Below are 72,089 nucleotides of genomic sequence, written 5' to 3' on the forward strand. Positions count from 1 at the left end.
GCCTGTAATCCCAGCACTTTGGGAGGCCGAGATGGGCGGATCACGAGGTCAGGAGATCGAGACCATCCTGGCTAACACGGTGAAACCCCGTCTCTACTAAGAAATACAAAAAATAGCCGGGCGAGGTGGCAGCGCCTGTAGTCCCAGCTACTCGGGAGGCTGAGGCCGGAGAATGGCGTGAACCCGGGAGGCGGAGCTTGCAGTGAGCTGAGATCCGGCCACTGCACTCCAGCCTGGGCGACAGCGTGAGACTCCGTCTCAAAAAAAAAAAAAAAAAAAAAAAAAAAAAGGAAGAATGCAAATGAACACGTTTGACTACCGCAGGATGCACATGCAAATGAACACGTTTGACTACCGCAGGATCCACATGCAAATGAACACGTTTGACTACTGCAAGACGCACTCTTGCTGAGCACTTAAGCGAGGACAGAAACCGGCTCTGGAAGGTCCCAGCAGATGCCATTGGCAGGTGGGAGGCTCAGGACTGGTGACCTCGGAGATGACCCGTGAGCAGGGACTTCACACAGGGGATGTTTCTATGGTGGGGACTCCAGACAAGCAGGCAGCAGGAGCGAAGGCGCTGGGGCTGGCGTGGAGGACAGCAGGGAGTTTGGGCACCAGGGCAGAGGGTGTGTGAGGGTGAGAGGAGGACGAAATGGGTGGGGGAGAGGCCTGAGTGTCCTGGTGAGGGGCACATCTGCACCATGGTCCAAGGAAAGAGGGGTCACTGCAGGTGCTTCAGCCATGAAGGGACAATGCAGGGATCTGCGTAGAAAGCTGAGAAGGCAAAAGGCGGCTTGTGAGGTGAGGATCAGCCAGCACAGCAACCTGTCACTGACCCTGGGGTAGACCATGAGAGGAAGTAGGGTCCCCAGCTCACAGGCCACAGCGGGGACTGAAGCCATGGGGGAGATGCAGCCACTGCAGAGGGAGGCGCCCTGGGTCCTCCTGCCCCAACTCTCCACCACAGCCCCCAACCGCTAATCCAGGCAGACACCAGCCTAGTCAGAGCCTGGGAAATGCAGCCCAGGGGGGTGAGCCCAGAGACTCATGGGAAGGGGGATGAAGGGGCCTGAGGACAAGCAGGCCCAGGGCAGCCCCCATGTCCCTCCAGACCAACCCTGAGTCCCGGAGACTTCCAGAAGCCCCTCATGGTGCTGCTCTGAAAACCCTACTCTTCAGGAATGAGACAGTCGGCCCTTAGAGAAGCATCATTCCTCATCAGAGCAACAGGAAATATAGTTAAATAATCAAAACTCAATCTCTTTTAGTCTAGACATAAATAATGAGATTTCATAGAATTCTAATTTCAAGTGTAATATATTGCACAATTACTATCCCTCTAGTGCAATTTTATTCCTCTGAAATGGATTCGTGGATAGATTTGGCCTGGGTATAAATCTGCGTTTACAGCTGGATCATGGGCACAGGCTGATGTCCCCTGTCTCTGTGCCCAGTCCCCTGCTGCTGCACAAATTTCACGTATCACATTGTGCCAACCTGGGTCTCAGCAGGTAGCCTGAGACGCCCTGTGGAGGGCGAAAGTGCCCCCCGCAAACACACTGCCCATGGTCCTGCACTGGGCTCTAGCAGCCCCAGCTGAAAAGCCATTAGCATTTGATCCACATCGATCTGCGGCCCTCAGCAAGGGGGCCGAGGGACCCTCCCGGACAGAGGCTGGAACGCCTGCATTTCATCTGGCCTGGAGCCGGGACACTCATTAAGGACCCATTCTCCAGAACCCCAAGGTCACGGGCTTGTGGATATTCAATTTCACTTTCAAGGTCTAGTGGTGAGCGAGGGACCAAAGTCAGGCAGGCTCGGCTCCTTCCTGCAGATCCAGGGAAACAAGAAAGGAGATGTTCTGGGGTGAAGTCGCCCCAGCCCTGCCTGTCTTTGTGGTTCTGTGCGCCTGTGTAGATGGTTGTTTCTGGGTTTGTGTGTGTGCGTGTGTGTCTCAGTTTCACCTGCAGGTGTGTGTGTCTGGGTCTTTTCACAGGTTTTGCGTGTTTGTCTGGTCAGAGATGTGTTTTCTCTGGATATACGCTGGCCTCCTGTCTCGCCCCTCTGTAGTCCAGCAGCAGGATGGATAAAGGATGAACCCGATCATCTCACTCCCTGGTCACATCCCTCCCATGGCTTCTGTACCACCTGGTTCTTTGCTGTAACCACAGAAGCCCACCCTCCAGCTGCATTAAGCAGGAGGAGCTCGTTACAGATCACACTTCTCCAACTCCCATTACACACAAATCCCCAGGGGTCTTGATAAAATGCAGGCCCTGACCAGCAGGTCTGGGCTGGGGTATGAGATGGTGCATTTCCAATGAGACCCAGGGGAAGCGGATTCCTTGGGGCCAGTGTGGACATCAGGAAGGTCTCAACGCTTCATGCGGGCAAAGACTCCATGGCTACAAATGCCCAGCCCACACCAGGGGCTGCTCCAAGGAAGGCCACTCAACCTGACCCCACAGCTCACCCTGCTGGCCCCGGGAGGGGACATCAACCTTCTTCTTTCCCACTCCCACTGAGTCCACCAGCCCCACCAGCCCCAGTGCCCACACAGGGATCCACCCAGCTGCCATCTTCCTCCAGTTCTTTTCCTAGGCAAAGGCTCATGGGAGGTTTCTGATTGGTTGAGCCTGAATCACATGACCGGGCTCAGGTCACATGAGGGACCTGGCTGCAAGCAATCCTGGGAAATGGAGTCTGGTTTCCCCTTGGAACTGTGAGAGACACCATGAGGGATGTGTGCCCATAGGAAGGGCGCTCACAGGGACCATCAGAGGCCACAAAACACCCATGGCAGCTTCACCCAAATCCTGAACTCAGAGAAGATGGGCCTGAACTCGGCCCATCCCCATGGGCTTGGTCTAGAATATTCTCCCCCCACATCTCTATCCAGGCCTCAGCCCGAATGTCACCTCCTCAGAGAGCTTTCCTGAGCATTCCAGTCATTTCAGAACATGATACCCAAATCCAAGGCTGCAGCACTGAGAAAACTGCCCAGAAGGTTCCCCAATGCCCCACTCGCTTTCAACACAAAACTAAAATGACTTTCCTGGGCCAGCCCAGCGAGGCACCATGATGCCAGTGGATCTGGCCCACGGATGCTCCCAGGCATCTCCCAAACAGAGGCAGGGTCCTCCCAGAAGAAGTGATCTGGAGATGAAGCTGAGTCTGTGCTGCTAACTGTGTTCACGTGCGCGGCTCCTTGAGAAGTCTGGTTTCTTTGCCAGTGCCCTTCTCCACTGGCGTGGTCAGTGTTCTTAGCCCCAGCATTTAACAAGAATCCACTGTCCATGCATGACACTTTTAAAGGGTCTTCCCCTCAACCAACACAAATGCTGTTGGCAATGCAGGTGCCCAGGGTGGGGAGGAAGCCTCGGGATTGGGGTCTGTGGGGTCTGTCTGCCTGCCTGATTGCCTGAAGCAGGGTGAAGGAAATACTCTTCCGTATTTGAACGGCAAATCATTTCCCCATGCTCAAAGAAGTAAGTCCAGTAATTCAGAGAAGGAAGGAAGACAGAGGCCAGTGGTGCTGGGCACGCTGGGGCTCTCAGCTGCTGCCTGTTGTGGGAGGGGCTGTGGTGATCGCAGTGAGCCCATCCCCACAGCCACTCTCAGGAACAGCAGAACAACCATCTGACATCTCCTGCACGAACTGGAGACCTCTAGCCAGTGTGTCTCCAGGAAGGGCACTGGCTCTGGCAGGATGTATCCAGGGGCCTGGAGCCCCTCTGTGTGCACAGAATGGATCACACTTGAAGAGCATGGACAGTGGGTGGAAGAGATGCCTGCTGGGACTGAGCCACAGGGACATCTGGGGTGGTGCTGGATACTAAGGGACTGCTGGAGGGTCCCCTCATCTGTCCATGCACTCACTCCCTCACTAGGTTTGGGTAAAGTGAGCCATGGCTCGGGAATGTGGAGGATGGAATGGATGGGGTTGGGGAGAGAAAGAGAAGGGAGTGGACAGAGAAGGAAGTCGCAGCATCACCCAGGTGAGTGGAAAGTAAGTCTGGAGGCAGCGGGGAGCCATGAAGATGGAAGCCAGAGATGGGGAGGGGGAAGATGAGGGCAGAGCTGTTGGTGATATGGGAGTGGGGCACTGGGCAGGGAAGGGCATGGTCCCTTTAAATGATATGGAAGTGGGGAAGTGCTGGGTAGAGAAGGGCATGGTCCCTGGCCCCATGGAACTAGGTGAGGACAGGCATTTCCTGCCCAAATGTTGCATTTCCCAAGACCACCCTGGCCTGCCATGCCCCCATCCTGTGCCTACAAAAACCCAAGACCCTAGCAAGGCAGACACACAAGTGGCTGGACGTTGAGAGGAGTACATCAGTGGAGAAACACACGGGTGGCTGGACATCGAGAGGAACGCACTGACAAGCACCGGCAAATGCGGAGTTTGGCTGGGGCAGTTGGAGGACAGCCCAGACCCCAAGCGGCCCAACTCCAGGGGAAAACCATCTCCCTTCTGGCTCCCCCATCTGCTGAGAGCTACTTCCACTCAATAAAACCTTGCACTCATTCTCCAAGACCACATGTGATTTGATTCTTCTGGTACACCCAGGCAAGAACCCTGGGACACAGAAAGCCCCCTGTCCTTGCGATAAGGCCAGGGGTCTAACTGCGCTGACTGACACAAGCCACCTACAGACAGCAAAACTAAAGAGCACCCTGGAACACATACCCACTGCAGCTTCAGCTGTAAACATTCTCCCCTAGACACTGCCGCGGGGTTGGAGCCCAGAGCCTGCCCGTCTGTCTGCTCCCCTAGAGGTTCGAGCAGCAGGGCGCTGAAGAAGCGAGCCACTCCCCCATCGCACACCTGCGAGGGGGACAAGGGAACCTCTCCCGTCTTACTGGGATGATGGAGGAGTCAGAGGTCACCCAGTGTTGAGCTTAACGGAACTAAAGGTCAAAGCATAAAGGACAGACGAATCTCAGTTCTAAAAGTAAGACTCTCTTTTTCCTGCCTATGAGCTTCATATCAGAATAGACGTCTCTTTAGTTGGTTAACTGAATAAAGCTGGGGAAAGTGGCAAATCCTGAAAAAAATAAGATCTATACTTCTTTAAAATATTTTCACACAATGCATGGAAATGTACAATTGTTTGTCAATGTTTTCAGTATGGGTTTCGTAACCGAGGTCTACTCACTTTCTCTTCCATCAATCAACCACAGCCACAGTATGGTACTCAGGAATCAGAGTTTTAGGGGTTTTTGTTCATGTTTTTAAACAAAGCAACTAAACCGATAATTCCACTACAAAATCCTCCAATAATTATACCTAGTTCTCTACGGTTGCTTTAGCTACACTTAAAGACAAAAGAATTTTTTTTAGTGTGTCTATTAAGTAAACCTACTGCTTTCAATTTAGTTTTCATAGAAATAACCCTATTTTGCCCTCTTATCTCATTGACTTATGATGCTTTCTTGAAGCACCTAAATTCAGTAACACACACAACTGGCATAAGCAAGTTAGGAATTAGACACGCTGACTCCTGGCCGACCAGTACCTTCCCTGGTAGGAACAGACGTGGCTGGGAATGGAGAGGGACTGACCCCATACACGGTCACATGCCCTGGGCTGTGGTCAGCATGTGCAGAGGGAACGGAAAGTCAATGTGGGGGGGTTGCTATGTGAATATTGACCAAGGAACCCTTCACTAAGTTATTATTATATGGTACACAGTGGGATCCTGCCACGCTCATGTGATTACTAAGTCCAAATGTATATACCCAAAAACAGAGAGAGAGACAGAGAATGAATGTAATTTGAACTGTTCAGCTAATTCAAGTCAAGAAGCCCAATCTCCCAAATGGAGAGGAGCTGTCTCTCATCTGTGTCTCCAGGGGTGAACATCTCACCATCCAGAAACTGATCTTGATGTTTAAAATTAAGTTTTTCATTCAAAATAGCCCTATAAAAAGGAAGCTACTTCATCTGATACTGCACAGAAAACAAAAGCAAAACACTGCAATCTGCTCTAATGCCAGGCAAATGGTGCTGGTCAAAGGCCCTGAGTGTAAACCTAATCCGAGTGGTGTAAACCTGATCCCTGGCTCAACTGCATTGTCTGTATTTTTAAAACCCCCGCATATTGTGTGTCACCATCCCACTGTGCCACATTCTGGGTGTTAAGGACCCAACTCGGAGCGGGACAGACTTGTGTGGGAATCCTGGCTCTCTCCTTTGCTGGATGTGTGGCCTCTGTCAACTGTACACCCTCTCTGCGCCTCGGTTTCCTCAAGTAAAATGTGGATGATAATAGTACGTACCTCACTAGGCAAAGACTAGATGAGATAATCCATCTAAGGCCTTTAGCACAAGGCCTGCCACACAGTAGGTGCACAATAAATGCTGTGGTTATTAACTTCAAGTTCACAAGATGGACTCTGCAGTACAGGATGCAGAAATGATTATTTAATTTGTCATGCCTTGTTCCAAGGCTTTTGTGAATAAAGCACTGCATTTGAAGGCTTTTATCAAATACTTTCTCATCTTTCTCATTACTAGGACCCTGGATGCAAATATTTCTTCCTGTTGAATGTACATTTTTCTTCCTTTCCTGGCTGCATTAACCTGTCTTTCTTATCACTTCAGTCCTAATGCTTCAACCTAGACTTTAGAAGAATAACAGCAACAGGAAGTATCATTGCATTTTTTCCTTCAGATTAAAATTGATTTTTTGATTTTATACAATCTTGCCTTTCACACATGCTTATGGGTCATTAACATTTACTCAGAACATCTGTTTCATTTCTATACCCCATTTCCTCTGCCTACCAACTGGAAGAAAAATCTCCTGAGTTTTCCATCAACCCCCTTTAGGTGATTTTTTATTTATCCCTGAGTGAGAGCTGAAATTGCTCAGCCTTCCCCAGTGTTCCCTCAAGCTCTTACGTCAGCCAACAGCAGCTTTCTCTCCCTCCTCTTTGCCTTCTCTTTCTCACACTTGCTCACACAAAGCAAACTTAACCCCAAATGCAAGGGGACATCTCTCTAGGATCTCTGTCTTAGCCCAGGTTGCTATAAGAAAGTATCACAGACTGGGTGGATGAGCAACAGCAATGTATTCCTCGCAGTTCTGGAGGCCAGAAGTCTGAGATCAGGGTGCCAGCAGGGTGAGGCTCTACCAGGTTGCAGGGAGCAGACTTCTCACCCTTCCCTTGCATGGTGGAAACTTGCCGGGGCCTCTTTTATAAGGGCACTAACCCTGCTCATGAGGATTCCACCTGCACGACCTCATCACTCCCCAAAAGGCCCCACCTCCTAATACAATCCCCGTGGTGGTGGTTAGGATTTTAACTTACGAACCTAAAGAGACACAAACATTCAGTCCACTGCAGAACCTAGTTTATAACACTGGGGCAAGGTCAAAATAAAATAAAATACCCCCCTCCTGGTATTCAGATGGTGCTGACTTCATCCTGCCACAATCCCACTGTCTTTGCTCCCCGAGTCTCTGACATGTGAGTTGGTTTACAGGACTTGATCTTCCCACTGATGCTCACACCCAGCATCCAGGGGAGGGCCTGGCCCACAATCCACACTCAGGAAAGATCAGGTGAAAGAATGAATGTCAGAGAAGTGGAGGACGGGCCCAGGTTCCCAGAACCATTCCGTCATGTCCTTGTCACAGACACAGACTTGTACACAGGCTCCAAATCTTCGTAAGCACTCAATGTGGGCTCTTTCCAGGAAGTCGTCACCTGCCACAGGTCACAGACAATGTTCTAGGATCCACACCAGAGCTGGTACAGCTGGTGATCACCAGGGAAGCTGAGAGAAATTGCCCAACTACTCTATAAATAATGGTGTGTGATTCAGACCCGCCAGTGAAAAAAACAAGACCCCTCCCTGAGAACCTTTCAAAAGTGTAAGATCACAGCAAGCAAAGCGCAGCTTCTTAAAATCCATCTTTCGATGTATCATTTCACAGTCAGGACACAAAAAGCACAAACACGACATTCTCGATAGAAAATAAAAACATTTCAGCAGATCACACACTTTCCAACCTGTTCCTTTGCCCCAGCACTTCTAGGAAGCCGTTCTGCTGATCCTCTGCCAAGTCTGCTAAGCAAATGGCAGAATCAGTACTCTGCTAAGTGGGTAATTAGCTCTCAGGATTCCACTTCACAGTGGTGGTTATTCGGGGCTGACTCACCCTGTTCTCCCTTTCAGGATACTGGTGAACACTGCCAACGTTCTCTCCTGGGCAGATGGATGCATCCTTTTCACCACATCTGTTTCTGTTCTCCATCCTAAGGCCAACTCTCCCCACCCAATACCTTGCACATACACCCCTGGCCTCAGGTGGAGCAGCCTTCCAGTCTCTGCAAGCTGAAGGGCAGCTTTCCTTTACTTCCAGAACCATAACCACCTGTATTACATTCCCACTGCTGCCATAACAAATCACCACAAACTTAGTGGCTTAGACAACACAAATATATTTTCTTGCAGTTCTGTAGGTCAGAAGTCTGATGTGGACCTCACTGGACTAACATCAAGGTATCCAAAGGCTGTTTTCCTTTCTGGAGCCCCTAGGGGAAGATCATTTGCTGGTGTACTCAGGTTGCTGGCAGAATTCCCTTGTGGTTATCGAACTGAGATCCCTGTTTCCTCGCTGGCTGGCTGGCTCAGGGCCTTCCCAACTTCAAGGGGCCATGTGCATGCCTTGGCACCCTCCTCTACCTACTGGGCCAGCAATAGGGTAAGGCTCTCAAACAATCTCCCTTGCTTCTGGCTCATCTCTCTGGCCAAGCTGGGAAAGTTATCCTATTTTAGGGACTCACATGATGACACAGGGCTCACCTGGACACTAGGCTCACCTGACAACCCAGGATGCTCTCCCGATCTCAGGGTCCAAACCCCTCATCACATCTGCAAAGCCCTTTATCCTATGTGAGGTGATATATTCATAGGTTACAGAGATTAGGGTCTGGGCATATTTGGGGCCATTGTTCTGCCAAACACACCATGATGGACTTGAATCAAGGGTTGCTCAGAGCAGCAGCTGGGTGAGCTCGCCTAAGGATAGCGCAAAGCCAGGGTGAGAAGGGGGCTGTAGACTGAGCCCCAGGATCTTCACCTTCCCACTCCTGCCTACGACTGTGCTAATTTCACCACTGACACATTCCATTAGGGAAGGAATTGCAGTATTTTAATTGTCTATTAACCAGAATACCTTTGACAATTCCCAGGCATGGTCAAAAGTAAAGTTGAAGAAATCCATTTACTAGTTAGAAGCACACACTCTGCTAACTCACAAAGCACTGAAATAAATTTAACTAAATTCTGCAATGGATTCACCATCAGAGCAAACCAAGCATGAAAATTTAATTCTTAAGAGGAACCTTTTAATAAAGTCATGTGTGACTGAAAATGAGGTGGCTAATGAAATTATTTTGAGGACAGTGTCTGAACATTTTACACACAAATCCTGCTCATTGGAAGTTATTTGAATATTCCATTGCCAACAGATGATAGAAAGAGAGATTTTCTAATGCTGTAAGGCAGGAATGAAAAGACCCACAGAAGACATCCGCAGTTTGGGGCGACTGAACTGATGGAATATTCGCAGCCCGTCGTCCTGGGGCTGCCAAGGAAGAATTTAGATAATGTGACTCTCGAGATTTTACTGGTATTTTCCCAATTCTGGAATGTTTTCCTTTTATAAAATCCATGAGTCTACAGCAGTGCTGCCTTCATGTTCAGGCCAAAAACTATAGATTTCATCCATTACCTCCCTCATCATCTCACACCCCATGTCTAATCTCCTGTAGGTCCTACAAGGTCTGCCTCTAATATATATCATCTTAGTTTTTGCCCTCCAGGAACAAGCAGGCCTGGGACAAAGATTCAGGACTAGCAATGTATTTGCTAGGTGACCCCAGGAAACACTGGTAAGAGAAGGGAGAATGGGGCAGGATGAGGGGGCAGTTAGTAAATAATTTGTTTTCAAGTGTTACCTCTGGGGCAACCAGAGCTTTATCCCAGTGGGAAATCTGAGAATCCAGGCAGGACATATGCCTCAGAGTTATCCTCCCCCCAAGGATGAGGGAGTTGGGGTACTGATATACCAATTCCCATCAGTCATCAGTGGGAGGCTGTTCCCGGAGGGTGTCAAATGCCCGCACTCTCTATTTGTCATGCAAGTGAGGGCGTGGTTGGAGGAAGGTTTGGAGAGTAATGGGCTATGTTCACAACCTTGACTGTGATGACGGTTTCATGGGTGTGTGCATGTGTCAAACCTTATCAAGCTTTATCAAACTTAATGTGCAGATTATTACATATCAATTACCCTTAATAAATGTGGTTTTGAAAAAACCCCAAGGGTTTCTCATGGGAATCAGAATAGAAACCTAAACCCCTTACTTCAGGCTGCTGCTCCTCATAGGACCTGGCCCCACGTACATTGCTTTCCATATCTCTAATGAAAATTTCTCTTCTCTCCACACTCCAGCCCAGGTCCCACCTTAGCTCATTTGTTCTTGCCATTTGCTCTTCCTGTAATACTTTTCCCCAACACCTCAGCTTGACTGAACTCCCAGAAAGCTCCCCTTGACCATTCTTTCTAAATTAGCATGCATGTACACACACACACACATAAAAACACAAACACCTACACACACCTCCACACTTATGGATACACACATACCCCTATAAATTCACATATACACACACACACCTACTTACAAGTCCACCCACACAAACTGCATTTATGTTTGTATATAAACACACATCTACACACTTACACATACATGCACAGACACACTCCCTACTGCTACCCTGCAACACTGTCCTCAGAACACACATCACCACCTGGAATCATTGTGTCCATGATTCTGTTACTTGCTTATTGTCAGCCTCTGCCCCCATAACATTAACTCCATAAGGACAGGAACCGTGTCTGACCTGTTCAGTGTCTCATCCCCACTTTCCAGAACATTCCCTGGCATGTGGTAGGTGCTCAATGAAGAGCTATTGGATGATAAATGAGGCATCAACAAGGTCCAGGAGGGTACCAGTGACCCCACACCCTGGGGATGAATGGGATGAACCACATCCATTCAATACCATTCTCATGGTTCCCAGTGTCTTCCTTTTCCAATTCTGTGTACCCACCAATCACAGTATCCTAAGGATATATGCTAGTAGAGAGCTGTCCTGTCTTCCCCATTAAACACAAGACCATGGCCAATTCTGGAACTTAGATTCTTCATCTATAAATAGGGATAACATCATACCTGTCCTATAGGCCAGTATGAGGATTCACTGAGACCAGGCAAGGCATATGAGTGTCTGGTGCTCCAACACACGGGAAGCTCTCACCAATATGGGTCATTTCCACACATCAGTCTGAAGTCTGTTCGTCAGCGTTTGTGGGGTAGATTTTCATGTGATCACTCTAGGCAGGGAGTGTGCACCATCCCAGTGATTAATGGAAACCACTCGTGTTAACTTATAAATGTAGACACTGACCAGTGGCAGATGTCAAATGGTTCTGTGTAAAGTCTGCATGTGATTCTGAATATTGGTTTTATTTGATCTCTTCTAAATTTATTTCTACACTGTATAGCTTTAAACATGTATGTCTTCTTTAAAATTCGTACAGTGCCAACCAGTGTTATAAGATTTGTTTTTCTAAACTTTTAAATTAATGAAATAGTTGTGTACCTGCCCCTCGGTCTTACTGACCTAAGCACAGGTCTAACAGATTTAGAGAGCACACACTCTGAGCCTAAGATCCCCTGTTTATAAATCGTGAACTCTCCATTCAGAGGTGATAACTCATTAGAGATGCTCTAACCCATGTTCATGAGCTTTGAAAAACCATCTGAGAGCCCAGAGGAGAGATTAACGGACAACAACGCTAGAACGAAACCCCAATTCTATGGCATAAACAGGAGAAACTGAAACAAAATATAAATAAAATATTTAAAAAGTAGTTGGAAATAAGAATAAACAGAATGATAAGGAGAATAAATCAGAATTAATGAAACAGATGTACCAGTTGCAAATAATAAATGAACCCTAATCCTTGCAAAAGAGGTTGTTACAGGGAATAAAGGTGAGTGGCAGCTCTGGGCCCTGGAATGCAAGATAACAGGACAACAGCTGGACCTGGGCAACGGACAAGTCAAATGTGACTATAAAGAAACTCTGTCTGACTGCTGTCCAAGACTGCTCTTCTGTTACAGGAGCTGCCTTTGGCTAATCCACGCAAAGCAAAGGTTTCAGGCAGTAACAAGCAATCCCCAAATCTCCAGGGCTTAAAAGGCCACGGTCAGTTTCTTCCCTGTGCCCTGTCCATGGCAGATTCACAGGGATTCTCTGCTCACTGTAACCACTGCAGGGCCCCTGGGGCTGCTGCCCTCTGCGTGCCAGAGGGAGTGGGTTCTGGAAAGACTCACCACTCAAATCAAACGCTCTGGGATGGAAGCCTCAATTCACCCACGATGCCTCAATTCAACAATCCCATTCTTCCAGGTGGGGGTGACTGACTGACTCCCATACACGGGGAAAAGCAGTCTCTCCAATGGGGCCACACTCTGCGTTGTGGGGACAGAGAGGGGAGCAGCAGGGTTGACTGGGGGTCTGGAACAGCTTCCAGGGAGCTCAGGTGAAAAGAGCCTTGAAGTTGAACAGTATCTCAAGGAAGGCCCAACCTCGGATGTTTCTGGAGGCACATGGAGGTCTGGGTACTGTGCAGGGCTCAGCCTTGGCCATTTCAGATTCCAGCTCCTTGACTGCTGACGTGGATTCCCTCTCTCCCCCTGCACTAAGGGTGGACCGCAGGGCCGTGGGGTCTGGGCCCTTTCTCCACCACTGGACAGACCTGTCAGCATGGGCGAGTGGTCCACCCATCTGGACACAGCTGCGGGGCTGCTGTCACCCCATCTTAGGCCTTGTCTCTAGGAGACGTTCCCACCAGAGAGTGTCTCTCGTCATTTTCCTCGGGTGATTCAGGAGCTCCGGGTGTCACCAGGTTGCATTTCTCATTCCCAGATCGAGCGGATATCCCAGGCCTGGAGCTTCCTGCCGGCGTTCACGTGCATATCTGCAGCTGATACCTTGGGACGTCTGGGCGTGATGTCAGCTTCCAAGTTCACGAATCAGACAAATAGATTAAAAATTCAAAATCCACTTGGAACTCCCAGACCTCCGAAGCTCGGCGTGTTCTGCACTCAGTGGCCACGGAGCCCGGGTCCTGGCGCAGATGCACTGGGGCTGAACACCTACTGACAGCGCCGTCCAGAGAGGTGCGGCCCGCGGCGGGGCTGGGGGAGCCGGGGACCCGCGGGCCCGGAGGAGGCGCAGGACGAGGGGCGCCGAGCCCCACCAGGACCGTCCCGGCGGCCTGAACGCGGTGCCCGGTGCCCGGGCAGGCGTGAGGAGCTGAGCTCCCGACAGCAGCCCCTCTCTTCGTTCCCAGTCCCCATGTGGGGCCTCGGGGCACAGACTCCAGATACGCGGAGGGTCTCGCTCCCTCCTTCCACGACCGCCGGAGTTTCACTTAGGAGCCCGCCCACCCCTGGCAGGGACCCTGGCACCCCCACGGATGCTCTTGGTCTACGGAGAGGCCTGTGGCCCCGGCTGTGGTGGAAGCCACTGTATTCTGGCTCTGTGATTGGTGCGGGGCTGGTCACATGGCCTGAGCAAGTCCAATCAGAGTGAGCATCAGGGTTTGTTCCCTGGCCAATGAGAAAGGCTCTTACACTTTCCACGGGTTGTGCTCCGGACCTGTGATTGGTGCAAGGGTAGCCACATGGCCCAGCCAGTCCAATCAGAGTGCAGGCCAGGAGGAACGGCAGAGCCTCTCGTATGAGAGGAACTGGAAGGGACTGTAGCTGCCATCTTGTCCTATTGAGGGGCGCAGGCCCTAGATTGGGTCATTAGCGGGGCTGGAGCAGCTGAAGGCCCAGATTTTGAGATGGAAAACATCATCACTGGAGCCCTGGATCCAGCCGAGCCTGCAGCCAGGCCTGTGCTGCAGTGTTGCCAAGGCCAGGTCCGCTGCTCGCTTTTATTTCCTTGAGCTCATTCGAGGGTTTCTGCGGCTTCCAGCCCGAAGAGTTCTGATCCACACAAAGCCAGATCAGGATCCAGAACCCGGATTTCACCCCTTCCCCCTCTGTCGTTCTGAGCCTGGGCTCGTGGCCTCAGTTTCCCTGGCTGTGAAAGGAGCCGGGAAAGGGCGGGCGTCAGGAGCACGAGGGGCCTCAGGGCAGCACGGATGGCCCTGGGCCAACCCTGCCTCGATGCCAGCCCCAAGCCCATGGAACCCACTGTGCCCTCGCATGTTGGTGCCAGACAGAGGAACAGGGTCAGGTGGGGCCGAGTCCACAGAAGGCCCACTGTGCTCACCACCCGGGCAGTAGGGGCGCCGCCCGAGCCGGGCCTCTGACGTCCCTGGTTGGAGGGCAAGTGGCTCAGGCTCGCTCCCAAGGGTCCTGGCCAGCGGAAGGAGAGGCCCAGCGACAGGTGAGGAAATGCAGTCCTGGTCCCGGCGAGGACAGCGGCCGGCTGTTCCCATGACCCGGAGGGCCCTGTCAGAAGCAGCTTGAGGACCCGGAGTTCCCAGGATTCTCCGGCCAGCCTTCGTCGCTGCCTGCCCCTCTTGCCATAGTAGAGGGAAGGGTGGTAGGAGCACGTGGGTATTCATGAGGCCCCGCGCCTGGAAGAAACCCAGACGTCACATCGGGGTACTAATTGTGACGGCAAAACACACAAGTAAGGCTCGTGAGACAGACATCACCACACAGACACCGCCATACAGCCAGTATAGGCAAATAACCCACAAAATCAGATCAGTAGTTCACATAGAGGAACATATGAAACTGTTAACACACAGAGCAGAGGCACACGAAACATGGGGTGGCACACACAGGTCACAGAGGAAATACACAGGAATCACACCTCAGCAGCATGCATGGACCAGGGACACACCGGAGAGGATACAAAGGAGACTCACATAGCAACACAAATAAGCAGCAACACACGCAAGGGACATGTACAAGTGACAAAAGATGGTGATACATTCAGTAACATGGGCAGCAAGGACACAGATAACGTCACAACACACAGGAGAAGCCCACACTATAACACTGACACACCACACGAGTGACCCACCCAAGTGAGTGCACGTGCAGGCTGCACACAAACGGATGACACACAGAGGCAGCAAATTCAGGTTACATGTAGTCAGCACACATGAATAATACATGGGAAAACACCAAAAGAAATGCAGCCAAATGGTACACATATAGAGATCACACATGCACACACACACCAAGTAGCACAGGAGGGCGTGTGGTGGTCAGGTAACACAGATTTAACATACATCAGCATAAATGTAACAAACCATGTACAAAGATAACGGACACCAGTGCACAGGAAGCACTCACAGGTAATATAGTCACAGGCAGCACACATAGGCAGCACATCAAACACAAGGAAACAGCACACATATGGCACTCACAGGTGACACACAGCATTATGCATGTAGGCCATACCTATGTAACACACATTGGCAGTCCCTAAGTCACACCCATGGGCAATTCACATGGGAACCAGACAGGTAAGGCACAGGCCACTCGCACAGGCAGCACACATGTAACACATACACGGGCTTACTCTGGACCCAGGCTCAGATACAGGACTGAAGAAGGACCATATATGAGCCCAGTGTTCCTTCTAACCTGAGGGCAGATGCTCTGGGAGAAGCATGTTTGGAAACTGGGGCATGGGGTAGAGAAGGTTAATCCATTTGGCTTTAGTGCTTGGTCCTAAGGGAAGGAGGAGGGCTTTGTCGAGCTGGTGTGAACCCCTCCTTTATACAGCATGTCACATTCTAAATCATCATCCTTCGATCTTCCACAGTGAAGAACACCATGATGTTTAAATAAAATAACCCTCCTGAGTCGATTTCTTCTCCAGCTTCACGGGTGCAGTAAATACCTTGTAGTGAAGCCTTTATCTCTTAGATAAAAAAAGAGCTTATGCAGACGTTCCCCCTTGACTTGCTTCATAAATCTTCCCAAGTTACATCCTGCTGCCAAGTTCTCAACCTCCCTCCCATTACTGGAAGTGGGGCTTAATTGGGATGTCGTAACTGCTGAGCTGCGATGTAGAGAAACCCTGAGACGGGATGCCTTAGGCATCTCCAGGAATCAGGATGGAGCTGGTGTTACAGGAGGGAGCACTTGTTTACCACATCCATTCTGAAGAACTCAAAGAAAAGACGAAGCCCAGGGCTCTCGCAAGGCTGTTCATGAAAAGGTGGATGGAAAGTGATGCTGCACCTTGACTTTCTATCTTGGGAGTCTTTTCTGTCCTTCACCTTTAAAGTGACTTGGGGATGCTCTCCCTACTGCGGGTCCACACTTGTGAAGCTGTGGATAATTTATCAAGGTGGGGCTGTAGAAGAAGCTGTCCCTGGTTGGTAGTGTCTTCTGCCAGGACCCTGAGGGGAACACCCAACCAGAATGGGCGAGGACACAAAGAGACCACGCTAAGCCAAGCTCTCTCCTCCTCTTTCCTTTACACTACGTGCACAGGGTGTCAGAACAAGAGGAAAGACTCAAAGTTCTGAGTGAAAATTCATTACATTTCAAAGTGTTTCAGTTTTCTGATGCTTTTCAGGGGCCAGAGTCCAGTTTGCAACTTGGACTCGAAGAACCATGACCTGTCCCTGACAGAGACCATAGCCCATGGTGCAGCACAGCCTTGGACTCTATCTAGTTCCTTAGGAAGTGAAAGACCCTTCTGCAATCTTCCCTGACTGTAATGTTGCAGCCATGATAGGACTGGCACCCCTCTTGCTTTGCACCCAGGCTTCAGATGCTTCCAAAGCTGCCCACCATAGGATGGCTTGGGAGCTAGCCTATCCCGTTACAGTGTCTCTCTCCCAGAATGTTAACTGTCCCTAATGCTTTCAGTGGAGCAGAGAACTGAGAAAGGAGGTTCACCATGAGTTAGAAACACAGTAAGAACCTCAAAAGACATCAAAGTCTAATTTCAGCTTCCAAGAACAAAATGGGTTTCATGAAACAGCATTGCAATTACCTTGCATTATAAACACCCAAACCCTTTTAGCACCATCTCCACCTTCTCATTTCTTATGCATGATCTTAGTGCAGAGTGATACCTTAGTTTTAATTAAAAGCTCATAATGCACAAGTATATTTAGAAGGGGAAAGGACTCAGATCCCCTTTAAGGATAATTATATGCTTATTAAAGCCCATTTCCTACACCCCGCTGTGTGTTTAACTTGGCCCATGTGCTCAACATGTACCTTACTGGAGCTTTGCTGCTAGTTGCAGGTGTTGAAGTCCAGCAGTGAGCACCCTCCTGGTCAGGTGACCAAGAATATGGACCCCATCCACATCCCCAAGCCCACTACAGGCTGAAGGGGTGTCTACATGCCCCCCTGCTTCAGCCTTGAAGGCTAGCGAGGAAGGAGTATGGGATGGCATCTCCCAGCCTGCACACCAAGGCATCCCTCTGCCCTAGAATCTCTGGAATGTTGAATGATCTCTCTGAGTCACTTGAGCCCCAAGAGGAGATACAACATGGTATGTAAAGAAACTAGAGTTGGGTAGGGTCAGAGCCAGATCATGAGAACCTGTAGGCTACTGCATCTATCAGGACCATTTCTGTCAGAGCAAGTCTGAGTAGTAGTTGGGCAACATTTTCCCAGTGAAGGAGTTGCCCCCAAATGGCCAGACCATTCTATTTTTCATTCATTCAACATGTATTTTCTGATGTGCTGGGTTGTGTTATTGGTTTGGAAGACAGAAGCTGCAGCGACACAGACTCATCCCCTGCCCTCAAGTTCACAGTCTAGAGAAGGATACAGAAGAGGAATACCTACTCTAAAAACAGAATTGCCAACTATAATAGATGTCAGGATGGAAAGTTACAGGGAGTTCTGGGAACATATAACGAGGCTTAAGGAGCTAACATTTGAAGGAAATGCAATCAAAGGATACGGCATTCCAGGGAGTGGGACCAACAGGTACAAAGGCCCAAAGTAGGAGGATGCAAACCCTTCAGGTACAAAAGTTGTTGTCATAGCAAAAGCTGACACTGACAGGAGGCTCACTGTGTCTAGAATTACTTTCCACTGCTTTAAATTAATCTCCCCATTTAATCCTCAGTCTAGCCTCAGGAGTAAAGACACCTTAATGAACCTAGTACAATCATGATTCCCATACTGTAGAGGAGGATATTGAGGCAGGCACAGATAAGTAACTCGCCTACGGTTATACAGTAGCTCATGAGCGGCAGTGCCAGAATTTGAACCAGGCCATCTGGCTCCATGCTGAACTTCTTTAAGATCCCTCCAAGTGATCTGAACCCCAAGAGGAGATGCAGCATGGTTTGCAAAGAAACTAGAGTTGGACAGGGCCAGAGCCAGATCATGAGAACCTGTAGACCATCGCATCTGTCAGGATCCTTTCTGTCATAAGCAACAGCAAACCAAAACCAAGCCAGCATAAATAAGAAGAGACGTTAATGGTGCACTTACCTGGAAAGTGTGGTGACCTCAGGCCTGGCTTGATCCAAGTGCCCAGGTGACATCACCAGAGTCCAGTCTCTGCTGTCCTTCTCTGTGCTAGCTTTATTCTCAGAGCAGCTCTCTCCAGTAACTCCAACCTTAACATCCCCCAGTTTATGATTCAAAAATCTCAAGGAAGGTCCACCACCTTTCCTCAACCATTGAAGCAGAAGACCAGGGTTTCTTCTGTTTGGATGGCAGAGTCCTTGCTTGAATTGCATGCTCGTTCCTGAACCCATCACCGTGGCCCAAATGGAAGTTCTGATTGATCCAGGCTAGGATGCACGACCCATTCCCTGGAGCCCAGAGCAAAGTCACATCTGGAGTCCTGGACTGGGGGAGAGGATCTGGCAGGGAATGTAGACCCAGATATGGAAGAAGAATGTAAAGACTGAATGTCCAACAAACAAATGTCACTCTTCAGGCCCATCCAGGACGTCGGCTATTGAGGAGAACTCAGCACCTATTTTCCAGGTTCTCTGTCAACCGAGACCATGGCTTTGAAGAGGAAAGAGGAAAGAAGGATGGCCCAAGGGAGGCAGCAGCTCCAGAAGCAGGAGAGCTGTAGACTGCCCCCAGCATTCACCCATACCCCACCCACCTTGCACCCAGGCCTGGGTGGGACAGAAACCCACAGAGCCCAATAAGAAGGGGACTTTAAACTAGTGGCTCTCAAAGAGGCTGCCCACTGGAATAATCTGGGAAGCTTTGCAATGACTGGATCCTGGCTGGCCTCATTTTCACAGATCCTGATGTAACTGGGCTGGGACACAGTTTGGAAATCAGGATTGTTAAACCTCTCCAGGTGACTCTTATGTGCAGCCAAGACTATAATCTACAGTCATTCTCTGAGTCATTCTCTACATGCACCAACAGCGTCTACTCCTCAGATGCCACCCAGGGATATCACTCTATTTTAATTCATCTCATTTCTATACATTTGTTAAAAAAAAATTAGTAGTTCACCCACTTAACTCTCTATTGTTAATTTTTCAAATTCTCCCTGGGGCTCCTTCATAGTAACTAGGGGAGAAACCAGTATCTGACCTGGGAGCTCCTTTTTCTCTTTGCTGTGCTGATTTGCTCAAGATGTTTCAGGTGATAGTGAGGCTGTAGTTGGTGTGAGGTCAGTCTTTGCCTTTCTAAGTCTTGCCAGGAGAGGAAATGACTGGAAGAGAAGATGATTAATATCCTCCCAGGCAACCCTGACTGGGGCTTGTGGGGAGGCCCTCAGTGCATTTGGCATAACTGGCCTGAGCTGTCTCCTCCTCTTCCTTCCATCCATCTGTCCATCCACCCATCAATTTGCAAGAACCAGATGTTGATGGACATTTCTCCAGAGGTCTCTGAGGAAGGGAGATGATAGGCCAGAAGCCAGATGCATCAGACCCATGCCTTCCCAGAGAAAAGATGGAATTGAGTGACAACCCAACCCACAGAGAAACTTATACATCATACGCCCCATCACGAGTTACCTAGTCATGACCACCTGCACTGACTGGGGGCCTACTCTATGTAGGCCCTCCTCTGAGTAGAGTTGGTCCTATGTATCTGCAGGTTCTGCATCTACAGATTCAACCAACCTCAGATACAAAATGTAGTTAGGCCTACGATGGTTGCATCTGTACTTCATGTGTACAGACTTCCTTTTCCTTGCCATTACTCCCTAAACAATAAAGTATAACAACTTTTCTTTCTTTTAAGAGATAGGATCTCGCTATATTGCTCAGGCTGGTCTCAAACTTCTAGTCTCAAACTTCTGGTCTCCAGTGATCTTCCTACCCCAGCTTCCTGAACAGCTGGGATTACAGGCATGAGCCACTGCATACAGCCAGTATAACAACTATTTACATAGCATTTACATTGTGTTAGGCATTACAAGTAATCTAGAGATAATTTAAAGTAGAGATGGTCCCTGGCTTACAATGGTTCAACTTACGATTTTTTGATGTTACGATGGGTTTATTGGGATGCAACCCCATGGTAAATAGACAAGCACACGGACTTATGATAGTTTCACTTATAATTATTCAACTTTACCACGGGTTTATCAGGGTATTATTAACTGCAGTTTTGACTAAATGAAATTGTCTACTTACAATGGGTTTATTAGGACATAGCCCCATCATAAGTTGAAGAGCATCTGTATATGGGAGGATATGCGTACACTGACTGCAAATACTACACCATTTATATAAGGGACTTGAGCATCTGCAGATTTTTATGTCCATAGGGAGTCCTGGAACCAATCCCCTGCAGATTCCAAGGGACAATTGTACTCTCCCACAAAATCGAGCAGCACAAGATCAGGGGCTATGTCTGTCCTGAGTCACCATAGAGGCCCCATCACCCGAATGAGCGTGGCCCAGAGCAGTTGACCAAAATAGACCCAATGAATGAGTGAGTAAGTGACTGAGCCTATAAAATTGGAAGATAGGAAAAACATTTAACACAGTGCTGGCTAAGCTGTGGGCAGACGGGCACTGCCACTCCCTACTGTGCAGTGCTCACTGGTCTGTTCTTTCTGGAGTGTCAATGACAGTTTGCAACAGATATGACAAAGATGCTTTGGCCCACTGATCCAGTTTCCATCCACAATACCTGATGTATGCAGACAGAAACATTTTTTTTAATCTACAACAGGAAACCATTTGGGAAAGCCTCCATTTTCAGCAACAGGGTATTGAATGAATAAAAACTCAGAAGTCATAGGAGAAGATGCTCTGATCCACCCATTAGATTTACTCTCTGCAGTGAGGTGCCTAGAGAGCCATTTATTATTTAAAAACACCCTGGGTAATTCTGACGTTCACCTGAGGAAATCTTCATTGTCAAAGGAGGATGTTTAATGACTTGAAGACAGAGTCACGTATTATTGAACAAAAACACAGGCTACAGTAAAGTGTGCATAAAGTGAGCCAAGTCTCATTCAAAAAACTTCACTCAAATACATTGTGTCACACACATACATGCTCACAACGATGATCTGAAAATCCCTACGCCAAAATATCTCCAGTGGTTGCCTCCTAGTGATATAATCATAGATGATTTTTTTTCTTCTTTTTGGCATATAGAGACTTTAAATTTTTCTACAGTAAATATGTAACTTGTAATAAAATGTTATTTTTTAAAATAGCAGATGACCTTTCAAATACAGTGATTGGCAACAGGATACCAGGGACTACACAGACCAAATGGGAAAAGACCAGAACCCAAAAGCTTGAGGTTATACCCCAATTACAACCATGGCAATTGATGAGAATTGGAAGAAAATTTAAAGAAATAAATGTAGTAGAAGTATGATGTTCATAAGCTGGTTATGAAATTGCTCAAGCACCTACTTTTTTAAATTAAAAACAATAAATTGTGCTGTCAGCATAAAGTTAAAACTTGATTCAGTTAAAAAAAAAAATGTGTGGGAGTGTTTGGCTCGGACAGCAGCAGAAATCTTTAAGCCAGGAAGACTGAACAGGCACAAGCAGAGAAGCCTGAGGATGCATCACAGAAGCCAGGCGAGGCCCAGGCCAGCTGACTGCAGGGCACTGAGTAATGAGGAAAGGACCAAAGAGAAGCCGGGGTGACAGTTCCCCCAGGCCCGGCCCTCCAGCCCAGGACTGCAGCTTCCCCCTCAGTGTTTACAGCAAGAGCCTGTGCAAGAGCCAAAGGGAGGAACAGAAGGAGGTGCGGGAGAGTAAGCTCTTCCAACTACGGGCAGATGCGCTGTCTTGAAGAGTGCTTAGCATCTTCAAGTACAATTAGGGTTCCTGGGCCGCAGCCTCCAGTTTCTAACCTAGCATCGGAAGGGATAAATGAAGCTGATCTTAAGCGAGCAACCCGATAACCCACCTGCCAGATTAGGAAAAGCAGAAATAGACTGCTAATGCATCTGCTGGTCCGTGCTGGGCCTTTAATATGTAACCTCCACTGATACCCCAGCTTCCTGTCTTACAGGTGCAAGAAGACTGCTGTGAAGTGAAGCTTACAGGGGCAGCCAGGTGAGGAGAAGTAATATACTACCTGTCACTTGCAACTGAAGAGTAATGGGGCGGCCTCCAGGACTCAGTCATTGCAGAGCCCTCCCTCCCCACCAGGCACGTCTGCGTTAGAATCCTCTTTGCTGATTGCTTTTTTCTGGATACTGCCCTTGCAGGCAGGGCTGGACAGAAAATGTCCTGGGTAGGACGGATGAGGACGCCTGGGCTGGGACTGCAGAAAGCAGGTGAGTTCAAAGCCCTTGCTGCTCCAGGTGTGGCACTGGGACATGCAGCACAGGATCCCCTGGGAGCCTGTCAGAAATGCAGAGTCCCAGGCCTAGCAGTCAGCATCACGTGGGTCATGAGCACCCTGCTCTGAGGAGCCCAGGGCTGAGCCACAGCCAGGAGGGAAGCTGCTTTCTCCAGTCAGCACCACACAGAGGGTCAGGAAATGCACATGCTATGGCCATGTTGGTTAAGGTGAGATCAGCTGTGAGCCACTGACAACCACAAACACAGGAGCTTAAACAAGACAGGAGTTTCCTTCTCTCTCATGAAACAGTATAGAGAAATGCAGTCCCGAGCTGGCGTCATTGTTCACCTTCACAAAGGAGGGGGACTCCTCCATCTTGGTTCCCACGCGTCCTCAATATTTGATCCTCCTCATGTTCCAAGATGGCTGCTTGAGCTCCAGCCACCGCACTGCACTCCATCAGCCTGGGACAGGGAGACCACCATCCTTATCTGACTCTACTCTCCCACCTTCTCCAGTCACCTCCACACTTGGGCGCAGCTTCACACAAAGCCTGGCAGCCGTGGCCTGCATCCTGGGACGAGCCCTGGGAAACCCTAAGTAATTCTCCCGTGGAGAACAGCAGGAGGATCTTTGTGCCCTGTGTCCCCAACCCCACATGGAAAGAGCCTGAGCGGCGTCCATCTACAGGACCCACCAGGGAGGAAAGAGAAAGTCACTTCACTTAGGAAACATCTCTCAAAACCCAGGAGATCTGCAGGACAGGGAGTAGAATGGAGGGAAGGTGCTGTTTGCAATCTCACTGACAATCACAGCTTGTTAACCTAATAGAAGCAGAGGAGTTGCCTGCATATCCAATTATGTGAGCAGGCTGGCCAGGAGTCAGGCCATTATCTCACTCATCTGGACGGACTCCATTATGCCATTGCTCTTTCTTGATTAAATCTTCTCTAACGATGTCTGTCCAGGGAGGGAGAGAATAATTGCATCTGCTGGAGGAGATGTGAGGGTGGAAGGTGGTGTCCCCAAGGACCAGCACCTCATAGCCTCTCCCCCAGCCCTGGGGCCTTGAGTTGGTTTCACCCCCAACCTCTGCCCTTGACCACAGTGAGGAGCATTGTTCCTGCTAATGGTCACTCCAGCCTGTGTCTCCTCTTTGATTCTGTCTTCTTCATTCTCTCAGAAACATTTTACACAGCTGACTAGTTCTTCCACCTTGTAAATGAACTATCGATTGTTTTCTCTGGTACTGCATTCTCAATTTTCCTCCTGCCTCTGTGACTTTTTATCTGTCTCTATTATTGTCTTGTCTCCGCCTCATGACACCTAAACGTAGATATTCCCCAAGGCTCGATTATCAGCCACCCTCTCTTTGGAAACTCTCACTTGGGACTCCATCTCCCTAATTTGAAAAATTTCCTTCCCTGCATCTCCAGTTCGACTCTCTCCCCACACTCTGTCTCCTCTGAAGTCCCGCCATGTGACATCCCTGGCATGAGCGGGGCGCATCCAGTCATCCGACACTCCAACACCCAGGTCCACATCGTCTCATGATCCACAACTAAGGCTTAGGAGTGTCTTGGATCTGACCACTGGGAGAATTTACCACCCAGCACCAGCAGCCCCCTTAACTTCTGCAGCACAGACGTGGACTCCTGACCAACGAGAGGCCATGGAACAAACAACTAGTCTGATGGTCATTGACAAATTGGATGTCATTGATGGCACTTGATGGCACCAAGAGCTAGAATTCTTCAAGTCTCAACTTCCTGAAAAGCAGGGCTGTCTCCTTCCATTGAGCACTGTTCTCTCATAAGAGACATCGGGAAACACTGCCTAAAGGTCCACCATAAACATCTAAAACCCCACGTGGAGGAGGTGTGACTGAGACGGGCTGCAGACCAAAGTCTCTCGCCCTTCTTAGCTGGGTGGCCACTTAGTAAATGCAAAAGATCAGCTCCCAATGCCAAGGCATCCAAGCATTTCACATGCAAAAAACAAGTATCTAAGGTTGAAACGTGTCATGCATCCCCTGGAGGTGCCCTGATCTCCACAAAGAGCCATTTGCAACATCTTGGCACAGTTAATTACTCCCTCTTACCGGGAAAGGTGACTGAGTTAATGCATGTCCCACTGAGATACGTCAGCTTTGGTAGGAGATCTCTTGCAGCTAAGAAGGAATCGTGATACAGAACTTTAGAAACCAAGCAGACCATCAAATCAGTTCTTTGTTACATGGCCTCTCACTCAGTCAGGGGAGTCCACATCTGTGCATGCTGGAGAAATTAATAGGGCTGCTAGTGCTGGGTGATGGGGCATAAATTCCCCCAATGGTTAGTATTGATGGCTATGGCCTCTTTCCAAAGAAATAAGCTCTCAGAATTACACACAGCGGCTGAAGCCATTTTTAGCAGGTGGAGGCCATATATCACAGTCACGGAGATTTGTTTCCTTAGACCTTAACAATTATTTGCTCATTCTCATGGTCAGTCCTTCACCGAGAGCAAAGATAAAATGGTTTCCAGGAGGACAGACACAAACCCTGTCTCCCATGCCCCCATCAGTGCTGCCTACCTGCTCATTGACAGGATTTGAGGAGAGTCCAAAGGTTCCACTTATCGCAGAAGATGAAAATGCAGAATCTCAGAGTGCCCAGTTCCATTTCTCTAAAGAGTACAGGATGTTGTCAGGATACACTGATCCTTCCAAGCACTATTTAGTGTGAAGAAATCTCCTAGGGCTTATTATAGCAGAGTCTTAAATGTCAGCATGCATGGGCATCACCCAGAGGGTTTGTTAAAACACAGATTGCTGGGTTCTGCCCCCAGAGTGTCTGAGCAGGTCTGGGAAGCAGGACTGACCATTTGTGTTTCTACCAAGTTTCCAGCTGATGCTGATGCTGCTGGCCCAGGAACCCCACTCTGAGAACCACTGGATTTAATGGGAAAGGAGCAATATTGCCAGATGGCACAGGACCCAGTGCTGTGCTCCTCCTAAAGAACTATTATCCAAAAAGCAGGCCCCGTAGGGCTGGCTGCTGACCTGAGGGATTTGTGAGAGTCCACCCAGGGTTCTTGGGAGATGTGGCCCCAGTTAACCTGGAGTCAGAGGTGGCTCTGGCAAGCATCCCCCTCCCACCTGCCCTTTTCACAGGCCCACACTCAGGGTCGTAGCAGTCGGAAGCCTGTGGTGAGAGTCACTAAGTCATCATCGGCTTTCCTTAGGGCTGTGTGGCAAAATCCCCACATGTCAGTTCGAGGCCACGCCCTGCAAGTCAGTTCCTCAGAGAAGCCCTCCCTCTGACACAGGCAGAGGACGAAAAAGAAGCCAACAAAATGTAGAAGCTGGCAGTGGAGTAGAGGGCATGGGCAGGGGAACAAACCCTTCCAAACCCCACTTCCCACACACGTGGCCGTTCCCACTCTGCACACTGTCTCCCTCAGCGTGGGTGGAAGTATCTCTGGGCCATATGCTCAGGGAAGCACTGATCGTCAAATTAGCCCTGCTCTTGCTCTAATTAAGACTCCCATCTGTTTCACTCATTAACCACCGCTGGCCTGTTCCTGCTTCTGGGGTTTCATTCCATGTTTTAAAGGAGTCGACTGCCTCTCTTCAGCCAAAATCACAAAGGGTCCAGGTCGTAAATCAGGTGGGGCTCGAGGGCAGCCCCTCCCGAGTTCTGAGTCACTGCAGTCACACTTCTGTTCAGGCCCCTTGGGGTCCCCGCCCACCACACAGCCACCTGATGAGCCCCATCTACTCCCTGTCACTCACGGATTCTCTCCTCTCCTCAGTGGGGTCTTCCTCCCACCCACAGGTGAGCTCCAAGGCTTGATCCTTCACAGCCCATCACACCTGGTGTGTGCCTCAGTTTACCCCTCATCACCTGGCCCAATGACTGAGACTCTGTCTCCCTCATAGACTGCAGGTTTCCTAAAGGCTGGGACTTGGTCTTTTTGTCTCTGTAACCCCGAAGTGCATCCCAGCACCAGGACTCAGCAGCCCTCAGGAAATGAACATTGAAAGAATGAGTGAATGGTGAACAAATGGACGGACGTGTAAAACTGCTGCACACGGATCTGGTACCTCCCTAGAGGAGGTGAGACGCGGCCATGAGCTTCCTTGTCAAGAAACCAAGAGCCTGGCACTGACAGCTCCTGGCAACGGGTGCCTATAAAACCCAGAACTGTTCCAGCACTTCAGCGCGCAGAGAAACTGCAGCCAGCTTTTTCTCATAATGCTAATGCAATAAAAACAAAACACCTGTTTCTGGGAAACAAAAATATCATGCATTATTCAGCTACAATCTTTAGATCCCGGGAAACCATATTTGAAAGGATCAATCACTGAGAAATAGGCACCAAAATGTGCTACTTTTAAAGTGATGGTCTGTTGTTTCTTAAAATGAACAACAAAAGATCTTGGGGGAACAGGCCTAGCTGAAGCTCTCTGAGGACTCTCAACATAGGCAGAGCTGTCAGTGTCCCTGGTCAAACACAGAAGGAGAGGGGTCCCTGGATCTGCAGGAGGCTCTGGGCAGGGGAGATCGTAGCTAAGATGCACTTTCCTCTCTGATGCCATGACCCCTTCGGTTTCCCCAAGGCCAGCCCTGGTCTGGGGGGCTCCGGCCCTCCCATATCCACCTGCTCATGGGTGCGCTTCCGTGGGGCTCTCACCCTCACTCCCCCACCCCCAGGATCCCAGATCCCACTCCTAAAACCCGAACATTCTCTGCTTCTTTCTCGGGAGTCTGGAATCATGATCAGTTAGTCCAGACTTTTTCTGAAAATGCCAAATTCAAAGCCAGGCCATAGGGCCCGAGGGAGGATCCCTCTCATCATCCTCTGAATCCTGGGCACGAAGAAAACCAGGAGACAGACTCAGAAAGGGCCAAGTGAGTTTCCTAAAAATGCTACAATTGCTCACTTCCTGGCTAGCTCTGATGCCTGCAAGCTCTTCACCATCCTCAGGAGGTGAGCGTCATGCAAATGATACCAATTTCCCACCCCGTGTCCTGTGTCTGAATAGACAGGAAGTACATGAGGTCAGTAGCATTTGACACACACAGAGGAAGGTGCTGCCAAGAGAGACCCGGGAGAAGCAAGAGGAAAGAACAGACTCAGGGGAAGACTGTGAGGGTGGCATGTGGCAGAGCCGCCCACCAGCACCCAGACCACCTCCTAGGCCCTGTGCATGTGGAGACTGAGTGAGGACCTAGGCCCTGTGCACGTGGAGACTGAGAACAGAGTCTGCAGGTGGGACCCACCCTGTCCTCCCAGGGAAAGTGAGACCGTCACCCCAGGCTGGGCTGAGCAGCCCATGGGTCGCTGCAACCCTCAGACTGCACCTCACTATTCCCTAAAGGGCCCTGTAGGACTGGCCCTATTCCTTCTCTGGCCACATCTGTGTCAGGGATTCCAGGACCATCCCCAGGTTCAGAGACTCCCAGGACTCAGGCTGCAATTTATTACAGTGAGAGGACAAGCTGCAAAAACAGCAAAGAGAAAGGCACAAGGGGAACCAGGCACAAGCTCCCAGAGTCCCCTCCCTAGGCAGTCTCACAGCACATGTTTAATTCCCCAGCGACGAGATGTGACAACACCTGGGAGAGCTGTCTATGAGGGACACTCACTAGAGACTCGGCGCCCAGGGTTCACTGGGGTCTGGTCATGTCAGCACCTGTGCCTGGCACAGTACAGAATCCCAGCCTCTCAGAAGGAAAGCAGGGCCTCAGCATAAACCCTATTGTTTGCACACGCAGCCTGGCCAAGGTCAGCCCCTCTTACCATTCGGTGAATCAGTGTGGGGGCCTCTTTATCAGCAAAGCTCCCAGGTCCCAGCTGAGGACCAGCCTTGCCAGCAGGCCGCTGCAGGGAGGGCATCTTTGGCCTTCACAGTTAATGACTTCGGCACAAGTACCACCTCTGTTCCGCCCACGCTCACTGTCCCCAGCCACATGAGCTCCCACCAGCACCCTGACCTCCTGCAGGCTCAGCCTGGCGCCGCTCTCACCTCCATCCATGCACAGCTGGCTCCTTGTTGGCATCCAGGGCTCAGATCAATGTCACCTCCCCATAGCCACCCCCTCCCCACAACCACCCAGTCTACAGTAGCCTGTGTCCTGCTTACCACCACACAGCAGTGTTAGGCCCTCCCCACGCTGTTCTCAAATGTTCTTATTTGTTTACTACCTGTCCTTGCTGGGATGCCAGTTCCCAGAGAACAGGAGCCTGGTCTGTACCCTCAGATCCTAACCGGGCAACAGAAGCCTGGTCTGCACCCTCAGATCCTAACCAGGGAACAGGAGCCTGGTCTCTACCCTCAGATCCTAACCAGGGAACAGGAGTCTGGTCTGTACCCTCAGATCCTAACTGGGGAACAGGAGTCTGGTCTGTACCCTCAGATCCTAACCGGGGAACAGGAGCCTGGTCTCTACCCTCAGATCCTAACCAGGGAACAGGAGTCTGGTCTGTACCCTCAGATCCTAACTGGGGAACAGGAGTCTGGTCTGTACCCTCAGATCCTAACCAGCATGTGCACATGATGAATGCAGGTGTGATGGTTACTACTTAGTATCAACCTGATGGGATTGAAGGATGCAAAGTATTGATCCTGGGTGTGTCTGTGAGGGTGTCGCCAAAGGAGATTCACATTTGAGTCAGTGAACCGGGAAAGGCAGACTCACCCTCAATCTGGGTGGGCACCATCTCATCAGCTGCCAGCTTGACTCGAATACAAGCAGGCAGAAGAATGTGAAAAGAGAGACCAGCCTAGCCGCCCAGCCTACACCTTTCTCCTGCGCTGGATGCTCCCTGCCCTCAAACACTGGACTCCAAGTTCTTCAGTTTGAGAACTCAGACTGGTTCTCCTTGCTCCTCAGCCTGCAGATGGCCTATTGTGGGACCTTGTGATCGTGCGAGTTAATATTTAATAAGCTCCGCTTTATATATATATTATATATATATATTATATATATATACACACACACATATATGTGTGTGTGTGTGTGTGTGTGTGTGTGTATTCCATTAATTCTGTCCCTCTAGAGAACCCTAATACAGCACATAAGAAGAAGGGTGTTAATGGATACCTGAGTGAATGAAATGAAATTAAAAGTGCTCTGGGAACTGAGATGTTAATACACTCCTGTGTTGGGACTGTTCTCAGAGGACCTGGCTGTAGCATTCACAGCAAGGTGAGGCATCCCAGGGCCATGCTGCCTCTGGCCTCACTTCCTGCTCCTCTGCCCCTCACTCTGTACGCCCAGCATCTGGGCCCCTGACTGCCCCCCTCCCTACAATCTTCATCTGCCCAAGGTCCACGCCCTAGCTGTCCATGGGGCTAATGTGTGCCTTTATGTTTGCTCAGATATCACCTCAGCAAGGCCTTGCCTGACCAGATAATTTAAATGGAACTTCCTCAGCCCTGACGGCCTCATCCACCCCTGAACAGAGCCATGGCTGTATTCATCCAAGGCACGTTCAGACTTCTAACAGTTTCAATACTTACTTATGATGGGCATCATTTGTCTATCATCCCTGACTAGAATGAAAGCTCAAATAAAGCAGTGACTTTAACAAATCCCCAGTGAGTCTTCCATAAATATTTGCTAAGTTGGTGAATGACTCTTCGGAGGCAGGGCCACACACACACGTCCTGTCTCACAGAGTATTGAGAGGATTAACCGAGACGACGGTAGATCAAAGGCTTAGCTCAGTGCCTGTCTAGGGCGTTCTGCACACCTGCCACCCATTACCTACACTAGCTGACACTGAGCACCCCAGCAGTTCCGAGTGACCTTGTACAAACAAGGTCTGAACTGGACCTGAGGAGCAGGTGGGCACTGATGGCAGAGAGGGAGGGAGCAGCAGGTTAGAGACAGGTGGTACACAGGTGCAGGGTGGACACACAGGTGTGTCTCTCTGGGGACAGTGAAAGTCTCAAGGGTGCCAGGGTTTAGAAAGGAGAGTGAGAGACTTTGCTGGAGACAAGAGCTGGGGACAGACTTCTGGTTCCAAAATAGTGACATAGAGCCAGGTCCAATGGCTCATACCTGTAATCCCAGCTACTTGGGAGGCTGAAGCAGGAGAATTGCTTGAACCCAGGAGGTGGAGGCTGCAGTGAGATCATGCCACTGCACTCCAGGCTGGGTGACAGAGTGAGACTCTGTCTCAATTTTTTAAAAAAATGGTGACATAGAAGCAAGCTGGCTTCACCATCCCCCATCCCTACCCACTGCCACAGAAAACTAAAAACAAACATACAGGGCCAAGATGATCCCCAGCAATATCCTAGAACTCAAATGTGAGGATGGGCCACTTCCCAGGGCCACAGAGAAGGGACAAAACTCTGAGAAGATGGTAAGAGAATCAAATTTTCATATCCATGATGCCCCTGCCTTCCATGGCCCAGCACCAAGCACATGAAAAATTTCCCCTGTCTCAGTTTCTACACTGGAAAAAGTGAACTTGAGGTGGGCAATTGCCTTCCCCCCGATCTTAGAGTCCCTGGCAGGAAACTTGTCTCTGTCTCAGCCCCTGGAAGCACTGAGAGAGGGCCTGAAGGGAGAAATATTCCTGAGGACAGGCAGAGACAAAGCGTGGAGGTGGGACTACCATCCCAGCCCCGGAAACTCTGCTCTGTAACTCGTCAAAGGAGACACCAAGCCAGAGTGACTATTCAGCAGCACAATGCCGTAGGAGGTATGTTCCACAGGACCCCTGGGCACGACCCCGAGCCAGCCTTCCCACACTACTGGGATATCCCTTTTGGAACCTTCCCCATTCAGACAAGGAGCACTCCGATAGTTTGCTAGAGCCAAGGCAAACCTGAGGTTAAGGGATCATGCACTACTAAAAAGGGGCAGCAACCTAGCAGGAAAAAAAAAATAAGAAATTCAACAGGTAAATTGCAAACATACCCAATAAAAACACAAGCCAAGCCAGATAGAGAACACTGGAATAAATAATCTTCAATGCAAAGACATAAATATACATTCACAAGAAACAACAGCAAACAGGGAACCATGGTCTCCCCAAATGGACAAAGCAAGAAACCAGTGACTGGCTCCATATGAGACAGTGATAACGAGCTCTCTCACCAAGAATTCAAAATTACAGTTTTAAGGAAACTCGGTGACCTCCAACATAACACTTAAGACATCTGTCAGAGAAATTGAACTAAAACATTGAAATAATTTTAAAAATCAAACAGAAATCTTAAAAGTGAGAAATACATTTACTGAACTGAAAAATGTATTAGAGGCTCTCAACAGCAGAATGAAGCAAGCAGAGAAAATAATCAGTGAGCTTGAAGACAGGCTATTTGAAATTATAGAGGAGAAAAAAAGGATGAAAAGAAATGAAGGTTGCCTACATGATACAGAAAATTACCTCAAAAGATCAAATCTAAGAATTTTTTTTTTTTTTTTTTTTTTTTTGTGAGAGACAGGTCTTGCCTTCATTGCTCAGACTGGAGTGCAGTAGTGCAATCACAGCTTACTGCAGCCTTGACCACCCAGGCTGAAAGGACCCTCCCACCTCAGCATGCTGAATAGCTGGAACCACAGGCCTGCAACCACCATGCCCAGCTAATTTATTTAGATTTTTGTAGAGACCAGGTCACATTATGTTGCCCAGGCTGATCCCAAACTCCTGGGCTCAGGCGATCCTCTCACTCCCACCTCAGCCTCCCAAAGTACCAGAATTACAGATTTGAGCAACCACACCTGGCTCAAATCTAAGAATTATTGGTGTTCAAGAGGAAGCTGAGCAAAAGCAAGGAGTGGAAAGATTATTCAAAGAAATACTACAAAAAGCTTTTCAAAACTTGAGAAAGACATAAATATCCTGATATGGCTAGGCTTTGCATCTCCACCCAAATCTCACCTTGAATTATAATCCCCACAATCCCCATGTGTCAGTGGAGAGACGAAGTAGAGGTCATTGGACCAAGGGGACGGTTTCCCCCATGCTGTTCTCATTATAGCGAGGGGGTTCTCATGAGATCTGATGGTTTTATAAGTGTGTGGTAGTTTCTGCTGTGTTTGTTCTCCCTCGGGCTGCCTCGTGAAGAAGATGCCCAAGTTCCCTTTGCATTCCGCCATAATTGTAAGTTTCCTGAGCCCTCCCCAGCCAGGTGGAACTGTGACTCAATTAAATAAATTACCCAGTCTCATGCAATTCTTTATAGTAGCGTGAGAATGGACTAATACATATCCGTATTCAGGAAGAACAAAGAACACCAAACAGATTTGACCCAAATAAAACTACCTCAAGGCATATGTAGGGTCCAGCCCTATGGGGCTTTGCGGCTGTTCTCCCCATGTGTGGAGACATGAGATTGTAAGAAATAAAGACACAAGACAAAGAGATAAGGAGAAAACAGCTGGGCCCGGGGGTATCACCACCACCAAGATGCAGAGACCGGTAGTGGCCCTGAATGACTGGGCGTGCTGATATTTATTGCATACAAGACAAGGTGGCAGGGTAAGGAGGGTGAGTTGTCCAAGTGATTGAGAAGGTCGAGCAAGTCACGTGATCATGGGACAGGGGGCCCTTCCCTTTTAGGTAGCTGAAGCAGAGAGGGAAGGCAGCATATATCAACATTTTCTTCTATGCACTTATAAGAAAGATCAAAGACTTTAAGACTTTCACTATTTCTTCTACCACTACCTACTAAGAAGTTCAAAGAAGAACCAGTAGTATGGGAGGAATGTGAAAGTGGACAAGGAGTGTGACCATTGAAGCACAGCACCACACAGAGGGGGTTTAAACCTCCGAATGACTGTGGGCAGGCCTGGATAATATCCAGCCTCCCACAAGAAGCTGGTGGAGCAGAGTGTTCCCTGACTCCTCCAAGGAAAGCAGACTCCCTTTCATGGTGCCTTCCCAGGCACTGGTGTTACCACTTGACCAAGGAGCCCTCAAGCAGCCCTTATGCGGGTGTGACACAGGGCCCACTTCTTGCCTTCTAGGTCACTTCTTACAATGTCCCTTCAGCACCTGACTCTATACCCACCGGTTATTCCTTGGTAATATGAGTAACACAACAAAGAGTAATATTAAAAGCTAACGATTAATAATGTTTATACTAATGATTGATAATGTCCATGATCATCTCTATATTTAATTTGTATTATGACTATTCTTATTCTATTTTCTTTATTATACTGAAACAGTTTGTGCCTTCACTCTCTTGCCTCGGCACCTGGGTAATCCTTTACCCAGAGCATAAACTCTCAAGGGTCAAGGACAAAGAGAGGATCCTAAAAGCAGCAAGAGAGAATAAGTAAATAACATATAAAGGAATTCCAGTTTGTCTGGCAACAGACTTCTCAGTGGAAACCATGCAGACCAGGAGGGAGTGGGACAAAATTTTCAAAGTACTAAAAGAAAAAAGCTGCCATCCAAGAATACTCTATCTAGCAAAGCTATTCTTCAAATATGAGGGGGAGATAAAGTCTTTCCCAGGCAAGCAAAAGCTAGGAGAATTCACCACCACCAGACCTGTTTTACAAGAAACATTAAGGGGAGTTCTTAAATCTGAAAGAAAAAAAAATGTTGGCCGGGCGCAGTGGCTCACGCCTGTAATCCCAGCACTTTGGGAGGCCGAGGTGGGTGGATCACAAGGTCAGGAGATCGAGACCATGGTGAAACCCCATCTCTACTAAAAATACAAAAAACATTAGCCAAGCACGGTGGCGGGCGCCTGTAGTCCCAGCTACTCAGGAGGCTGAGGCAGGAGAATGGCGTAAACCTGGGAGGCGGAGCTTGCAGTGAGCCGAGATCGCGCCACTGCACTCCAGCCTGGGTGACAGAGCAAGACTCCGTCTCAAAAAAAAAAAAAAAAAAGAAAAGAAAATGCCACACATACAAAAAAGAATGAAATCATGTCCCTTGCAGCAACATAGATGCAGCTGGAGGCCACTATCTTAAGCAAATTAATGCAGGAACAAAAAAATCAAACTCTGCAAGTTCTCACTTATAAGTGGGAGTTAAACACTGGGTACTCATGGACATGAAGATGGACCCAACAGATCCTGGGGACTACCATAGGGAGAGGGAGGGAAGGGGCAAGGGTTGAAAAATGCTTGGGTACTGTGCTTAGTACCTGTGTGATGTGATCAATTGTACCCCAAACCTCAGCATCACAGAACATACCCATGTAACAAACCTGCAGATGTACCCCTAAATCTAAAATAAAAGTTGAAATAAAAAAATTAAACAAGACTAAAAAAAAAAACCTAACATGCAAAAAGAAAATACTTGAAGAAACAAAACCTAATGGTAAAATTCAGTACAATGAAAACCCCAGACTACTCCAGTACCGTAATTGTGATATACAATCCACTCATAACTCTAGTATGAAGCCTAAAAGACAAATCTATCAAATACAAAAGTAGCTACAGCAACCCATTGAGAGATAAGCAATATAAAGCATGTAAACTGAGACAAGTGTCAAAATTTGAGGGATTCAATTAAAGTGGAGTTTCTTGAATAGTTTTTTCAGTGTTGGTTTTACACTAAACCAGCCTGGGCAACAGAGCGAGACTCCATCTCAAATAAATAAATAAATAAATAAATAAATAAATAAATAACATAATACTAGAAGTCCCAACCAGAGCAACTAGGCAACAGAAAGAAATAAAGAACATTCAAATTGTAATGGAAGAAGTCAAATTATTCTTGTTTGCAGATGACATGATTTTATATTTAGAAAAACCTAAAGACTCTACCAAAAACCTATGTGAACTGATACACAAATTCAGGAAACCTGCATGATACAAAATCAATGTACAAAAATCAGTAGCATTTATATATACCAGCAGTGGACAATTTGAAAAGGAAATCAAGAAAGCAACCCCATTTATAACAGCTACAAAGAACATAAAATTCCTAAGAATAAATTTAATCATATTTGTATAGATTGTGAACAATCTATACAAATAAACTATAAAACATTGATGAAAGAAATCGAAGAGGACACCAGAAAATAGAAAGATATTCCATGTTCATGGATTGGAAGAGTTAACATCATTAAAATGACAACGCTACCCAAAGCAATTCACAGGTTCAATGCAATCTCTATCAAAATACCAGTGACATTCTTCACAGAAATAGAAAAACAATCCTAAAATTAATATAACCACAAAAGACCCTGAATAAACAAAGCCATCCTGAGCAAAGGAACAAAGCTGGAGGTATCATATTACCTGAGTTCAATATGCTGCAAAGCTTGGTAAGCAAATAGGCGTGGTACTGGCCTAAAAACAGACACATAGACCAATGGAACAGAATAGAGAACCCAAATAAAAATCCACACATTTACAATCAAGTCACTTTTACCAAAGGCACCAAGAACACACAATGTGGAAAGGGCAGTCCCTCTAATCCCTCTAATAAATGTTTCCGGGAAAACCATATAACCATATGTGGAAGAATGAAACTAGATTCCTATCTCTCACCACGTAGAAAAATAAAATCAAAATGGATTAAAGACTTCAAAGCTTCAACCTGAAGCTATGAAACTACCAAAAGAAAACATTGAGGAAATGCCACAGGACATTGGTCTGGGCAAATATTTTTTTGAGTAAGACCTCAAAAGCATAGGCAACAAAAGCAAAAATAGACAACTGGGATTACATCAAGCTAAAAAAAAACTTCTGCACAGCAAAGCAACAAAGTAGAGACAACCCACAGAATGGGAGAAAATATTTGCAAACTATCTGTCTAACAAGGGATTAAAAACCAAAATATATAAGGAGTTCAAACAACTCTATAGCAAATAATAATAATAATAAATAAACTGATTAGAAAAGGGGCAAAATATCCAAATAGACATTTCACAAAAGAAGACATACAAATAGCCACAAGTATATGAAAAATAATCAGCATCGCTAATCATCCAAGAAATGCAAATCAAAACCACAATGAGCTATTGTCTCACCCCAGTTAGAATGGCTTTTATCTAAGGGAATAACGGATGCTGTTGAGGATATGGAGAAAGGGGAACCCTTGTACACTGTTGGTGGGAATGTAAATTAGTACCATCACTATGGAAAACAGTATGGAGGTTCCTCAGAAAACCAGTTTTCTATGATCCAGTAATTCCACTAGTACTGGGTATATATCCAAAAGAAAAGAAATCAATATTTAAGTGATATCTGTACTTCCATATTGAATGCAGCACTAGTCACAATAGCCAAAATATGGAATCAACCTAAATGCTCACCAGTGGATGAATGGATAAGAAAATGTTGTGCATATACACAGTGGAGCGCTGTTCAGCCAGAAACAAGAATGAGATCCTGTCGTTTGCAGCAACACAGATGGAACTGGAGGTCATCATGTTAAGTGAAACAAGCCAAGCACAGAAAGACAAATGTCACATATGTTCTCACTCCTATGTGGACGCTAAAACAGTGGATCTCATGAAGACAGAGAGTAGACTGGTGGTTACCAGAGGGTGGGAAGGGTAGGGAAGAGAGGTAGATGAGTGAGTACAAATCCCAGAGGGAGGGAACGGTAGGGAAGAGAGGTGGATGAGTCGGTACAATCTGCAGTGTGGTATATGCAGGAAGACCTGGTGTTTGGTAGATCAGCAGAGTGGCTACCATTAACATTAATCTGTTGTACATTTCCAAATAGCCAGAAGAGAACAATTCGAATGTCCCCAGCATAAAGAAAATATAAATATTTCAGGTGATGGACATCCCAATTACCTTGATTTGACTATATGACTGTATGAAATTATCACATGTATCCCCAAAATATGTACATCTATTATGTATCAATTTAAAAGATTAAAAATTTTAAACATTAACAACAACAACAAAAAAAGAGCCAGGGACAGACTGGCCAATCTTGAATGCCGGGATGAGGGCCTCAGGAGCCGAGGGTTGGAGTGACCAAGGGTCAGGCTCCTCCCTGGCTAGGTCGCCAGAGGGCCAGGGGACCAGCCCCTGTGGCCAATGGAAGAGGAAAGGACAAGGCTCCTGACCCCACAAGCATCTTTTCTCACACAGGGCACAGCCCTCAAAGGTGTCCAGGGGCTGAACAAGCCCAGGAAGGCTGCAGCCTCTTATCCATTTAATTTACAGTGTTTGGAATTCATTACAGAATAATTCTGTCATCGATTTGCTGCTGACATATTTACTGTTTTTCTTTTCAGATTAAGAAAGATATGGGGATGCAAAAGTAACTTTATGTCAGACCTGGGAAATCTGAAAGTTGCTGGCACTTTAAGTAGTTTTAGTTTAAATTCTGTAAGATGGAAATGACCATCCACAACAAAATTTCAGTACGGTGGGGTCAGTGGAAGTCACATGCTCTGTCTTCACATTTCAGCCCCTCTCTGTGTCCCGACCCCAGGGTGGGGGTCACCCGTACTCCGTCAACGCCTCCAGGGCAGGCTTGCCCGATGCTCCCTCTTGCTCCAGAAGTGAAGGCCTCATCCCAAGTGTGACGTCCATTTATTGGTCATGGCTACCCAGCATTCAGGCCAAAAAGTTCGTAACTGCTCCAAATTCCCTGTGAGGAGCAGTGCCCCAGCTTTCAGGCCCTGTGGTTTAGGGGTGCTGGCTGCACCCCAGAGCCAAGGTGGACGATGAGATTCAGGTCAGGGTGATGAGTGAATCCCCTCTACAGGGTCTGGCTCAGGGAGGGCACAGGCCCAGCCTGAGTCCCCCTCCTCCTCCAGGCGCAGGCCTCTGAGCAGGTGGGACAGGGACTCTCCCATGGGCCTGAACCCCTGCCACAGCCATTCTGCCACCGAGGGGGCAGAGTCGACCTCAGTCTGAAGCCAACACGGAGGATGCGAAGGAGAAGCTGGGCCCTGGTGCTGCAATTACCAAACAATTCCTGCCACGCCAAAGCCTCTCAGTTCTGGACTTTACAGTCACCTGCGTCAGTCAGTCCCCCTTCTGCTTAGGCCAGTGCATGCTGGGATTTCTGTCACCTGCAATTGGCTGGGCCCTAACAGATGTGGGTCAGGACACCCCGATGGCAGTGAGTTGTGTGGGTGGACTCCCTCTCAGAGACCCCCGCCCCTTCTCCAGGTGGGCAGCCCAGAGCACGCCAGGACGTTACTCTCGTCGTTGAAAGGGTTAAGAATGCATATATGTGCGCGTGTGCTCGTGTGTGTGTGTGTGCATGGGTGCTCATGTGTGTGTGTGTGCGTGCATGGGTGCTCGTGTGTGTGTGTGTGCGTGCATGGGTGCTCGTGTGTGTGTGTGTGTGTGCATGGGTGCTCGTGTGTGTACCCCAGCACAGTGCCTGGCTCTCACCTCCTGCCCCACCCTGGGCCTTCGGCTGTGTGAGCCATGGCAGAGAGGACATCATCTCCTGCCAATGCCCCCTGCTTGCTGGGAACCTGCTGGGGCTGGGCTGAGCACTGAGGGCGTCTCTGGCAGAGGCTCCAGCACATCCTGTCCCTTGCCCCCTTGGGGGGGGTTAGCTCCACAGCGTCCTGAATGGGGGCGGGGGTTGCAAGGCAACAGACAGCAAGGGGAAGTCAAGGCCACTAACTTCCTTCTGCTACGGGGTCCACCGCTGTGTTCAGGGCACTTTTCTTCGTCTTTTAAAAATTCTGGGGTCCTCTGGAAAATCGGAACGGCCTTATCTGCCTGTTCTGTGTTTGTAGGATGAGGATGATGACACGTCTCCCAGGATCTTGAGCGAGTGAGACGAGGTCCCAGGCATCGCCGCCATAGGGCGTCTGCGCGTGGTGAGTGCCAGTAACACGGGTGCCCTCCCGATCCTCCCACTGCAACGCTGTGGCACAGCCACAATAAAGACACTCGCTGTTCCTAAAAGCCTGGCTTCCTCACTCCCAAGTCATGCAGTGGTGACCAGAGCTAGGATTACTAACAGGATCATTGCTTTAGTGAATAAAACCAATTTATAATGAAAATTTAATACAACAACAAGAAAATCAATGTTTTAGATGCCTGGGGATGGCAGTTCTCTTAAATCAGGCAGGCATCTGCCTGGTACCTTTGTCTGTCTCTAATGCGAGGGTCAGATTCAATTCAGGTTATGCCTAAATTGTCAGGAACTCAAAATGAAAGGGACATATTTAAATGAGGATTATGGTACTTTACAGTTGCTCCTGGTGTCTCCCTCAACTGGTCAGGACCCCAATTCCTACCATTTCAGAATCAGTTCCTATGACTCTCACCAAAAGTCTACACTGCAGGACAGGGCAGCAGGGCTGGGTGTCTGCTTTCCCCACACATGCTCCTGAAGCAGGAAGGCAGGCCCACGTGTGTCCCAAGGAACCTGAAAGTCGGGGGTCCGGGGAGATGAGCAAGTGTGGGAAACAGAGGTCTCCTCTGGAGTAGATGGGTCTGGAGGTTGGAACAGCAGGGAAGAAGCCCTCACCCATCACCTCCCAGAGGCCGGATCAGCCACGGCCGAGCCCACACCACCTCCCAGAGACCGGATCAGCCACGGCCGAACCCACACCACCTCCCAGAGACCAGGTCAGTCACGGTCAAGCCCACACCACCTCCCAGAGACCGGATCAGCCACAGCCGAACCCATATCACCTCCCAGAGACCGGATCAGCCACGGCCGAGCCCACACCACCTCCCAGAGGCCGGGTCAGCCACGGCCGAACCCATATCACCTCCCAGAGACCAGATCAGCCACGGTCAAGCCCACACCACCTCCCAGAGACCGGATCAGCCACGGCCGAGCCCACACCACCTCCCAGAGGCCGGGTCAGATACAGCCGAGCCCACACCAGCCTCCCCTCGCACCCCTCTCCCCAGCTCACTCTGCTGCAGCCTCAGAGGCCTCCTTCTGGGGGCTTGAACCTCAGGGTCTTTGTGCTCACTGTCCTCTGCCTAGGAAGCCCTCCTTCCCTGTTTCACTCCTTGGGTCTCAGGGTGACTGTCTCGTCCCCAGACGCCCTGGGAACACAGTACAGGCCCTTGGGTTGGGCCTCCGCTCATCACTCCCACCTCCCTCTGTGATGATGGGCCTCTCTGTGGATTGCCTGGTTTAAGGACCATGTTTGCAGCTAGAATGTCAACTCCAGAGGGCAGGACCCTGTCTGTCCCACTGTCTTCTGCAGTTCCCGCTAAGCCCACCTGCCGGGATTTCCAGCACCTGCCACAGGAAGTCCCGACTCATGCCTACTGCCCTCCTGCCGGCAGGAGCATGGTCTCAAAGACACTGGAAGTTTCTGGAGCAACAGGGCAGAGTGGACCTCCCGCCGGCCCTGGGAAACCTGGACCAACAGCATCCATGGCCCTGCTGCCTGGGCTGGATGGAAGACGGCAGAAGAGGAGAGAGCAAACCAGACCACTGGCAAAGACGACCCCGCTGCTGTCTGGACAACTGGAATGGAAGCCAACGGGCTCCAGACTTCTGTGGGAATAACAAATGCTGGCTGCATATTCCAGAAACTCTAGAGTGTGTCCAAGTGATTAACGAGGGACAGTGGACCCTTTGTTGTTTCTTGGCCTCTGTATTTAAGACCCAGAAGGAAGCATTTCCATAACGCTGATGCTGCTCGCATTGTGGGCTGTTACAGTCCATCATCCCTTCGAATTCTCCAGAGACTTTGCTGAGGGTATTTATCCCCCTGCTCACCAGCCTGGGTCCGTCTGGTCTCATTCGGCGTGCACATGTCTTCCACCTCGCCAGGACAATCACACTGGCTGTGGCATCACGGGAGGAGTGGCGGCTCACCACAGCCTCTGTTCCTGCATCAGCGCAGTTAAGTGGGAGACAGCAGCTGAGAGTGGCACAAATCTGGCATTTCCAGAAAATGCAAAACAAGTAGGCCTGGCCGCTCTTCCCTTGTCCTCACCCTTGCCTGGCTGGACGGTGCGGGCTCATCCTGCTACAAGTCGGAAGAGGCCCTGGCGGCGAGGAGTGCGTGAGCCAAACACCAGGGCCTTTTCTCACTCGTCAGAACAGCCACAAGCTACTTACCCAGACGTGGAAGAAACGGCTTGAGCGGCCACTCAGGATCCTCATTTCAGCTCAGGTGAAAACGGAGGCTGCCTTCTCTGGATGCTGAAGCAGGAATACAATGTGATGTTGTATTTCAGCTGGTGATTGAAGCTGAATGGAATTCTCGGCCTTTGTTTTGTTTTACATCTCAGCAGAAGCTATTTTAAAAGCCTTGTCCTGAACTATGGCTGAAGTTTAGGGAAGCAGAAAGTAGGAAAGGGTGTTGCTCCACCCGGACAACAAGAAGAAAAAGCTGCAGGACTGCTCTCCTTGAGTCCGTGGGAACTGAGACTGACCCGGAACCTAGAGGGGGAAAGAGACCGGCGCCTGCAGGGAGAAGAGGCCCCGAACACCTGCCTGGGAGGTTGAAGTGAAAATGGAAACGTGCTAGTCATGGACTGCGGGCTGGTGGGAGACTCAGAGGCACACACAGCAGCAGACCTGGGGCTCCACACCCGCAGGTTCCAGGCCTTTTCTCTGGGAAACCCAGCCGGGGCCCACAGGGAGAACTGGGGCCCATCCCGAAGCAGCGCTGCAGTGGGGAGGGCTGGGCTGCTATGGAGACGCCACCCAGGGCGGATGGGACCACGGCGCCAGTGCTGGGAGCCCCCGGGGATCCCACTGCAGATAGGGAGGGGAACAAGGAAACAGAAACAGCTCTGCCCTGAGAGAGGGGAAGGGTCACTTGGGATGCCAGACCCCAGATCCCATTTTACAGCTCCCCACCCCCGTAAGGCCTGACCAGAGCATCAGAGAATGTGCCCCACATCCCACCACCATGATAAGAAGCCACGAATAAGATGATCAGTGGACAGCAGCTGCTCTGAAGCAGACATCCTGCCATAAGGTCTGCACGATGGCAGAGGGGATGGGGACATCCTGTTATGAGGTCCGTACCATGGCAGAGGGGTTGGGGACATCCCGCTACCAGGTCCGCATGCTTCCAGTGAAGCAATAGTATATTACTTGGAGGTGGACTCAGATTATTTAAAAAATGAATATTACAAACCACAATTCACAACCAAATGTTTTAAAACAGGTTCTACATAATATCAGCTGAGAAGTTGAAATGGAATAATAACAAATGTACCATTAAACTCAGGCAAGGCAGAAAGAAAGGGAAAAAACAGAACAAATGGAAAAATACAAGACAACTGACAAGATGGTAGTTATTACTCTCGTTCCATCAATAATCCTTTTAAATGTGGGTGGTCAAAGCCACCAGTTAACATGCAGAGAATGCCAGACTGGACAGAAATAGGCAAGCATCAAATACAGGCTGTTTACAAGAAACCCATTTTAAACATGAAAACATACATCCACCAGGAGTAAACCAAGGAGAAGGAATACTATGCTAGCACCACCTGAAAGAAAGCTGGAGTGAAACATTGATTCCAGGCCAAGTGGACTTCAGAACAAGGAGATTCTACACTGACAAACAGGTACACGTGCCAGGAAGTCAGGACGATCCTAAATATCCACTGCCTAACAACAGAACTTCAAATTACATGAGGCAAAAACTGCCAGGACTGAAAGGGAAAATTGACAAATTCACAACTAGAGGAGGACTCCCCTATTCTGCACTCTCGGAAACGGATAAAACAAGTAGGCAGAAAATCAGTAAGGTTGTTGATGACCTGAGCAGCATTATCAACCAACCACCTTGACTTCACGGACACTCCAGGACACTGCAGTCGGTAACTGCAGAATGAGCATCGTTCTCCAGTGCACAGAGGCACTCGCAAAATCAGGCCATCCGATGAAAACATGTAACTCATGAAAGTACGTTCTTGAGGCATAATAGAATTCAAGTGGAAATCAATAACAGCAAGACATCTGGAAAATCCCCAAATATCTGGAAATTGAACAACACATGTCTAAATAATCTAAAATCAGAGACGAAGTCGCAAAAAAATTAAGCATATAAATATACATAATAAGTGAATATATAAATAAAAACATAAAACATGAAAATATGTGAGTTGCGTTTAAAGCAGTACTGGACTTCTAGACCATCACAAGCACAGAGTAAAAAGAAGAAACTGTACCATTATTCACCAAGGCTGCAAACTTAACTACCTTCTCAGCTTCACTGTACCTCGAAGGAAGATGCGGCAGTCATCTATTCTCCCGAAGCAGAACCTCAGAATCACTTCGTCTTCTAAGGTAGACCCTCGAGAGAGCACACAGTCCTCTTTTCAATGGTAACCTGCCGTCCTCAACAAAGCAAACCCCATCCGATGTGCCCACAGGTAGAGTCTGGGTTTGGACAATTAGTACATTTTCTTCTCTGAATGGCTTACTATAGAACTGATTTTTTTTTTGGTAAATAAACAAGGATGTGATTCCTAAGCAGCCAGCACCCCTCCCGCTAGAGCATGGGGTGGGACTGATCTGTCCCAGCTGGACTCTGGCTGTGGAAGGACACCCTTAGATTTTCTGGCTTTGCTGGCCTTCCCCAGCAAATGGTTGTCACTGCATAGAACATTCCGGGGCCACTTGTGGTGCCTCAGACACACAAACCCAAGAAAGGCTAGTAATTAAAACTCCCCAACAATAGGGCTGAAACACACTCTTCATCTTTAAGGAGGAATAACCTGTCTTGGAAGGACAGTTGTCAGTTCCTTCTGTCAAGAAATAAAGCATCTGTTTCCACCCGAAGAAAGAAGATGCCTTCGATCCAGAAACTTCACTCTAGCAGAGACTGCACAGTGGTGGCCACGGACATCTTGTAGTGTCCGAAGTATTTTTAGGGTCTGAACAGTCTGTTGTAAAATCTCTTTGAAATTGCACCAACTTTTAAGAATCAGATTTCAGGTCAAAACCTGGATTTCTGGCTTTGCTTGAAAATTCAGAAACCCGACAGCGCCGAGCCTGCAAGGAGCGGAACGAACCCAGCAGCGGCGGCCGCTGTCCTCGGTCAGGTGGGCTGCGGGTTTGCATGCCCCCAGCACATACCGCCATGGCCTCCCTGGCCCTGTGGGCCTGCTGGCCGCTGACCGGGGCTACAGCGTCTCTCCTCCTCCACACACCCGGGGGATCTGGCTCCTCAAGCCCCGCTGAGCCGTGAATTCCGGACACCGTGCAGCTGGGCTCTGGCTGGACCTGCCCCTCCACCAGCTCCCCTGCTGCACTGGCCAGGACCATGCTGACCAGCACAGCTCCTGCAGCTGCTGCCTGGCAGGGTGGCAGCTCGGCCCCAGAGCTTTTGAGTGACTGGAAAAGGCGTCCCTCCTTCTCATGGATGCAGCCCTTGGGCCCCTCTAGAGCTGGGGAGTAAAATTCGAGGGACACATGAAGGCCACCCCCACCCCATGCCCAGTCTCAGGCTTCCGGTGAGCAAGACAGAGTCTCCACGGTGGGAGCCGCTTCCAGATTTCTCTTTTTGAGACAGGGTATCACTTTCTTGTCCAGTCTGGAGTGCAGTGGTGCAATCTCAGCTCACTACAGCCTCCACCTCCTGGGCTCAAGCCATCCTCCCACCTCAGCCTCCCAAGTAGCTGGGACCACAGGTGCATACCATGATGCCTGGCTAATTTTTGTGTTTTTTGTAGAGATGGGGTCTCATCATGTTGCTAGGCTGATCTCAAACTCCCAAGTTCAAGCCATCCACCTGCCTCAACCTCCCAAAGTGCTGGGATTACAGGTGTGAGCCACCACGCCCAGCCTGCCTTCAAATTTTAAATCTCCCTGGTGACGCCCTCTGCACACGAGCCCCACAACTGTTGTCCCAGGGTTGATGGATATTAACACAGCGTGACCAGGGGGCTCTGGGGGTGAGAGCCCCCATTACCCTGGAAGTAATGTCTCCACAGGAATGACAACAGGGGCTCTAGAAAGGCTGGGAGACACAGGGGTGCTGGGTTCTTGGCGCCAGGCCCCATGCCGTGTGGGTGGTGAAGGAGCCAGGCAGAGCCACCTCAGAACCCCAGCTGTCACTGACCACGGTCACAAGTAAAAGCCAGATGACCAGGGCAACATCTGAGACACGGACCTATTCTGCCCAGGTCCTGTGGTTCTAGAAGGTTTAAGTCAGCAGGGAGAAAGGGAGAACAAGCAACAGCAGACTTGAATACAACTTCCCCTTCCCACCCTCTGTCACAGAACATCCCTTAAACCCCCTCCCAACTGACCATGCTTCAGCAGGAGTTTGATGACCGAGGGGCCTGGAGTCTGTTCTGAAGACATTTCGTTCCTGCATTTTGGTGGAGAAGATGAATGGTCCTCCCAGACCTCCAGGAAGCGCGAGGACCTCTCACTGAAGCCTCTGACACTCTTTAAAGGGCTGGGTTGGTAAAGCGATGGCAGGTGACCCTCACACAGCCCCCGGGAGGTGCTGCAGCCCCTGAACCAGCGGAGCTCAACCGCACAGCCCCAAAGGCATCTCCTCCCCGCAGCTGACAGCAATTCACTGAAAGAAAAATCACTCACGCCTGTAATCCCAGAACTTTAAGACGGTGAAGCAGGAGGATAGTTTGAGTCCTGGAGTTCGAGACCAGTCTGGGCAACACGGCAGGACTCTGTCTCTATAAAAAATACAAAAATTAGCCAGGTGGGGTGGCACACGCCTGTGGTCCCAGCTACTTGGGAGGCTGAGGTGGGAGGACCACCTAAGCCCAGGAACACAAGGCTGCAGTGAGCTGTGATGGCACCACTGCACTCCAGCCTGGGTGACAGAGCAAGACTCTGACTCTAAAAAACAATAATTTAAAAATTTTAAAAGAAAAATCAGCCTTGCTCAGAGCTCTTTGTAGACGCCACTGATGGAAGCTCAAATTCCACAATCCTTTCCCTTTGCAACAGTCACTGCCTCGCAGGCAGATCTTGCCTCAGAGCAGGTGTGCGCCTTGCCCTGGACGTGCGCACTCCACCCATTTGGGTCATGACCACATCCAGCTAATCAGAAACTCCTCCAGCGGAGGAAGCTGTCCTTGTTTGTGGCTCCCCCAGAGAGTGGCTCAGCCCCTGAGGGTGTGGCCAGGCCCTGACTGATGTGTAAGAGGGAACCTGGGCTGAGAGATGGCTGCAGCCAGGACCCCGCCCAGCTGGTGACCTCAGTGCTGTTCAGGGTCCCCTCCCATACAGCCCACTGCTGCCTGTGGACCCTCAGAACACAGGACTCCCAGCAGGAGACAGGGCGTGGAAGGGAGCCCAGTCAATGCGGCCAGGACGGTGGGGGTCATGTGCACACAGCTGGCACCACCCCGACCTGCCCACATCCCGAACAGCAGCAATGATGGCCTCTCATTCTCTGTCCCCCTGCTAACTCCTCAGCCCAGAAGATGCCAATGAGCCAGACGTGGCCCCTCGTGTGTCTCAGTAGAACTTCAGGGAAGAGGGAGTAAACCCAGTCTCTAAGCGCCTGCCCCTGCTTCGCGCCTCATCAACCACCAGGGCCCATGGCCTCGGTCAGCGCCACCAGCTGGGAGCAGAGGCAGACGAGCTTTCCTGTTAGAGCTGGGAAAGGAGCAGGGGAGGTAGGAGAGGCAGGGCTGGTTTTATAACGTTTATGAAATACACACGTGGAGGAGGCGTCTCAGTCCATTTGGGCTGCCGTAACGAAATCCCTCAGACTGAGTCATTGGAAACAACAGAGACGTGTTGCTCACAGTGCTGGAGGCCGGGAAGGCCAAGGTCAAGGGGCCAGAGGCCTCCCTATCTGGTGAGGGCTCTCGGGCGCACCCTGTCACTGCATCCTCACAGGGAGAAGGGACAGGCAGCTTCAGCAGGTCTTGTATTAGGCCGTTCTCACGCTGCTGTAAGGAAACACCTGAGATTGGGTAATTTATAAAGAAAAGAGGTTTAATTGGCTCGCGGTTCCACAGACTGTACAGGAAGCATAGTGGCTTCTAATTGGGTTCTGGGGAGGCCTCAGGAAACTCACAATCGTGGCGGAAGGCGAAGGGGAAGCCGGCATATCACACGAATGGAACACCGAGGGATGGGAGGTGCCACACATTTTTAAACAGCCAGATCTCATGAGAACTCTGTCACGACAGCAGCAGCAAAGGGCCGGTGCTAAACCACTCATGAACAATCCACGCCATGATCCAATCACCTCCCACCAGGCCCCACCTCCAATACAATTCGACGTGAGATTCGGGAAGGGACATGGATCCAAACCAAATCAGGCCTCTTTTCGAAGGCCACAGATCCCATTCAGAGGGCAAATCCCCACGACCTCATCCCCTCCTGAAAGCATCACTCTTCAGAAGCAGCAGGTCAAAGGGCGAGAACTTCAGAAATCCCAACTGTGCTGTGCCTCAGTCTAGGCCACAAACACAGGCCGGGGTCCTGCCCTATGGCCCACGACTTTGTGACTTTGGTGATCTGTTCACCCACTGGCAGGGACACATCAAAGGCAGCTTTTCCTGTGGACCAGTGTCTAGCTCCCGGTACAGCCACTCTGGCCCTGATGCAGGGTTGCTGTGGGAGGTTTTGGTTGCGGGCACAGCCCAGAGACGCCCCTCGCCCTGACACGGCCCCACGCCAACCTCAGCTCTGCCATGACTGGAGGCGCCGGGATGATCAGCATTTTTCATGTATCTGTCAGCCCGTATGTATATACTATTATTATTTGTCAATTAAAAATAAAATATTTTGGTTTGGGTGGGAGTTGAAAGAAAAAACATTAACTTTAATTTGAAAATCAGAGAAGAAATGGGGTCAGGAACACAAGACCTACGATAAGGAGGACGTCAGGACTGGCAAGGCGCCCCCCTCACTGTCCCTGGGGGTCCTCCGCAGGCCACAGGCAGGGCAAGGGAGCCTGTCAGGCATTCTCCGCACCCTGCGGCCTCGCTCTGGGAGTCCAAGGTCCTCAGAGGCACGGATGTGGAACCACAGAGCAGACAGGGCGGACTCTGCTGCTGGCACCTCTTCTCTGCACAGTGACCACCCCCCGCTTTTCTGTGGTTGGGTGCTGGCCTCACAAAGGGGTCATGTGATGCAGGTCTGACCAATCAAGCAACTCCATCCCATTCCCAGTGATTGGTTCTGGGACAAACATGTGACCCACTGTGGCCAATCAGAACCAGGCTGGGACTTGCACAGGGAGTGCTGGGAAAGAGCCTCCGTCTCTATCCAGGACCCTCAGAGCTGCAAGGGGGGACCAGTCGCCCTCAGGTGTCCATGTTGGGAGAGACCTGGGGTGGATCAGGGCCCAGATGGGGGCTGGAGAGCGGGTCAGAGCCAGGACAGGAGGTGCCACAAAGTGGGGGTATGGGGTCACAAGACCAAGCCAATGCAGAAGATCAGCCCAGGCTGAGCAGAAACACCTGCTACCTCCACTGAGCCTGGAGCCCGCCGCCCCTGATCCTCCACCTTCTCGGAACTTAAGTCCATTTTACTTATGGGAGTTGAAGCTGATCTGCTATTCTTTAAAAGCTTCCTCTCTGTAACTGTGTCATTTGAATAATATTACACAAATGGAAGCATTCAGCCTGCAGCATTTTGAGACCAGCCTTTTGCACTATTCTCTTGCAATCTGTCCAAGTCGTTATGTCATCAGATGGGAGCCGTCCTGGTGCTCACAGTCAGGCGAAGCTGTTCTCCTGGTGAACCCACACTTTACGGAACACCTGAATCACACAGAGCCATCTGTGACATGATGAAGCAGGACAAAAACAAGAACAACTGTGATCATATCAGATTACAGACAAAACACGAGCATGTTCCAAACCACAAAACAATCAACGTTCCCTCTATCTTGGCCAGTGTGAGAGACTGCAGCCTCAGCACCAAGCACAGCCGCAGCCTTGCTCTTAGCTTCTATCTAAGAATTGTTAAGATGCCTGTCTTCATCCATTTTCTGTTGCTATAACAGAATACCACAGATTGGGACCAGGCACAGTGGCTCGCACCTGTAATCTCAGCACATTGGAAGGTGAGGCGGGCGGATCACTTGAGGTCAGGAGTTCAAGACCAGCCTGGCCAACATGGCAAAACCCTGTCTCTACTCAAAAAAAAAAAAAAAAAAAAAAATAGCCAAGCATAATGACGGGTGCCTATAATCCCAGCTACTAGGGAGGCTGAGGTGGGAGAATAGCTTGAACCCAGGAGGTGGAGGTTGCAGTGAGCTGAGATTATGCCACTGCACTCCAGCCTGAGTGACAGAGTGAGACTCCGTCTCAACAACAACAACAACAAAAAAGGAATACCACAAACTGGGAAATTTATAATAAACAGAAGCATATTGGCTCACAGTTCTAGAGTCTAGGAAGTCCAATATCAAGGTGCTGGCATCTGGTGAGGACTTTCTTGCTGTATCATAACAAGGCAGAGAGACAGAGAGGAGGTAAACCATCATAATAGCATGAATCCATTCATGAGCTGAACACCTCTTAACAGTCCCACTTCCCAGCGCTCTCACATGAGTTTTGAAGGGGGCAAACATTCAAACCATAACAATGCTTAATCACAGAAATACCCCCACTTCCTAACAGCATCTAATTCAAGAAACTCCACTTCGCAAGTCACTTAACACAGGTCCCAGTCCTAGGCTAAGTCCTTTTGATGCTCTCTTACTGAGAAGTCCACACTTCCCCAAGGTATGTGTTCTCCCTCACCACAATACATCAATAAACTGAGTTTATTAAAATACACACCAAGGGGCTCTCCCACACTCACATCCTGCCTCCATCTCTTGGGAGTACCAGGTAAGGGTCCAGGGAAGACAGCCCACTAGCACGTGACCCCTCTGTGTCTCTGACCCCTGGGGTTCTGCATCCTCATCCAGGCTCTCAGGGATCCGAGCAGCATTTGAGAAGAATTCTCCTCACTGGCTTTTAGGGCATCTGGCACCCCCAGGCCCCCCGGAAAGTACATGCTCACATCATGCCTTTCCTTGGAAACACCTGTCTTTCCTTAGGGAGGCGGGGGTGATATTGCTCCCAGTCTTTCCATCCTATGAAGAACTCTCCTTAAATCTCAAGTTACCATTCTCTGAAGTTAAAATTCATGGGTAGAGCAGGTTTCACTGGCTCTGGATGTGTGTTTATTGAACCTTCTGGACTCAGGTTTTCCGAAATCCCCCACCTAGAATAAGAGGCAGTTCATGACTGGAATCTCAGAGGCCAAACCCACATTTAGCCCCAGCGCATCTGACTTGTCTCCCTCACACCCGACCACACTCAGACGTCCTCCCTCCATCTTCTACCTGTGAGCTGCCATCTGCCTCCCCCAGACACAAAGAAGGACTGCAGAGGACGGTTGTTTCTTCTCTATCCTGGGTGAGTCTGCTGCCCCCAGGAGTCTGCACCCTGGGCTGGCGAGTTTATAGAGCAGCCATTACCAATGCTAAGTGTGATCAGCACCAGACGTGTTGTTATTTGCGTAATGAATATTAGAAGTGGGTATCTACGGGTGAAGTTGCTAACTTATTACAAATCATTACAGGTCTTAGAAAAGCACTTCTGTTAGCGATGAGGGGACTTTCTAATATATTTTGGGATATGTCCCCAACCCTGAATGTACAGGTAGAGGAAACACAGGCCTGCTGGCCTGTGCCCACGGTCCCCACATGGCCCTGTTCAGCCTGTGGATCAGAGGATGGCTGAGCATGGTGCTGCCCCAGGACTTCCCTTTTCCTTCCTCTAGTAACCCCTTCCGGCAGGGTGACGCTGGGGCAGGTTTAAAGCAGGAGATCAGGATCTTCCTGGGCTTACAGAAGAGTCTAATATGGGCCATTCTGTGTTTGCCTCCTAATGAATGTCCGTGTATACGTGGCAGAATTGGTCCAGAGTTGCCTTATCATAGATTTGTATGCGAACACATAACCGTCACCACTTCAAATTCTCTGGATGTAACTACCGTCCGCCAGAAATAATCTAATAGTTGTCCAAGGACAGATTTATTCAGGCCCTTTAACAACTGTCTCCACTCCAGGAGGGCTTCCTGCGAGGCTGTGGCCAGCGATTCAGCCCCATCAAACATGCCGGGACAAAACTGCATGTGGAGATGGGATTTTGTGCCTCTGGTGAGGGGAGCTTCTCAGATACTCTGAAAGAGGTTTCTGGAACTGGGGGAGGATGGATGGCAGATTTAGTTTGAAGGGAAATTAACCAGCAAGAGTTGATGGGATGTGACTCCCGGAACTCAGGCAAGAACGCCAGCTCCTTACAATTTCATTTCCAGAGCATCAGAACTGCCAAGAGCCTGGGGTTCCCTAAGGACATCTCATCTCCCTGGATCTGGGAATAGCTTCCGGATGCCTGGGCTCTGGACAGGTGTGTGGTGCAGTCCTCACTAGCCCACGAGGTGGTGTCTCCACGGGGCTGCCTCAGTTTATTCCCCCAGTGACCGCTCACTGAGCAGCCATGTCACTTCAACCCCAGGTGCTGCATCATCTCACCTCATCCCCTGCTGCCCCCGAAGTGGGCGCTGTGACCACTCCATCCTACAGATGAGGAAGCTGAGGCCCAGAAAGCTCAAGTGGCTGCCAGGAGCACTCATGGGCATGGCTGCCTCTCTGCCCGCATTCCTCCCATGACACCTCCCAGACCGGGAGTCACTAAGTGCCTCCAAACAGATGACAGCACCTGTAAGACACCCAGAGCAGGAGAGAAGAAACCTCTCATCTGAGGATGCACCGTTGAAAAGGAAAATGCACCACAAGTCTGAACGGTACCTCTGCAAACATGCAATTCAAGCCGGGCTCTCTAGAGAATGGGATGCTTCTGCAATGAGAGAGATTGTGCTTTCCAGCATTTCATGCAGAATTTTAAGTCAACGAGGGGCTTCTGATGGATACTCTGTCCTGTTCAGAAACCCAGTGAGCTTCCTGAACCCGGCTGGTGCTGCCTGGCTTTCATGCTGAGTGTGGGAAGAGGCTTATATTAGAGTCAGACCCTGGGACTCAGGACTGTGGGTGAGCCCAGCATCCCCACGCTCCAGATGGGAGAAAAGGGAACAAATGCTGTCGAGCTGTGTTTGAGGAGAACATTCTTCTTGTAATTAGTCCCTCAACTTCTAACAGCATCCAGAATGAAAAGAACAGGCCAGAACAGTGGTCTGCATAACCACACTTGTTTCAGTGCGCACTCAGACACTGCCTTCTGTAAATGCTTCGCCTTCAGGCAACCTGCACCAATGCAGAAAGACTAGATTTCTCCCGGTGTCATTATTCAGCTGAAACGTTGTCTCATCCTGAAGCTGTGAAAATGCCCAACTTCCTTTCTCATCTCCAGCACTCTCAATGAGTCCTTTCACGTTTCCACTCAATGGTTCCTCAGCTTGGCTGAAACCAGCAGCAGCTTCCTGAAGACATTGGAGCTAAAGCTTTTTTTAATTTTCCAAAAAGGAAGGGAAGTAATCTTTCAAGAGCTTGAACACCTGACCTGGCCCTGCCCCACCATCTCATTCCCTTCCTGATTCAACTGTGGCCCTATCAGCTGCAGTTTCAAAACGGCAGCACAGACCTCAGACCCCATAGATTCCCTTCCCTTCTAACCAAGTACAGACCCCAGACCCCATAGATCCCCTCCCCTCCTAACCAAGTAACAGTAACCACCTGCCTGGTGCACAAGAGACTATATCATGTGTGCATTCATATAGTCACACGACTGTGATTTACTGGGCAGCTTTTTTGTACTAGGCACTGTGCTGACTGCCCAAAAAAAGGGCTACAGGGTCATGATATTGGGCTCCATGTGTGACCACAGCTGTTTCTGGGAAGAGCAGAGCTGGAGTAGTTTCTCAATCTTTCTATTCCTTATTGTCCAGGGCCTGGGAAAACCCACCCTTATGCGCCACCCCCACTCCCACACAGGAACAAGGCACTGGACCCAGGTCATGAACATTCAGACCCTGATGTGATCTTACCCGTGGAAGTCACAGCCATCGGGGGGTGGGGGTGATCAGAAAACTCCTGCTTCCTTATCTAAGTGCCTCTCTGTAGCAGATGACACTGAAATGATACAGACTGAAAGATGAGAATCTGTAAAAAAAACAGAACAGAAAATTATGTTGGTTTGTTTCAAGTTGCCTTTCAGTCATTCTCCTTTTTTCTCATTCTGTGTTGAGAATGAACTTAACACTTGATAGATATAGACACTAAGAGCTAATACACTATGTGCACAGAGCAAATGTGAAATAAGATACCGCTCTCCAAAGAGCTTAGAATCTAATCAGATAGATAAGAAAGACACAGCCCCACACAACACAAGGGATAATGTGCATGACAATGAACGAGCTGGGCCAGGTGTGGCCCTGCAGTGATGGAGGAGGGAGACCAGCTGGTCTAAAGACATGAGGAGGAGGTTGGAGAAGACAAGATTATCTGGAACTTGAAAAACGATGAGCGTCTGCTGGTGTGGCTGGAACCGCATGCAGTCCCCCTTCTCCTACAACTGAGCCTCATTTTCCTTGGTGAGCCACCCATCTCATCATTCTATGTGTTTAGCAGGGCTGATCATTTTCCTGGATCTAAGATGCTCATATGACTCACACCTGGCTAACTGCATCATCAAAATCCTTACCAGAGACAGACTCAGGGACAGACATGTAGGCTTGGGTGGACCAGTGAGACTCTGTCCTGAATTTCATTGAAACTATCAAAAAAGAAGAATTCTGGGCTTTCTAGGAAGATGCAAATACAGTTGGCCTTCTGGGTCTGCAAGAGTCTGCATCTATGGATTCAACCAACCACAGGCAGAAAATTTTCAAAAAAGAAAAAAAAAATACAACAATAAAAATCACAAATTTTTAAACTATAGTGTAATAACTATTGACGTAGCATTTACATTGTATTAGGTACTACACATAATCTGGAGATGATTTAAAGTATACAGGAGGATGTGTGTGCATTCTATGCAGATCCTATGCCAGGAGGATGTGTGTGCATTCTATGCAGATACTATGCCATTTGTATAAGGGACTTGAACATCCATGGATTCTGGCATCCTTGGGGGCTCCTGGAACCAATCCCCTGAGGATACTGAGGGACAGCTGTATTAGTGAGACTCAGATCCAAGCAGCTATCTTGGTATCACTGGGGACAGCCAAGGCACAAATGAGAAATCAGATCTGCGAGATGGAACAAGACAACATCTCAATACCGTCACTTGAGCCCCTAGATCTAGCCATCCCTGAGGCCATCTCTTCGGATATTTTTGTTATATGAGCCAATAAACTATAGTTTTTGCAAAAGCTGCTTTGTGTTTTGTTTCTGCCACTTCAGATTGAATTAAAACCAAATAAATCTGCCTGATACTTTGCAATGCCATGTAAGAGTCTGTTTGAGGATTGAGAGTTGGAAGAAAGCTCTAGTATTAAGAATAAAGTTTTCCAAACTTGATCTGGATCACCCCCAAGAAAAGGCTCCACATTTAAAAACAGCCCTGGGAACTCTGGCCTAACCACAGGGCGCCACTTTCTCCGCCAGAGAACACCGTGTAGCTTATCGGCTGATGTGTCTCATGACTCTCAAACAAGGGCGTAGGAAGGTGGCGTTTCCCACCATGGTGCTGGGGGAGCTTGATCTGGCACACACATGAAAATACAGCCCTGCCCGCTTCCCCACACCATTATGAACTTTGAGGCCGACCCCTCATGAATCTGATTCTAAATCTGAAAACACACTCCTGGCTGCTTTGGAAGTGGGGCATCGTCCACAGGGTCTGTGTGTGGTACTGCCGCCCTGAGCCTCTGCTCTCTGCTCCTCCCGTCAAGGAAGGCCAGGAGTGAGGTGGGGAGATGGCAAAGGACCAGCTCCTTTCTCTAACCACAGAGCCTCTCCCCCAGGAGGATGCTCCAGAAAAGCAGCTCCCAATGAGGAAACTGCACATCTTGGATTCCTGGAATAAGGAGGGGAGCCGAAGAAACCAACTGAGCACGGCCAGGCCGTGCAGCTCTGGTTGCCACCCCTGACCAAGGGTCCTGCCAACCCAAGGGCACTCACTCTGGCAGAAACCTCAGCCTGGCCCCTCCAGGCAGCAGGAGAAAAATGAGGAGACAGGAAGGTTGCTCCTGGCTCCAGGGCCTGGATGCCTCAAAGCTGGAGTTCTCCAGGGGCTTCTGGTGGCAGAGTCAGCTTCAGGCGACCTCTTGAGTATCAGATTTAATTACCTGGAAAGGAAGCTTCCTGGAGCTTTCCTGGCCTGAAAACTGTGCTTGCTTTAATTGTTGAATGGAACAACTACATTACGGAAAGTCTAGGGAACAGAGGGGAAATGGTGCCCAAATACCAGCAGCATAACACAATAAAATGTCATCTTGCTTATTGCCTTCCAGGGTACAAGTGTGTTATGATTGCCGTCCTGTTTTTCAAAAATGTGGCAACTTTTCTAACTGCTTGACATGAAACCATTTTCAATTTTATTGCTTTAACAACAGCATGATTAATGAGTGCCTGTCAGTTCAATGAACTGGTGTCACCCCATCTCAGGAAATCACTGGTAAATAACTTGATAAATAACTTCTCCAACTTGATGGCCAGTGGAAGGCTCAGGAGTCCCAGCACAGGGCCTGGAGTGGACCTACGGCTGCAGCCATGGTGCAGTGTGAGGAAACTGGTTTCAGGTGCAGAGCAGGTACCTGGACAGGTGCAAAGAGCTGAGCCCACAAGTTTGCCTCATCAGGAGAAACTGATGCCCCTGAGGCCCTGTAGTCCGGCCCCTGAAGTCCGTTGTGAACACACTCCAGGATTTCACACATGCAGCCTGGCACCAGTGACAGGCTCTGGAAATACTGCAAATAACCCGAGAGCACAGAGGTCTCCCTCTGCAGAGCAAAGCAGACCATGAGAATCGGCCAGCACCCGTTCTTGACGAGTACAGACATTAAGCCTTCACTTAACGAGGGACTCTAATGGGTTCGAGTCCTGCACAGTCTCTAAGCTTGACCCTCTCTGGAGATTGAGTACGGGACCTCCAGACCATCAGGGCATAGAAGACAGGCATGGACCAGGACCACATGCTCGCTGACTACAGCTGCAGGTCTCACCACTGCAAACATGAGAATGATGATAGAGACCACCCTGAGCTGCTCACATGTGGCTTGTTTTTTTGTCTCCATCTGTTCCAGGAATTTATTCTGTTCTCTCTGTCTAAAACACCATCCATCCTGTGTAGCAAGGAAAATTTTAGGCCCTCTCAAGTCCTACCTTGATTTAAAATATGGACTTGTAATAAAGAGGAAAATGAAATGCAGAGATTCCTGGCAAGATGCTAAAATGTCTGCAGCTAAAACCTGAGTTGTCTGCATAATAAGCCAACTTAGTGCCAGAGCAGAAAATGTGCGCAGCCCATACACATTTCCCAAGCTCTAGCCACAGAGATTAAAGGTAAAGATGGAAAAGAACATTCTTTCATACCAGGATTTCATGACCATGAATTTTCCCCACTATCTTCCTAATCGGGGTCTGCAGACACATTGAAAGATAATCTTTGTAAGGATGAATGGCCAGGCCAGAATGTTAGTGGCCTGTGTGTTTGGGAGGCAGTGACATGATCCTATTTTCCCAGACTGTGAGGCAAGACTCCCTGGTTCAAATCCAGGCTCGACCACTCCATAGCTGGGTGATGCTGGGATGAGTGAGTTCACCTCTCTGAGATTTAGCTGCCTCATTTATAAAATGGAATGACAACAGTCCTTACTGCAAATGATTATTGAGGAAACGAAATAAGTTACGTATCATTCTTGGTTCACAATATGAACTCAATGAATGCTAGTGAGAGGATGATGGAGGAGGAGGAAAAGTTTTGTCACAGATACAGTATTTAAGATAAATAACTCTTTTTTTTTTTTTTTTTTTGAGACAGAGTCTCGCTCTGTCGCCCAGGCTGGAGTGCAGTGGCGTGATCTCGGCTCACTGCAAGCTCCGCCTCCTGGGTTCATACAATTCTCCTGCCTCAGCCTCCCGAGTAGCTGGGACTACAGGTGCCCACCACCATGCCTGGCTAATTTTTTCTATTTTTAGTAGAGACGGGGTTTCACCATGTTAGCCAGAATAGTCTCAATCTCCTGACCTCGTGATCCGCCCGCCTCGGCCTCCCAAAGTGCTGGGATTGAAGGTGTGAGCCACCACGCCCAGCCTAAGATAAATAACTCTTAAGGTCCCTATTGATGTCTGGTGGTTTGATGAATTGATTCATTCAACAAGTGATTACTGGAAAGATTAAATAAAATGATGCATGCAAAGTTCTTAACTTAGCATCCTCTAAATTAAAGTGTCCAATAGATGTTCATTGTGAATATGATAAAGATAATGGTAATAGTTATAATAATGATGGTGGTGATGGTGATGATGATGATGGTAGTAGTGGTGATGTTGGTGATGATCATAATAGGATGATGAGTATGGTGGTGACGATGGTGATAATGATGATGCTGGTGATGATGGTGACGATGCTGATGATGGTGGTGATGTTGGTGATGATTATCATGATAGTGAAGATGACAACAGTGGTGGTGACGATGGTGATAATGATGATGGTGGTGATGTCAGTGATGATTATCATGACAGTGAGGATGACGACAGTGGTGGTGATTGATGGTAATAATAGTGGTGGTGACGATGGTGATAATGATGATGGTGGTGATGATGGTGATGATGGTGATCGTGGTGATGATGATGGTGATCGTGGTGATGATGATGTGATCGTGGTGATGATGATGTGATCGTGGTGATGATGGTAATGATGATGGTGGTGGTGACAATGGTGATAATGATGATGGTGGTGATGATGGTGATGATGATGGTGATGGTGGTGATGATGGTAGTGATGGTGATGATGGTAATGATGGTGGTGGTGGTGACAATGGTGATAATGATGATGGTGGTGATGATGGTGATGATGGTGATCGTGGTGATGATGATGGTGATCGTGGTGATGATGATGTGATCGTGGTGATGATGATGTGATCGTGGTGATGATGGTAATGATGATGGTGGTGGTGACAATGGTGATAATGATGATGGTGGTGATGATGGTGATGATGATGGTGATGGTGGTGATGATGGTAGTGATGGTGATGATGGTAATGATGGTGGTGGTGGTGACAATGGTGATAATGATGATGGTGGTGATGATGCTGATGGTGGTGGTGATGTCAGTGATGATTATCATGATAGTGAGGATGATGATAGTGGTGGTGACAATGGTGATGATGATGGTGGTGATAATGGTGATGATGGTGGTGGTGATGATGATGGTGATGATCTAATGATGATAATGGTGATGATGATAGTGGTGATGTTGGTGGTAGTGATGATGACGGTGATGGTGATGATATGGCTGAGGAGGATGACAGATAAGAATGAGGAGAATCCAATAGATACATCTAAAATAAGTAACTACCTGTGTGACCCTGCTAATCACAGGTGGATTTAGATAAATTTGTCCATATTTATCAAGAACTCACTAAGGACCAGGTGCTCTGCTAGGAATTTTTTCATCAGAGAGGCTTCCACATGTGCACAATAACTCAGGTATAAAAGTATTCTCTGTGGCCTTGATGGTAGCAGCAAAATAGCAGAACTGTCCAAATGCCCATCACTAGGCAAGTGATGAAGACTCGGAGGCTCTTCTGCATTCATAGCTGCCACATTCCATCAGATCCCAAAGGCAACACCAGAAGCTCCTCTGACATTTCTTCCCCTGCATCTCCCGCTGTGTCCAGTGAGGCTGGGCCACGGGCGGGGACCAGAGGGTCTGCCTAAGAACAAGGTGGGCCCCACTGTCTGCTTTCTCTGAAGAAAGCTACAGGAGCCACAAAGTCTGGGTGAGTGAGTGTGTGGGGGTTTTTAAGATGAAAAAGTTCCCAGGTAAGAGGATGAGGGGAGGGGTACTAGGAGGCAGAAGACAGCAAGTGGGAAGAGCCTGGGCTTTGGGGCCAGATGACACCCAGTTCTATTCCTGGGGCCACCCGGGCCAGCTGTGCAGTCTCAGAACATGGCTGAAACTCTCTGGGCATCCATGGTCTCACTGTGGAAAAACAATGAGTGCCTTCCTCATGAGGATGGATGGGTGGCCAGGTATATGTAAACTAAGACATTTGATGTATGACGCTATTTCATATCATAACATTTTCTGATGTTACCCAATTCAAATCCACACCCACTTTTCTCTACTACCAGTGTCTGAACTGTGAGATGCCTAACAAGGTTGGGTATAAAATATGGGGATCCTGGTCCCATTTTACTGAAAATATGCTTCTTGGAGTTTAAGCTTTCTCCCTCCATTAAACATAGAAACTTTTCAGAGGGATCAGCCTGTGCTTTCTTCACTGGGGTTTTCATATAATGAGTGGAGCCTCCTTGTATTAGTCCATTTTCACACTGTTGATAAAGATATACCTGACACTGGGTAATTTCTGAAGAAAAAGAGGTTTAATGAACTCACAGCACCGGATGGCTGGGGAGGCCTCACAATCATGGCAGAAGGTGAGAGGCACATCTTACATGGTGGCAGACAAGAGAGAATGAGAACCCAGTGAAAGGGGTTTCCCCTTATAAAACCATCAGAGTTCGTGAGACACGTTCACTCCCACAAGAACAGTCTGGGGGAAACCGCCCCCGTGATTCAGTTGTCTCCTACCGGGTCCCTCCCACAACACGTGGGAATTATGGGAGCTACAATTCAAGATGAGATTTGGGTGGGGACACGGCCAAACCATATGACTCCTGAATGCACATGAAAGACATGAAGTGTGCGCAAGGGGAGAAAAGGTTTTAAGCCAGTGAGCGGCTGGGGGCTGTGTCACTGGAGCACCGCACAGACTGTTCTGACTGATGCCTCTCCCATTCATTGGCACTGTGCAATGAAGCCTCCTGGAACTAAGATGTGGCCTCAGTTGAAGGTGGGATCCAAATTGACTGTGATTAATTCCACCTTCCAATTAAACATGAGTTCCTAAAAGAAATCTGCCAGCGTCACAAAAAGAAAAACAAAACAAATCCCTTCCTTCCATGTCCCTGTTCTGTGATCTGGGACGCATGTCTGCTGTACCGGTCTTTAAATTCTCACGTGCTTATCCTTCACTCCACTCCGGCTTCCTCGTGGGCTTCTGGAGGAAGGAGGGTATTTGTCATCCACCCCTGCTCGCTGCACATTCTTGACAGGGCCTCGCATCTGACAGAAAATCAGGGGAAGGTGACCATTTGGCACCACTCCCACCAACTTCAGATTGCTTGAAGGCTGGATTAAGGCCAGGGTGAAATGTACGGGAAGAAGCCACTCTCTTCCAGGGGCCCTCCCTGCAGTGAGGCTTCGTCGTACTCTGGGTGAACCTCCAACTCTTTAATTAAAAACTGAAGGTTGAGGGAGCCCAGCTGCCTGCAGACTACCTGACTTTGGCTCATAGCCAGTTCCAACCCAGTTGGAGTGAAAGATGCAGTTCCTGGGCTCCTGATAAAATTAATTAAGAGAAAGCTGACAGAGAGATAGATGGAGGTTGCAGGACTCACAGAACCAGCCAGAGATCCATTTGTAGAGAGCTTGTGTTGGGGACCACAAGCTCAGTCTCCTACCAGGGCTGCTTTGGTGACATGAAGTCCTCAGACCTAGCCAAGGGCTGTCAAGAAGGAATAGAGCCCAGGGTGCCGAGCCTTACTGCTCACCTGGATAAATCACATGGTGTTGACATCTGGTCCAGGTTCTTCCTAAACAGGCCAAATTCAGCAGGTCCAGGCTGGACTGGGATGACAGGTCACTGCCTTGTGATCCTGTCTGACAAGCTACAAGAAACCGGTGCGCCTGACCAGAGAGACCAGGATGAGGTGAGCTCCATGGAGGCTCCCAGCTCACTCAGCTGAATTCACTGCTGCTTGTGAATTGTGTGATGTATGTGCATATATGCGTGCATCTGTGTTTCTGTGTGCGTGTGCACACCTGTGTGTGCATGTGTGCGCATCCGTGTGTATGTATGCACCCGTGTGTGCACGTGTGCATATGTGTGCATCTGCGTGTGCAGCTGTGTGCATCTGTGTGTGCATGTATGTGTATCTGTATGTCAGTATGTATGCATCTGTGTGCGCATGTGTGCACGTGTGTGCATCTCTGTGTGCACGTGTGCTCTATATCTCAAAGGGGGGCCAGAGGATGCCACACAGAAGGCCCCGTGCAGAGCTGGTCATGGAGGAAGGAACATCACGCCTGATCCCTCTGCATCCCCGCAGCGTTTTTTTCTGGGAATTCTAACACAAACTGAAGCCCTTCAGCCTCACTGCATTAATCTACTTGCCCCAGGAAGCTCCAGCTCGAGCCATGCACCACCCATGCCCCTCCAGAGCTCAACAGCCACACAGCCCCGCCCCATTTTCCATGCACCTAAGCTGCCCAGGGCTGTGCTACAGTCAGCCCCAATAACTGTGATCAATGGGCCTGGCGGGGGAGGTGCCAGGGTACCAGCGGGCAGGGGAATGGGAGGAAGCCCATGAGGTGGGACCCTTTCCTAGAAGAACCACTGCTTTCCCAGGCCTTGTTTAGAGGGACCCCCTTTTCGGGGCTTTCCACCAAGAAAACGATCACCTGGATTTAACCAATGCCCTAAGAGGCTGCTGTTCCCATCACCTTCGTGAGTGCCACAGTTCACGAAATGTCTCCTTTATGCACGGGTATTTAAGCTGTGGGGTTTGGAAACCGGAGCATCACTGACAGAAGCAGGCCTGGTCAGCAACCCGCTGGGGGCTGGGTCCAGCTCTCAAACAGCTTTGCCTGCACGCAGTAGTGCCTCAATCCTTTTTTATGTCCATGCTTTCAGGTAGGTCAAGCATTGCCCTCACTCCCCCTGTGCCCCCTCCTGTACCCAGCCACTTCACAGCTCTGTGTTCCCTGTCTGGTCTCAGAAGGCAGGTGGGTTTGCAACCCCTGATCAGGAGTCAGTCCTGGTCCCAGCATTCCTTGGAGAGACTACATTTCCCAGCATTCCTTGCAGCTAGGTCTGGTCCAGTGCTGGGTTTGGGCTAAGGAAGCAACAACAAAATGATGTAAGCAAATTCCAGCCCACAGATCTGTAAGGAAGCTCCTTCCTTGCTCACTCTCTCTTCCCCAACCCTCTGAGCACATGGTGCAGGGAAGCAACTTCAGACAGCTGATAAGAACAGACTGGGGCATGGCAGAGACTTCAGTCTATGACACAATTCTCCCACCCCTCTCCCTCTCCTCAGCCCTTGCTATTCCCTGTGACACAACAGTATTGAAATTAGGCCAATTAATAACCCTACAATGGCCTCTAAGTGTTCAAGTGAAATGAACAGTCGCACATCTCTCACCTTAAATCAAAAGCTAGACATGGGCCGGGCACGGTGGCTCAAGCCTGTAATCCCAGCACTTTGGGAGGCCGAGACGGGCGGATCACGAGGTCAGGAGATCGAGACCATTCTGGCTAACACAGTGAAACCCCGTCTCTACTAAAAATACAAAAACTTAGCCGGGCGAGGTGGCAGGCGCCTGTAGTCCCAGCTACTCGGGAGGCTGAGGCAGGAGAATGGCGTAAACCCGGGAGGCGGAGCTTGCAGTGAGCTGAGATCCGGCCACTGCACTCCAGCCTGGGTGACAGAGCGAGACTCCGTCTCAAAAAAAAAAAAGCTAGACATGATTAAGCTGAAGGAGGAAGGCATGTGGATAGTCGAGATAAGCCAAAAGCCAGGCCTCTCACACCGAACAGCCAGCCAAGTTGTGAATGCAAAGGAAAAGTTCTTGAAGGAAATTAAAAGTGCTTCTCCAGTAAAACATGAATAAGAAAGCAAAAAGGCTTTTCTTTTTGCTGATATGGAGAAGGGTTTAGTGGTCTGAATAGAAGATCAAACCAGCCACAGCATTCCTTTAAGCCAAAGCCCAATCCAGAGCAAGGCCCTAACTCTCTTCAATTCTGTGAAGGTTGAGAGAGGTGAGGGAGCTGCAGAAGAAAAGCTGGAAACTAACAGAGGTTGGTTTATGAGGTTTTAAGGAAAGACACCATCTTCATAAGATAAAAGTGCAAGGTGAAGCAATGAGTGCTGATAGAGAAGCTGCAGTAAGTTATCCAGAAGATCTAGTTAAGGCCATTGATGGTGGCGGCACTAAACAACAGATTTTCAGTGTAGACAAAACAGTCTTCTAACAGGCATTAGAAAAAGATGCCATCTAGGACTTTCACAGCTGGGGAACAGAAGTCAATGCCTGGCTTCAAAGCATCAAAGAACAGGTTGACTCAGCTAGTTAGGTGACTTTAAGTTGAAGCCAGTGGCCATTTACCATTCCCCAAATCCCAGGGCCCTGAAGAATTATGCTAAGTCTACTCTTCCTGTGCTCTGTAAATGGAACAACAAAGCCTGGATGACAGCACATCTGTTTACGGCATGGTTTATTCAATATTTTAAGCCCACTGTTGAGGTCTACTGCTCAGAAGAAAAGATTTTTTTCAAAATACTACTGCTCATTGACAATGCACCTTGTCCTCTCAAGAGCTCTGATGGAGACGTACAAGCAGATTCATGCCTGTAAACACAACATCCATTTTGCAGCCCATGAATCAAGGAGTAATTTTTTTACTTTCAAGTCTTATTTAAGAAATACACCAGCCTGGGCAACACAGGAAGACCCCCATCTCTATAAAAAAATTAAAAATTAGCCAGGCATGAGAAAGACACCAGGCCTCGCTATTCACAGGCATGTTCTTGTCGTCCCTGCTACTTGGGAGGCTGAGGTGAGAGCATGGTTTGAGCCTAGGAGGTCGAGGCTGCAGTGAACCATGATTACACACCACTGCACTCCCACCTGGGCAATAGAATGAGACCCTATCTCAAAAACAAAAAAAAAAAAAGGAAATACATTTTGTAAGACTATAGCTGCCATAGACATCAATAGTGATTCCTCTGAAGAACCTTGACAAAGTACATTGAACACCTCTGGAAAGGATTCACCACCCCACGTGCCATTAAGAACATTCACGTTTCATGGGAGGAGGTCAAAACAGCAACATTAACAGGAGTGTGGAAAAAGTTGATTCCAATCCTCATGGATGACTTTGAGGGACTCAAGACTTTAGTGGAGAAAGTCACCGCAGATGTAGCTGAAATAGCAAGAAAACTAGAACTAGAAGTGGAGCCTGAAAAGGGGACTGAATCACTGCAGTCTCATGAGAAAACATGAACAGATCAGGAGTTGTTTCTTATGAATGAGCAAAGAAACTGGTCTCTCGAGATGAAATCTACTCCTGGTGAAGATGCTGTGAGCATTGTTAAAATGACAATAAAGGATTTAGAATATTTCATAGACTCAGTTGTTAAGCAGTGGCACGCTTTGAGTGGATTGACTCTAATTCTGCAAGAAGTTCTACTGTGGGTAAAATGCTATCAAACAGCATCACTTGCTACAGAGAAATCTTTCTTGAAAGGAAGAGTCGAGCAATGTGGAAAACTTCATTGTTGTCTTATTTTAAGACACTGCCACAGCCAGCCTAACCCTGAGCAATCAGCTCTCTGATCAGTCAGCAGACATTCACACTGAGGCAAGACCCTCCACCAGCAAAAAGATTAGGACTCGTAGAAGGTTCAGATGAACCTTAGCGTTTTCTAGGAATAAAGTATTTTTAATTAAGGTATGTGCATTTTTTTTAGACATAATGCTATTGCACACTTAATAGTCTACAGTATCTTGTAAATGTAATTTTCATATGCACTGAGAAAACAAAATATTCATGTGACTTGCTTTATTGCAGTATTTGCTTTACTGTAGTGGTCTGGAACTAAACCCACAATATCCCTGAGGTATATTGGCCTCAGTTTCTTGAAAGTATTCTTTGGGGTCACTAAAGTGTGTTTTGTTTGCTCATTAAAAGCAGATATCAAATATGCACAGCTCATCTGTTGGCCTAGCACCCCCTGGCCCTGTATCTTTTAGGACAAGATAACCCTTTCCTTTGGGAAGCAGGCTCTCCTCACCCCAGAGGCTCTGGTGAGAACCAACCATCACTATCATCCTTTCTCTTTTGCCACAGAGGTTTACCCTAAGGCACACCACTCAAACAGCACCAGTCAGAGCCTTCCCCAGGATTTAGACACAGAAGTCTGGGAGAACAGGACCAATGAGAGCCCTTCCCTGGGATTTAGATACAGAAGTCTGGGAGAACAGGACCAATGAGAGCCCTTCCCTGGGATTTAGACACAGAAGTCTGGGAGAATGGGACCAATCAGAGCCTTTCCCTGGGATTTAAACATAGGGCTCTAGGAGAACAGGACCAATCAGAGTTCTTCCCTGGGATTTAGACACAGAGGTCTGGAAGAACAGGACCAATGAAAGCCCTTCCCTGGGATGTAGACACAGGGCTCTGGAAGAAGAGGACCAATCAGAGTCCTTGCCTGGGATTTAGACACAGGGCTCTGGAAGAACAGGACCAATCAGAGTCCTTGCCTGGGATTTAAGCACAGGGTTCTGGAAGAACGGGACCAATCAGAGCCCTTCCCTGGGATTTAGACACAGGGTTCTGGAGGAAAGATGCCCTCCTAGTCCTCTGGGGCCGCCAGCTGGGGTTATGGACACCCAGATATGCTACAGACCTGCCTCCCCTCCTGCTGCCAGCACACAGTAGGACCTCGCTCCCCATTGTGGGCTTGGACAGGCAGCATCCGCATCACCGGGATGATTGACAGAAGTATAGCACTCTGAGCTCCACTCAGAGCTCCTGAATCAAAATCTGCACTGTCAGGAATCCTCATGGGAGGTGTCACACCGGAGCCTGAGAAGTGCCCAGAGGAGAACATGAGGCCGGTGCACGCCCTGTCCATTCCACAGCGCATCCCGGAACTTCTCAGATGCTCCCTTGAGTCCGAGGTGGGGTGCCCTGTGAGGGAGGCTGGCCCTCCTCTGCTAACTGTGCCCCCAGATGCCCTGGAATTCAGCCAACACACTGGGATTCTCACATATAATCCCATTCACAAGGCCGTGAGGGCGAGTGCACAGCTTGAGAAGTCACCCTTCATTTATTTGTCTTCGCAATGAACTCCTGAGCCCCTTTCTGGAAGGGATCCCAGCTGGCGTCTCACTCTTTTGTCTCTTGCAGGGCAAGGACTGAATCAGCCAGCAGTCGGCCTCTCTGGAAGTTCCCCAGAAATTCATTGAAGGATTTCTGTAAGGGGCTCCGGCCCTGGCCCTCTGCTCCTTTTGCTCTCTCCCGTCCACTCCGCCTGACTTTGCTTTGGGAGAAGTGACTTTCCTCTCATGGACATACCCAGGAACTGTCCATCATGGCAACCCCTGCCTGCAGCCAAGTGGTGGACGTGTGACTCAGGCTGGCCACTCACCCCCTGGAATGTGATGCCAGAGCGGAGGGACTCCAAACTGAGGAGCGTGGAGGTCAATAATTCCAGGGATATCTGTTCAGAAGTGTTTGGCCTCCAGTATTTCATTACCTTTTTTTTTTTTAATAGAGACAGGGTCTCACTGTGTCACCCAGGCTGGAGTGCAGTAGTATAATCACAGCTCACTGCAGCCTCAACCTCCTGGACTCAAGTGACCCTCCCACCTCAGCCTCCTGAGTAGCTGGGACTACAGACACACACCACCATGCCTGGCTAACTTTTATTATTATTATTTTTTTTTTAGAGATGGGGTCTTGCTGTGTTGCCCAGGCTGGTCTCAAACTCCTGGCCTCAAGCAATCCTCCTGCCTCAGTCTCCCAAAGTGTTGAGATCACAGGCATGAGCCACCACGTCCTTTTTTTATGGCCGGATAATATTTCATTGTATGCATATACAATCTTCCCCCTTCATCTGCAGGGCATAAGTTCCAAGACCCCCCAGTGGAAGCCTGAAACCATGGATAGTACTGAACCTTATATACACTGCTTTTTTCCTATACATACATAGTGATGATAAAGTTTAATTTATAAATTAGATGAGGTAAGAGATTAACAACAATAACCACTAATAGGACAATTATAACAATGTACTGTTCACAATGTCACGGAAAGAAGATGCATTCTTACTGTAAATCCTGGCAACCTCATTATGTGATTGTTTTTCTTTCCTCATTAAGTACAGAACTTTCACATTTTACTTAAAGGAAGCACTTTATGGCTTTCTTGGACATGTGCAAATTGCTGGCACCACTAGCCTTGCACTTCTGGCTGTTCATTAAGTAAAATCAGGTTTCCTTAAACACAAGCACTGAAGACACAGTCCAGTGACGCCAAGGCAGTAAATCTGATGACCAATGCAGCTACTAAGTGGCCAGTGGGCAGACAGAGCATACAGCATGGGTACGCTGGGCAGAGAGACGATTCACATCCTGGGTGGCATGGTAAGCATTAGTCACGCTACTCGTAATGGTGTGATGACTTATTTCTGAAATTTTCTATTTAATCTTTTTGGACTGTGATTGACCATGAGTAACCAAAACCTCAGAAAGCAAAACCTCAGATAAGGAGGGGCTCCTGTGCTACATTTTGTTAAACCATTTGTTATTTGATGGACGTGTGGGTTGTTCCCAGCTTTTGACTGTTATGAATAAAGCTGCCCTGAAGGTTGGTGTACAAGTTTTTCTGTGCACATTATGTTTTGCTTCTTCTTGGGTACGTAACTAGGAGTGGAGTTGCTGTGTGGTGTGGTGACTCTATGTTTAACCATTTGAGGAACTGCCAAACTGTTCTCCAACGTGGCTGCACCACCTTCCACCCCCACCAGTGGTGATGAGGATTCAGATTTCTCCACATCCTCGGAAACATTATTATCTGATTTTTTATCATAGGCATTTTAGTGTGTGTAAAGTGGCATGTTACTGTGGTTTTGATGTGCATTTCCCTGATGACTAACTGTGCCAATTTTTCTTCATGTGCTTATTGTGTATTTAATGTGTCACTGTATATATTTTCCTTGGAGAAATGACTATGCATATCCTTTCCATTTTGTAACTGGATTATTTGACTTATTGAGTCAAAAGAGTTCTATGGTAGGATTTGCAAATATATATATACACACACACACCCATATATACACACATATATATACACATTATATATACACATATATACATATATATACACATATATATACACATATATACATATATACACATATATATACACATATATATAATTTTTTTTCTAAATATAGAGACAGGGTCTTGCCATGTTGTCCAGGCTGGTCTTGAACTCCTGGCCTCAAGCAATCCTCCTGCCTTGGCCTCCCAAAGTGCTGTGATTACAGGCATGAGCCACTATGCCTGGCCCTCCACTTTCTTGCTGGTATTCTTTGACGCACAAAGGTTTTTCATTTTGATGAAATCCAGTTTATCTATTTTTTTCTTTTGTTGCTCATTATTATTGTTGTTGCTCATGGTTTTAATCCTTATCTAAGAATTTTTGGCCAAATCCAAGGTCAGTAGTATTTTCCTCTAAGAGGTTTTATAGTTTTAGCTGTGACAGGTAGGTCTTTGATCCACTTTGAGTTAACTTTTGGGTATGGTGGGTGGTAGAGTCCAGCTACATTCCATGGCATGTGGAAATCCAGTGATCCCAGCACCATATGTTGAAAGAACAATTCTTATCCCATTGAGTGGTCTTGACACCATTATGGGAAATCAATTGGCCCCAGATATATGATTTTATTTCTAGAGTCTCAATTTTATTCCATTAATCTTGATGTCTATCCTTGTGCCAGTACCACCCTGTCTTGATTACCACTGCTTTACGGTAAGTTTGGAAAGCGAAGCTGTGGGCTGTTCTACTTCATTCTCCCTTTTCAAGATAATTATTATTCGGCATCCCTTGCAATCCTGAATGAATTTTGGAATCAACTTGTCAGTTTCTACAGAGAAGTCAGCTGGGATAATGATAGGGATTGTGTAGAATGTGCAGATCTGATTCAGTAACATGAGATGCTTTTTCACTTATCTAGTTCTTAAGTTTTTCTAAACAACATTCTGTAGTCTTCAAATTATGTATTTTATACTTCTTGTTAAATTCATGTCTAAGTATTTTGTTCTTTTTGATGCTATTGTAAATGAGATTATTTTCTTAAACTCATTTTTTATTTTCTATTGCAAGTGTATAGAAAGACAATTGATTTTGTATATTAATCTTGTATCCTGCAACCTTGCTGAATTCATGGATTTTTTGTTTTTTGTGGGTTTTTTTTTTTTTTTTGGCAGGGGTCAGGGGGACAGTCTTGCTCTGTCACCCAGGCTGGAGTACGGTGTCATGATCTCTCTGCTTCAGCCTCCACCTCCCAGGTTCAAGTGATTCTCCTGCTTCAGCCTCCCAAGTAGCTGGGATTACAGGTGCATGCCACCACACCCAATTTTTGTGTTTATTAGAAACGAGCTTTTGCCATGTTGAGAAGGCTGGTCTTGAACTCCTGACCTCAAGTGATCCACCTGCCTTGGCCTCCCAAAGTGCTGGGATTACAGGCCTGAGCCACTGTGCCTGGCCCACATCTGTTTTTAATATCAACATTTTTTCCTTAACAAATGTCAGATAACAAATGTAATCTTCGGCTCAACTTGTACCAACTAATTTTAAATCTCATCTCTTATAGCGGGGGATATAGGGGTTGTAATGGCCTAATGGTAAAGATCTTGCTTGACTCAAAGCATTCTCTGGGTTAGAAACACTTCTCTTCACTGTGTAATTCCCATGCAAATAGAACAAGGCTGTTTATATGGACAGCATCAATAACCACTTATGTGGCTAATGTCAATCAACTGCTAAAATTTCAACTGCTGGTGTTACAGGAAAGGGGTCCTGATCCAGACCCCAAGAGAGGGTTCTTGGATCTCACACAAGAAAGAATTCAGGGTGAGTCTGCAGTGCAAAGCAAAAGCAAGTTTATTAAGAAAGTAAAGTAGTGAAAGCACAGCTACTCCGTAGACAGAGTTGGGCATTTCTAAAAATAAGAGAAGGAAGGCGACCGCCCTAGGTACGGTGCTTGTATATACGGGGAGATGGGCTCTGCTACAAGGGTCTGTGGTAAAGGATTAATTTTCTTAATTACTATATTTTGCAAGGATCGATATTTTAGTATCTTTAAAACAAAATTAGGAATGCCTTTGTTCTCCAGATTTCAGAATATCTGCACACTCCCAAGTCTGGGTCTGTTTAGTAAACATTAATTTGTTCCCTTAACTGCAAATATCTAGAAGCCAGGGATGCCTAACTTTCTGGAAACACATCCCAGTAAGTCCTAGCCTCATTTTCCAGCCCTCACTCAAGATGGAGTCGCTCTGGTTCGAACACCTCTGACACTGGGGTAGAACAGACTGCCTCATGAGACAAAACACATGCTTACAGGGTCAAGGTGATTACACATAATGAATCATGCGAGTTGGACAGAGGAAAAAGGGTGATGCTACCAGACGGAACAAAGTGACCACAGGGAGTGGTGGAGACTGCAGTAAGTCGGAGGGCACGTGTCCTTTCCAGAGTGTGGCACTGCCCCTCAGCTCCAGCCCATCATCCTGATGTGGCCCAGGGGCGGCTTACTGCCCCGTTATTCAAATGAACCTATAAATCTAGCTTTGCAGTGAAATCTCTCAAATGTTAATGTTAGCAATGAATAAAAAATGGGTAGGCCGAATAATGAAGACCCATGGATTAGATGTAGCCTGTGGGTCACAGTGTGACTCCGCCGTGCATTTTCAGCCAGAGGGCTCAGTCCCCATGAGGAGAGCTTCTTGGAACTGCCCAGTGGGTTCTTCCAGTTTGGGGGAAGGGGTGGGCGTGGCTTTGGGGCAACGTGTGCTTGCTGCCTATTGGCTGGGGGTGCAACCACAGGAGCATGGGAAATGATCGTCCTGCTGACTGAGTCGCTTCCAGGCAAGGCCACAGGAGCAGCTGGCAGGATCAGATGGAGCCATCAGTCATCGGGTATGCAAAAAACCTTTCAGGTTTTTTGAAACCTGATATAGGCTTTTTGCATACCCGATAAAGGTTTTTTGCATACCCGATATAGAATGTAAGGCCAATCTTACATTCTATAATAGTAATGTTATCTGCAGGAGTAATTGGGGAGTTCCATGTCTTATGACCTCTGGAATAATGGCTGGCAATGGTTTATGTCTACACCTTAGAACAATTCAGCCTGCTCTATCCTCCCAGCCAGGTGGTCTCTCATTAGCTTTACAAAGGCAGTTGAGTTTGGGGGAAAGGCTTATTATCATTTAAACTATAAACTAAATGTTTCCCAAAATTCGCTTGGCTTAAGCGTAGGAATAATTGAAGGCTAAAGGCAAGAGGGGGGTTGACTAGATCAGATCCCCCACACTGCCACAATTTTCTCACTGATATAATTTTTGCAAAGCGATTTCATTCTTACCCCCCAGGGGACTCGCTGCCTCAATGCAATCAGAGTGAGTCTGGGGCAGACAGAATATTCCTCTATGGAGCCATTCTTCAAGAAAAAGATTACAT

Source organism: Theropithecus gelada, chromosome 11 (assembly GCF_003255815.1).
Source record: "Theropithecus gelada isolate Dixy chromosome 11, Tgel_1.0, whole genome shotgun sequence".
Classification (NCBI taxonomy): domain Eukaryota; kingdom Metazoa; phylum Chordata; class Mammalia; order Primates; family Cercopithecidae; genus Theropithecus; species Theropithecus gelada.